The sequence below is a fragment of the Gossypium hirsutum genome, chromosome D11 (genome assembly GCF_007990345.1).
Source record: "Gossypium hirsutum isolate 1008001.06 chromosome D11, Gossypium_hirsutum_v2.1, whole genome shotgun sequence".
NCBI classification, from domain to species: Eukaryota; Viridiplantae; Streptophyta; class Magnoliopsida; order Malvales; family Malvaceae; genus Gossypium; species Gossypium hirsutum.
This window is the reverse complement of record NC_053447.1, coordinates 30,138,310-30,210,398: the sequence shown is the minus strand read 5'-3', so window position 1 is coordinate 30,210,398 and position 72,089 is coordinate 30,138,310. Positions and strand designations below refer to the sequence as shown.

The following is a 72,089-nucleotide window of genomic DNA, read 5'->3' as shown; positions in this document are numbered from 1 at the left end:
AATTTAATTTATTTAATTATTTGCAATAAGTATTCACAAATTTATAATTTATAATTATACAAATTATTTAAACCTAATTGCATCAACCACCACCATTAGCTTAGAGCACCAAAATGGTAAACTACAAAATCTTCAAAACTTGCAAACATTTAATTAATTAATAATTTGAACAAAAGTTTAGAAGTATCAATTATTTCTAATTTTTAAGTACATAAATTATTTTAACTTTTTGCTAAAATTTTCACAAGAAAAAAATGGATATTTTAGGTGAATTTTTTAAAAAACAATAAATTATTCAATGGATTAATTAAAATAATGACTAAAATATATTTAAAAAATTATTCTAAAACATACTAGAAATCTTCTTTACCAAGGTCATCAACCATCCAGAATGGAGTCTAATTAAAAAGTACAAAGAAAAAGACTTCCTCACACCTACTAAATGGATATGTAAGACAGTACAAATATTTATATATTTCTTATTATATTTTTATTTTATCTTTCAGGAAAAATAATGAATATATCACTAGGAAATTTAGTACTTGAATTTGTTAGTAGTTACAATCCAATGCTATCATTTATTTTATTTTTGTTTATTATAAGTTTTTTTTTATAATTCTATAAAACAAATTTTATTTCTTCACAACATAGTGTTCAACCTTTTAATAAAATTGGGTTGGTTTGAATCCAAGCCAAACGAGTGTTTAAATAATTTTATATTTGTATATTTTAAGTGTTTGATCTTAATAAATTTATTTCACAACCTTCAATCATGTCATATATTCAGAATATTACAAATATATTATATTCTAAATAATTTATATACATAATAAATTTATACATCACACCAATATACAAACTAATTACTTTCTAAATCTCAAAAAAAAATCTAGTTATAATACATGAAAAATGGCTTATGTGACTCTTTGTGAAATCAACCATTATTAAAAAAAAAATACGAATAAGCACAATGTTTCTATAAGATGGAACATTCACTAATTAAAAATTTTAAAACTAAAATTTTGAATTTTAAAAAGCTTTTTAACCTTCGGAAAATCACGTACCTTGTATCTTTATTCCTCTCTTTCTTTCCGCTTTAGATTATGGCATATACATATAGAAATAATATAAAATTTTATTATAATATATTTTTATTTGAGAATACTAAATATATAATAAAGGAGTCTAGTTAAATTCAATTTTAATTATGAATGCGAGTATTGTTATAAATCCTATTTATGGATTGAGAAAGATATGATCGAAATTTATAACGAAATTATTAATAATAATAATAATAATCATTTGATTTAATTGATCCATGCCATCCCTTAAAGAAACATTTTATCTACTTTTGGGAGTTGGTCTTTTGGCTATCTGATTTGCATTTTTGAGAGGTGATTGGAGTGCTCTTATACAGAAATTCCCAACTGGGGAGCTTGATTTTACTGAAATTGGAAAAGTGCTGGTAGAGATCTATTTTCAGGTTGGTGGGTACAGCCATGTAAATCAGAAGTGGGTCATTTGACTGCCAATCCAGATTCTTTCTGGTCATTTCCTGTTTCCTATTCTACAACCTGACCGCTCAGTTATTAATGAAATGTAAACTAAAACGGATCTTTTCACCTCTTCGGAGAATAAGAAACAGGCTTAACTAAGTTAATCTTTTTCTCTTTCTTTTATTCATGACCAACACTGGTACGGATATTACCTTCATATTTTTTTAGAGACAAAGCAGGGTTGGATTGGGCTAAGTCCGAGTGGTTACAGTTTTTTACGGGCAGTGTTGATAAAGAAAAAAGACAGAAATATTCAACACTTCATATCAAGACAGAGTCTTGTCTTCTCGGGTTTCTTTCTTTTAAAAACAACATCAAAATCGGCTAAAACAACGTTGTTGTTTCTTGACTATATAAACTAGGGAGATTATTGTGGATAATTGTACAAAATAAGAAAAAAAAAGTTTATAGTTGTTTTCCAATTTATCGTGATGTTTCAGAAAGAAGAAATGGCAGCAAACGGAACGGGCGTTACGTCGCCAAGGACTCCATTGAAGAGTATACTGACGGAGAAGGCAAAGGGGATACCCAATGATAGTGCTGGAACCGTTAAGGCACAGACGATTGAAGAGCTTCACTCTTTACAGAGGAAGAGATCTGCGCCTAACACGCCTCTCCAAGGGACCGCCGGTGCCTTCGCTAACTTGTCTGAGGATGAACGCCAGAGACAGCAACTCCAGTCCATCAGGTGCACCTGCACCATGCACCGCTTTGAGTCTCACTTTGTTTAAAATATGTGTGCATTTTATTCAAAATCCTTTTCTTTTTTGCTTTTCCTAATTTTAACTAGTGTTTTTTTTTTTTTCATTTGCCTTTTTACAGTGCATCTTTGGCGTCACTGACTAGAGGGACGGGGCCAAAGGTGATAAGAGGTGACCCAGGAGGCGGGAAGTATCAGGCGGTTTCGCATGTGGCGCACCACCACCACCATATAGAGGCACCAGTCATCAGTGTCAGTGACAGTTCTCTCAAATTCACCCATGTCCTCTACAACCTCTCTCCTGGAGGTATAATATAAACATAACCATTCCTCATTAAAACCCTTTTCTACTCCATCATCATTGGCTGTATTGGTGCAGAGTTGTATGAGCAGGCCTTAAAATATGAGAAAGGATCTTTCCTTACATCCACGGGTGCATTAGCCACCCTGTCAGGAGCCAAGACCGGGCGGTCTCCCAGAGATAAGAGAGTTGTTATCGATGACACCACCCAAGATGAGCTTTGGTGGGGAAAGTAAGTCAATATAATCCTATTTTATTTCTATTTTGAAAACACGAATTTAAATTACACCATTGTTATTTTGTTAAATGTAATAAGTTTGCAATCGCAATAAATATAACGCAATACGTCTACAACTGTAATTTAAATCTTTGTGGATGGTGAATGATAGTAGAAACTAATAAATGGGAGGACAGGGGCTCACCCAACATTGAAATGGACGAGCATACCTTCATGGTAAACAGAGAAAGAGCTGTGGATTACTTGAATTCTCTAGACAAGGTGAACTTTTCCTTTTATTTATTTAGTATGCTGGGAGTTCTGTTTATTTCTCCTATATTAAATTTAAAAAAAAATGATTTTCCAGGTTTTTGTGAATGATCAATTCCTGAACTGGGATCCAAAGAACAGAATCAAAGTCAGAATTGTCTCTTGTAGAGCCTATCATTCATTGTTCATGCACAATATGTAAGTAAAACAATAGCAATTTAATATTGATGAAGCTTCTATATCCTTGTAATGATATAATGTTAATATTGTATTGTATCATGTGTTGAGTTTTATCATCCATATAGAATTTCCATGGAGACATATGGTAAAGCTTAGGTTACAATTGGATAATTGGGTGGGTTGCAGGTGTATCCGACCCACTCCAGAAGAGCTCGAGAATTTCGGTACACCGGACTTCACTATATACAATGCTGGACAGTTCCCATGTAATCGTTACACACACTACATGACATCCTCCACTAGCATAGACATTAATCTTAATAGGAAGGAAATGGTCATCCTCGGCACCCAATACGCCGGGGAAATGAAGAAGGGTCTTTTCAGTCTCATGCATTATCTCATGCCTAAGCGTCATATCCTATCTTTACATTCTGGTTGCAATATGGGGAAAGATGGAGATGTTGCTCTCTTCTTTGGACTCTCAGGTATAGTATCATCTGATCGAAAGGTCGCCACCGTTGTGCTAGTCCACAAACAGATATGTTCCCTCTTACTTTGTTCTTTGAAGCCTTACATGCATTTATTTCCTTTTTTTATTACCTTAGTTTTGCATTGTTACTGATAAGTTCTGTTTCTTCAATAATTTTCCTAACAGGTACCGGGAAGACTACACTGTCGACTGATCACAATAGGTTTCTGATTGGAGACGACGAGCACTGTTGGAGTGACGATTGTGTATCGAACATCGAAGGTGGTTGCTATGCCAAGTGCATTGATCTTTCAAAGGAGAAGGAACCTGATATCTGGAATGCCATTAAGTTTGGCACTGGTGAAACTCTGTCTTCTTTGTTCTTGGATCATTTAACCTGGACTACCATCATAGTTCTCGGCTTGATCTTTTTACCCCTCCCCCCCTCCCTTTGTTTCTGCAGTGTTGGAAAACGTTGTATTTGATGAACATACAAGAGAAGTGGATTATACCGACAAATCAGTTACAGGTAATATACATTGTCAAACAATCTAGGAGTCTTGTATTCATCACAAGTACCTTGACTCAATAACTTATCTAGATAGCCATGAATTCAGGATGGCATGGAAGATAGGTAATATGCTGGAAATTAATCATTCTTAGACATGTTAACCTTTAATATTATTTTCTCTCTTTGCAGAGAACACTCGTGCCGCTTACCCCATCGAATTCATTCCAAATGCCAAGATACCATGCTTCGGTCCGCACCCTAAGAACGTCATTCTTTTGGCATGCGACGCCTTTGGTGTTCTTCCACCTGTGAGCAAGCTAAGTCTGGCACAAACCATGTACCATTTCATTAGTGGCTACACTGCTCTGGTACATTTTCTATGTCCTACCTTAAACTTGCTTTCCATGTCCTTGCATCATTGGACTGAACTTGGTTGATGATCCATATAGGTGGCTGGAACCGTAGATGGTATTAAGGAGCCAACAGCAACATTCTCAGCTTGTTTTGGTGCGGCATTTCTCATGTTGCATCCAACCACGTATGCAGCCATGCTTGCTGAGAAAATGCAGAAGCATGGGGCAACAGGATGGCTTGTCAACACTGGCTGGTGTGGTGGAAGGTAAATGCTGACCATTGATAATCATTTTTCCAATAGTAACATTTTTAACTTTGGTTTTTTTTTTTCCTTGGATAAGTTGAATCCATCAATGAATATTGGTTTCTTTTTTCGGCAGCTATGGGTCTGGAAACCGTATAAAGTTACCGTACACTCGGAAAATCATCAATGCCATTCACTCTGGTAGCCTCTTGAAAGCAACTTACGAGAAAACTGAGGTGTTCGGTTTAGAGATCCCCAATGAGATTGAGGGAGTGCCTAAAGAAATCCTGCGTCCAGAAAACGCTGTAAGCTAGTGTTGGCCAAGCTGTTTTCCGAGTAGGTTACTTGAACTTTAGTCAAAATTTTTAATGGAACTGGTTTCATGGATGGCAGTGGGCTGACAAGGAGGCATACAAGAACACGTTGTTGAAATTAGCTGGCCTGTTCAAGAATAACTTTGAGACCTTCACGGAATATAAGATTGGAGAGGACAAGAAGTTAACTGAGGAGATCCTTGCAGCTGGTCCAATCTTTTAATTTCTCAACCAATGAAGAAGCCAATTATTCAATGTGAGAGAAAATAAGATTTATGTAAAATGGTTTCTATTCATACTCGATTTTAGATGTAGCCCAATCTTTACGAGCTCGAAAAAATAGCACTGGAGCTGGTCGTTCAACAACAATTCTACACCATGGTATGTGATAATAGTATGAATTGTTTTTCAATTACTAGTTTTAACTTCAAAGAGGAAGTGATTAAAAATTCTATACCTTAAGGTTGAGTGTAAGCTTTGGTAATGGCAATTACTCACCTTCCTTGCATGTATATATATAATCTTTTGTTTTTAATACACCCTGATAAAAATGTAAGTCTTTTGCAACTACACTAGTGACTAGTTAATAATATTATTATTGTATATGTTTTGATTTATTAATGTACAAATAGATATATTAAAAATATAAAACTAATGTTGACAATATTTATTAAAATGAAATAATTTATTCAATTTATATACATATATAAGATAAATTTTAGATATGATATCAATAAAAAATAAAAAAAAATTAAATGCAATATACAAAGAAAAATGACATGAATACATAAATTATTGAGTGTGTCGTAATCAATATAAAAAAAATCGTTATGTATATATAAAATTCTATATTAATTTATAACACTTTAAGAACAAAAATTAATACCTATTATGAAGAAATAAAAAATTCTCTCAAGATTGAATCATTATGAAAATTTATGTAAAAATATGGAGTACTGAAATAAGATAAGACACAAATATATTGTCAACACACTAATTTTTCTCTAAATTAAACCCTTATAATAGGCAATACAAAAAAAAAAGATGAATTGATATACGGTATAATGAGCATGATACAAATGTAAAAAAGCATTAAAATATATAAAAATAATTTATTAAGATGAAAACTTTGAACAAAAATAATATCACGAATATGGACATACAAATAATTCTTTAAAATTATGCATCACAGATATAATATGGAAAATTAATTAGCATAAAAAAAATGAATAGAATGCAAATACGAAAGCATGTCAAAATTTATACGAGTATATAGTATTTTGAATGAATAAAAAGTGATAAATAAATAAAAACATGTATATGAATATCTATAATAAAAGGAAGACTTAGGTCATTCTTAGGTGACACCAATACAGATTTTTTTTTCAATATATACATATAAGGTAATAATTGGATGGGCATTTTACCAAAAAAAGTCATTTTTTTAAAAAATTACCGAAATGGGCCCATTATTTAATTATTTATCAGAATGGTCCATTTTCCGACAAATCGCATCCACGTCAGCGCGATGTCAGGGGACGCGTCAGGAAATCGTGTCCACGTCAGCGCGAGTTGCTGACATGGCAACAAATCGCATCCTAGACGTCAGCAAAGCGCGCTGACGTGGACGCGACTTGACCCGCGCGTGAACAGTGCTCCAATGGTCAAAAATTTGACCGTTGCCCCCCCAACGGTAAAAAAAAAACTATAAATACCCCCACCCCTTTTTTTTTCACAAACTAATCCTCTCTCAAATTTCCTCTCAATTTCCTCCCAATTTCCTTAAAAAATTCTCTTAAGTTCCTCTTAAGTTTCTCTTAACTCTCTTTTTTTAAATAATTTTAAAAATATTTTTTAAATTTTTTTTAAACCGTAAAAATTTGTACGAATTTAGCAATGGCCGGAGAATTAACTCGTCTTGATAAGCATCACATATCGGTGAAACAAATGAAAATGGTAAGTATTAATTTTAATTTTTAAATATTATTTAAGAATTTTTTATTTATGCATTTTTAGATAATTATTAATTTTTTATTTGTTATAAAAGTCTGTAGATCGAATATTGGAATGCAATATCCGGAATATGCATGCTCCTCCATCACCGTTGGTAGAGAACTACCTGCGGGAAGCGAGTTTTTGGCACGTGGCGACGGTAGGCCGGGGATGCAAGGTGGACCCGAAACTAATCAGTGCGTTGATCGAGAGGTGGAGACCCGAGACACACACATTTCATCTTCCATGTGGAGAGTGCACTATCACTCTAGAAGATGTCAGTCTGCAATTAGGATTGCCGGTGGACGGGAGCCCAGTCACCGAGTCTGCCTAATCTAGCGATTGGGGGCGGTGTGCTACGAGCTTTTGGGCGCTATTCCGGAGAAAATGGAAGGAGGTAAGATCGAGATGGGCTGGTTACGTGACACATTCCATGATCCGGATAAAGATTCAACTGAAATTGAAAGAATCCGATATGCTCGGGCATACATTCTTCAATTAATTGGAGGTTATCTGATGCCCGACACGTCACGGAGCCACGTACATCTAAGATGGCTGCTGAAACTCGTTGATTTTAGAGCAACCTGTGAATTAAATTGGGGGTCTGCCGTCTTGGCAACGTTATATCGGGAGATGTGCGGGGCGACGCGACCGAGGAGAGCAAAAATCGGAGGTTGCCTGTCACTACTGCAGTCGTGGGCACGGTTTCGCTTTCTATTTCTACGTCATCGAGTGGACCACCCATATATATTCCCACTCATAACGAGGTAAATTTTATATTAGATTTTACAATTATTATGTAGATTTTTAAAAATAAAAGTATGCTAAAAATTTATTTAATTAGGTGGAACCATCCGGCAAGTCATGCTCGATTATCGTCCTCTCTTGAAGATATATGACTTCTATTGGACCAACGGTCGGAAGCACAAGTAAGTTTTAAATAAAATCGATATTTCCATACATTCGCTAGTCGATTGATATTTAGTATTTAGTATTTAGTATTATGTATATAACTAATATTTCTATCATGTTCATATAGTTTCAATGGACACCATACGAGGATCCGGCAATTCGGGCAGTAATCCCAGAAGAGTTCTTACAAAATCCACAAGCTTGGCACGTGAAAGTCGTGTTGATCAACTACGCAACCGTGGAGCCGCACCAGACAGACAGAGTGCTACGACAGTTTGGATGTAGACAATCGATTCCTGTGGATCCTGAGGTGTTTAACGATCAACACAAAGTCGACCTTCGGCAATTGAATACGAATTGGACGAGATACTGGTCTGAGTACATGGAAATGTGGGAAGATCGATATGAATATATACCTACTCGGAAACCAATCATCGTTCCGGAGTTAGCGTGTGTTCCAGAATACATGCCATGGTTTAGGATCCATGGCAAGCCGTATTTACTAACGCTAGAGGAGAGGCAACGGCAAATACGTGTCGAAAGGAAAAGGCGCGAGCCTCTAAATCCAAGACGACAAGACGACGAAGGCAGCTCCTCAACGAGGCCCAGACATTCACCCGGCTCATCATCAGCAGCCATGCAATCACCAGGCCCAACGATAGCACCGACACAGTCACCCGACGCAACAGTTCAATCGATAATACCCACGTAACCGCCTTTTCAGATGATGCCAGGTGCGTTTCCTAGCCCTTATATGTATCCTAACCCTTATATGTATCATTTTTCGAGTCCTATGGCAGGTTGGAGCCAAATGCCCGGTTCAGCTCCATTTCCTGTTACGCCGAGTGGACCGCCGATGTATAGGCCAGCGGCGCACGAGGGATCACAAGAGGGGCTGTCGGGGAGCTCTCCTTTTTACCAATCCCTACCAACGTATGGGTTTCGAACACCGTCGCCGTTCATGATGCAAACACCTTCACATACACTATTCTTTGAACGTGGATCATTGTCCCAAGTCCGACAACCAGATGCCGTATAGAAAGAACCAGAATCCCCACCGGAGGAACAACAACTGCTGCCGGAAGCTAGAGAAATAAGGAATCCAGCGCGTAACCGTCGACGGCCGCCATGTGGCACTAAATTCCCCGGGCATAGACATTGATTGCCGTATTTAAATTTATTTGTACAAATATTTTGAATATTTTGATATTATTTGATGTAATAAAATAGAAGTTTATTTGATGTAATAAAATAGAAATTTTTTATATTATTTGAGAATTCTACTAACCATTAATACCCTTAAATTAAAAACCCTAACCTAATTTAATTAAAAACCCTAAACCCTAAACTTAAAAACCCTAGCCCCCTTAACTTAAAAACACTAACCTGATTAACTTAAAAACCCTAAACTCTAAACTTAAAAACCCTAACCTAATTTAATTAAAACCCTTAAACCCTAAACTTAAAAACCCTAACCTAATTTAATTAAAAACCTTAAACCCTAAACTTAAAAACCCTAACCCCCTTAACTTAAAAACCCTAACCTAATTAAATTAAAAACCCTAACCTAATTAAATTAAAAACCCTAACCTAATTTAATTAAAAACTCTAAACCCTAAACTTAAAAACCCTAACCTAATTTAATTAAAACCCTAAACTTAAAAACCCTAAACTTAAAAACCCTAACTTAATTAAATTAAAAACCCTAACCTAATTAATTTAAAAACACTAACCTAATTAAATTAAAAACCCTAACCTAATTAAATTAAAAACTTTAAACCCTAAACTTAAAAACCCTGACCCCCTTAACTTAAAAACCCTAATCTAATTAAATTAAAAACCCTAACCTAATTTAATTAAAAACCCTAAACTAAATTAATAATTTTACTTTCACATAATGTTAGATTTGGAAAAATGTTTTTTCCTGGTACTGACAATTAATAATTTTATATAATTTGATAATTTTACTAATCATTAATACAATTTATCAATTACTAATTTTACATTCACATAATGTTAGATTTAGAAAAATGTTTTGACTGGTACTAAAAATTAATAATTTTATATAATTTGATAATTTTTACTAACCATTAATACAATTTATCAATTAATAATTTCACAAACTTAATTTTTTTACAATTACATTCAACTATTGCGATTAGGGCATGATCGACTTGTATGGCCTGGATTCCTACACCATCTGCACAACTTTGTTTGACTGGATGTTTCTCGGATATCCATATTGTTACGTATTCTAGTCGAGCAAGGTCGACCCTTTGGTTTGCGACGTAATTCTCTATCCGGTAACAACTTAAAAGGAGCAAGAGATACGGGCGGTCACTTATGTTCATCTGGGACCGGTGGGAAAACGTGTCTCCAGACGTTGTACATGTTTTCTAATTTGTACACTTCGTCCACATAACTCATCGGATCCAGACGGAGATTCTGACAAGTTGCAATAACATGCGTGCATGGATAACGAAGTGCATCAAACATCCCACAGTCACAAGTCCTATTTCGTAAGTGTACACGATATTGCCCGCCAACAACACCTTGGTGCGGTCTGTCAAACTCTGTCATGCGAAACCATAAATTATCTCGATCGTGACACACTATGTGCATGGTGTTTCCCTCGCCTTGGCCTTGTTAATTTCTTGAACTACCTTACTGCACCATACATGTCCTCCTTGCATCTGGCCTACATAACTTGCTGCTCGCTTTGGAAATAGCGCCGCCAAACAAAATTATGTCTTTCACACAGCTGATGTTATCGGTAGATGGCGCGTTCCTTTAAGAACAGAATTGATGCATTCAGCTAGGTTCGACGTCATATGGCCATATCGTAGGCCGTCGTCGTATGATTGTGCCCACTGTTCGAAACGTATGTTACAAAGGTAGTCCGCCCCTTCTCCGTTAATTGAACGTAAAATTGCCAACATCTCGTGAAAACGATCTTTATTTATTTCATACCCTGCCAATATAAGATCATAGCGAATAATTTATACCACTTCTACCAATAAAACTAATTCAAATTGACAAACGAAATAACACATATATAGACTAAATACCCATGTTGGTCACTTGTCGTCGTTCGCTCTTAGATGGATATTGCCTGTAGTAGTTCGAAGCAACGTGTCTTAGGCAATATTTATTGTGTGTGTGCTGCCATAAGCTTCCCTGTCGATCAAATATAGCTAGTATACCGGTGCCCCAATCTGAAATAACACAGATATCAGGTTAGGGGCACACATGCCTCCTTAACCTAGAGAGAAAGAAATCCCAGTCATCAGACGACTCCCCCGGTGTTATTGCAAATGCAATTGGAAGAATTCTCCCACCGTCATCCTGTGCCACTGCAAGCAATAGCCGATGAGTATACCTACCGAACATAAAGGTACCGTCAATTTGTACCAACTGCTTGCAGTATGGAAATACGTCTCGGCATTGCTTAAAGGTCCAAAACAGGCGTTTGAACACTTGGCATCCACGTAGCAATCGGCCGTTGTAGTACGCATGTTCCGTTTCAAGGTCTGTGATGGCACCTAGGACGTATCTCTCTAGCACCTGACACAACTGCCATATTTCATTATATGAGGCGTCCCACCCACTGTGCATCTTCTCCAACACCTTTTGCTTAGCTATCCAAGCCTTGCGGTAAGAGGGCGTGTACCCCATTTGGCTACAGATATTGGCAATTAACACCGGCACTAAAGTCCTGGGATCTTCTTTTACCCTGGGCAGTATCAAGATAACTAACATAGTTGAATCCATCTTGGGATGATCTTGTGAAACACCTATAAACCAAGTACATTAAATAATGCAACATTGCATAATAAAAGTAGTATTCAGAAACCGTCAATACTATACCTGCAGTACATGTATGTGGACCTTTGTACTTTTTAATCTCCCACAACCCTGTCATTTTCCTTAACGAGGCGTAGATTTTCCATGAACATGTGCCGTCTTGGACCGCACACTTCGCCTCAAACTTATCAGATTTGGATTTAACGACGTGGTAGTTAACGCCATTTTTGATGCTATGTTGTTTCAAAGCACCAATAAAACTATCCTTGTTGGTAAACTGATTACCAACTTCAAATTCACCGGAATCTACCCCCCGAACTTGTACGATCACGCAACCAGTGTGGTAGATCTGGAAACTCTAACGCATCATCTGCAGACAGATCGACATTATGCATGTGGGCTGGAGGTGAGTATGCTCTGAATCGTGGATTTTCTTCTTCATCTGAACTCCTTTCAGCATCTTTAGGGTTCTGTTAGAATAGGCTCCGGTTCAGAAAATAAGCCAACTTCTACACTATCCGGCCCGGGCTCTCGAGGTGGATCCACATCGGAGTCATCTTTTAACCCACAATCATCTGCAGCGTACAAGGTCCCCTCACCGGTTGACGTCGTAGGGAGTACGTCATCCCTTCTTCTGGGTATTTGATAACGTCCCCAATTGGATGTAGATTGCCACCCACTAGAACTTGATGCCGTTTACCAGTACGTATTTCCAGCATCAAATGTCGAGCCACCGACGTACATGTCCCATCCACCGACAGAGTGTCTTGCGGGGGATGTGCATACGACACCACTACCGAACATGGGTTGTTCCGTATTTTGTAACCAGCTAACCGAGTGTCGGCCAGGGGTCGTGTATACATCTCGAACACCGGTCGCAAGTACATCAGTTGGCGATGTAAATTGTACATATAACTCAATATAAGGTGCTCCACTAGCAAGATGAGTCTGCAGCATTGCCTCTAAGCTATGAACACCTTTTATGTCGAATGAGTCATATGTCACCAGATCAAGAATAGAACAAAATCGATACGTGATAGACAGAACTTTCATTGGCGTCGTTCTGAAAATTTTACGCCTAATTCTTTTACGAAGTTCTGTCAAATCTATGTTCTGGTTAAAAACCAGTCGCACCGTATTCTCCGACAAAAAAACAACACCATTCTCGGTGTGGCAAACCTCACCATCGTAGTAAATAACAGCACTAATACGTTCACTCATATTTGAAACTCTAACCTTCTTAGCCTCTCTAAATTGTTTCTGCTGTGACTTATGCATTCTGAGAACATTTTCTGCCTAATTTATAGCCTCAGCCCAAACATGCTACTGTAGCAAAAGCGCGTCCACGAGGGCGTGATTTTCACAAATTCTTCTCAAATAGCATCCTGCTAGAAGCAATTTTATACTATTTGCTCAGAAACGTCAAAAAAATTATTTCTTTCATGACCGACTGTAGCAAAAGCGCCTCTACGAGGGCACGATTTTACAAATTCTTCTCAAATAGCATCCTGCTAGAAGCGATTTTATACTATTTGCTTAGAAACTTCAAAAAAATTATTTTTCCATGACCTACTGTAGCAAAATCGCGTCCACGAGGGCGCGATTTCACAAATTCTTCTTAAATAGCATCCTGCTAGAAGCGATTTTATAATATTTGATTAGAAACATCAACTCAAAATTATTTTTTCCAAGACCTAAAAACCCTAAAAAGCCTGAACCCTAAGCCCTAAAAGCTGAAAAAACCTAATGTGGGAAAAACGGTAAAATCGCATCCCCCGAAACGCGCTACGTGGCTTAGGAAATCGCTACCACGTCAGCGCGAGTTGCTGACGTGGTAGCGATTTCTTGGTGCGTCCCCTGACATCGCGCTGATGTGGACGCGATTTGCTGAAAAATGGACCATTCTGGTAAATAATTAAATAATGGGTCTATTTCGGTAATTTAAAAAAAGGTTTTTTTTGGTAAAATGCCCTAATTGGATTTCAATTTTGATCTTTTATTTTTTTTACGAATTATATAATAATTAAATTTCAATTTTAGTTTCCATAACATATTTATATTTGAGACTTAATATCTATATTTTAGTTTTTGACGTAACTTGATTCCTCAACTTTTATAAGGTATTGTCTTTTTTATATGATATGCACCTAATTTTTTTTATATAAATTTCAATTCTGATCCCTTTACTTCTTTTTCTTTTTTGAGATTATATAACAATTACCAAATTTCTGTTTTGGTACCTATATTATGTTCAAATTTGATCTTTAATATATATTCTATATAATTTGGTACCTCAACTTTTATAACGACATTAGTTTAACTATCTCAACTTTTATAACGACATTAGTCTAACTACTTTATTATAATTAAAATGTTGACATGGATTTTAAGAATTGCCAATGTTGTTAACATTCTTTGTTAAATTTAAATCCATTACAAAGTCTTCTCTCTTTTTTTATAAAGTGAACATTTTAAAAAATTAAATTGTCACACCAACAAATTTAACTAAAAAATTTAACCATATTAATAGTGTTGTCTGTTTGCCAAACTCATCATTATTTATGGCTTATGAAAACGAAATCTAAACTTCATTGATTCCAATACCAAAATTTAATTCTTACAAATAAATCACATAATCATTAGGAATAAACGACCACTATGAGTTAATTTCTTCTAAGAATGTTTTATCATTTAAATGTTGTGCAACATTATTAGGACCTTCATTTATTATTGGAACAACATTTATCATAGTTGTTGATAAAGGAACATTTATAATTATAGAAGATTTTGCTCTAGTTTCTTGTATATCTAAGCACTCTTATTAACTTCATCATTTGCAAGGAATCTAGTATTGCTAATTTCTATGGTTCTTAGACGATGGTTTGAAATGTGAAACATATATCCTTTATATTTCTCTTGATAACTAATAATATATCCACTCATTGTACGATATTATGCATCATCGTTTTTGCTTGACAACCTTAAATATGTAGGTGTCTCAAGTTGGGTTTCCTTCCAATTCACAACTCGAAACCAGTTCTATGTACTACCTTACTAAGAACCTTATTTAATATGTATGTATGAGTTTTGAGTACATGCACTTAATAAAGTTCGAGTATGCATTTCTAGAACACGATTTTCTTAGGTGTGCCGAGCATAGTATGTATAGATATGTCACAACTTTCAAGGAATTTTACATATAGACTTGAACATTCTCTCAATTAAATGTCTTTCTCATAATATTCATCACCTTTATCTAATCTTACTATTTCCACATTTCTATCTAATTGTCTTTCAACCTCATTAATGTATATCTCAAGAAAATTTATTGGTTAATATTATTTATTAAGCAAATGAATATAATGATATCGTGGAAAATCATCAATAAAGGTAAAAAATATTTTCCATTAAAATATGAAACATCAAAACGTTTATATATATTAGTGTGTATCATTTCAAGAATACTTTCTTAGTATGTTTGGTTTACTTTTCTTTAATACAATTCATACAAACATTAAGATCGGAAAAATTTATATTCAATACAAAATTCGATTTATCTATCTTTATCATCGAATTAGGGTTACGGGATATACAGTACATAAAAAAATAGAATCATGCTATATCAATTCAAATATCTCTAAACGATCATGAATCATCAACCATGTAGTCAAAAACATGTTATTCATACAATATTGGGATTAAATCAAACTTACGAATGCTCTAAAAATAATTTAGAACAAAATAGGGACAAATTTGAAATATTTCAAAAAAGTGTGGCAAAAATGAAAAATAGGGGTCACACGGTCATGTGGGCATGCCGTGTGACAGGTTGAGGTCGTGTGGGGTTGAAACACAAAGTTGTGTAGCCAACCATGTACAAGAGCTCAAGCCGTGTAAAGCAAAGTTACATGGCCTTGTGAGAGACTATGATCGTGTAACAATTCCACCTATCATTTCATTAAGAGCACACAACCATGCCAGATGCCCATGTGAGGCACACGGTCGTGTGTTAGACCGTGTTCACTATAGGTACTCTATAATACAAGTTACAAACCACAATCTCTTATATGTTATACATGCACTATTCATTAAACAAAATCAAAATGCACCAAAATATACCAAAAATATAATTTAAAATATCATTCCTATGTGCCTAACAAATATGCCATTTTGGCACCATCACAGCCAAAACATTACCATTACCAAAACATTTAACAACTATAAAACTATCTCGATTCAATTATAACTTTCAACCAACCATATAAGCATGTGATACCATTATGCATTTTATCGTGAATTATTAAAAAAGCCTTACCTTTTTAACAACCTAAGATATGCATTAACACATACCTATTTTAACCATATATATGTCTCAAGCAAACCTTTAACTTTATAACATATAAAACCTATCCAAAACTCAACTTCATTACATACTTACATGATTCCAAGTATCTCACTTGTCTAATAAACAACCATCCATCCAAACATTACCATTTCATAATTCCTCATGCTTCAAAGATGATAACATATCAAAATAACATGCTTAAGCCATTCATTCATCAACATACCAAATAACATTTATAAACATATTGTATAAGGACCATTTTAATCACATTACCACATCCACCACATAGTTCCAAAATAACCTATATACATGCCACAAAAATAAAATATATTTAGTCAAAATCTACCGAGACTGAAGCTTGATAGTGTGAGTCTTGAAGTTGATCTGACTGTCTAGTTCCGCAAAACGTCAAATGGAAAATAGGAAATGAAACAAAGTAAACTTATAATAACTTAGTAAGTTCATATGAAATTTCAACTTAACATACCTTATCATTATAACAATTTAGGTATTTGTACTCAAAAACACAAAATGATATATTCTTGACATCCTTACTTATTCGTGTACATCTCCACAAAATAAGCAATAAGTTAGTATTTCACGTGATAAGTTCATAAACATTTGAATACGTATACCTGTAAAATTAAACTATTTTACTCATTCATAACATAATTACATTTATGAACCTTAAATCGAGCTTACAAGGCTTTAAAAATAGTTTGGGAATAATCAATAACTAATTTGAAACAAAATAGAAAATTATAAAAAATTTTGAAAATTTTGAAAATAGGGGTCATATAGCTGTATGATAGAGCTCAAGTCGTGTGGCTCAAGAACATGGTCATGTGGCCACATTGTGTACAATTCGAAGTAAAGGTCACTGATAACTCTTGAAAAGAGTTATATTTCATACCTTTAGACCTAGCTAATTGTTTGTACTTACGTAACATTTTGTTGCATTTTTATGACATTTTAGTTAGCATTTTTAATATTGCATTAGGACTTGGACTATGGTGGAATTAAGTGTTTTTGATTCTTTGTGGTGGAGTTTTTTACTGGTGTGGCAGGAGTAGGTTTTGGAACGATGAAATAAAGGAATGAAGCTTTGTCAGGGCAAAATGTAGATAGTTTGTCAAGACAGATGTCGTGGCAATGCTGGGAAGGCCAAGTCAACATTTTTCGCGTAGCAGTTCAAATTCAAATTCAAACTTGTACCAAATAAATCCCCCTAAAAGAGGAGAAGATAACCATGAGTTGTTAACCGACCCTAGCCTAATCTATCTATAAAAACCGATGAAGGAGATCTCACAAACGACGAAGAAAAAGAGAAAGGGATCCTTTAGGCGTGAATAAGGGTTCGGCTACGCAAAGGACAAGAAGTAGAAGGCAGACATTCTTAGCCATCATAGGACGTTGTGCTGCCGAAGTGTGAACTGGGGCAAGTGAAAGCTGCTTGAAGTTCTTCCATTATTTCCTTCGAAAGATTGAATTGTAGTAGTTTTTTTTTAAATAGAATGGTTGGAATTTTATTCAAATAGAAGCCTATAAAGACAGGTCCAACAAAACAAAACAAAAATTACAACCCAAAATAAAAAAAAACCAACTCAATGAACAAATTAAACATAAGGGAAATTAGTTCTGATAGAAGAAAAGAAAATTGACATAGCATTAAAAGAAATATAAATAATCCCAACCACCCAGGCAGATTGTTCAATTCCAAAGCATCTAAAAAACAAAACCCTTCAGTAGCCTGTCAGAGTATTATCCCATCAATCCTATCAATCTGCTTCAATAATATACTGGAAGGTGTTCTTTCAAAAACCTTTGCGCCTCTTCAGAATCTTAGCACTCCTTCATCTAAAAAGACCCAAAAATTCCTCTTCCAACTATTTCCTTCCCCTCTTCCAGATGAAGAACTGATATCAGATGTGGCTTGTATGATGTGCTTATCGCTGATCTACTTCAACAGCATCGAGTGCATAGGCAGGAACATCACCCACAAGATAAGTTGCTTCATTTCTTTTAAGACCCTCTGTAGCCAAAGCATAGGCAACACTGTTTATATGCTTTTGTACATGGTGGAAAACAAAGTTTTGGAAAATCACACATGACACACAAATATTATGAATATATGCTCCAATTAGTGACTGTTCCCCTCTATTTTCTTTTAGATTATGAATTACAGACAAGCAATCTCTTTCGAATTCTACGTTCAGAAAACACATTTGAGCTCCTGTCAAAACCGCCTGAAAGTAAGCCATCGCCTCTGTTGCAAATGGTGAAGATATGTTGGCATGCAAAATAGTTTTCGAACAGAAAATATTACTTGTTTCGTTTCTAATAATAATCTCAGAACGAGATCTATTATCTTGCTTGCAAAATCCTGCATCAAAATTTATGTTGACAAAAGGGTTCTGATGTGCCTTTCACACACCAATGGGTACGATTTGCTCTGCAATTTTGCTCCTATCCCTCATATTTTCACCCAAATACTTTATGATGAAATATACTATCTCTCTTGCAGTCGCACTTTTCCCTTCATATAGTAATTTGTTGCTTGCAGTCCAGATTGCCCACAACCCACAACAAAACAATCGACAAAGGTACATAGAACTATTTTCAAAAAAATTGTTTACCCATTCTGCCATTTGAGTCATATGCATCTGCGTACATTGTGTGAACACTAACTATTGCTAGATCTCCTTTATGTGCAGACACTCCTGAAAAACATGTTCAATTGTTTCCACACCATTGTGGTAGCGGGGACAGTTCGCAGAGTTCATCAACCTCCTGTAGTATAGGTTTGCATAGTAAGCACATGGTTGTTCATAATCCTCCATGTTATAATTTTTATTTTGGAGGTTAGGTCAATATTCCAGAGCCTTCTGTATAAGTTGGAGTAAGGGTAGAAATTTCCATCAGTAGAAATTTCATAATGGTTATGTGCCAACCATTTGTAAGCACTTCGGACCATATATTCCCCCGTAGCTTCACCATTTCAAGCATGAACATCCTTCTGTGGAACAAGGGGTAAAAGAATCTCTAGAATCTGCCGAGCATCATCAACATCAAAGGTAAAATTGATTAAATCCTCATTCCAATTATTTGTTTGCTGGTCGATTAAATTTTTCACTCTTTGAATAGAATCATCTTGTATGAGATTTTGAATTCGTTGATTTTAATTTCCAAGTATCCATGCATCTACCCTCACCGAGACTTCAGTACCCAAACTAATTCTCCAGCACATTTCAGCTTCTAAAATGCCCTTGGTGGCCCAAATACTTCTCCAGGTATAGGAAGGTAGTTGTCCTAAACTTAACTTCATAAAGCTAGTATTTAGAAAATATTTCACTTTTAGAGTACGTGCTAATAATGAATCTGGATAACTAAGAAACCTCAATCCTTTTTTGGTAAGCAGGGCTAAATTAAATTGAGATAAAGAGTGAAAACCTAGGCCACCTAACTTTTCAATTCACATAATCGGTTCTATGTACACTAATGAATACCACGCTTATTACTACTTCGACGTCACTAGAATTGACTAATAATGTTTTCTAATTCAGAAAAAAGAGATTTTAATAATAAAAAAACATAACATAGAATAGGTAAGCAAAGCTTGGATGACTAATTTTATAAATACCTCTTTGCCTCCTTATGAGAGATGTCAAATACTCCATCTAGAAATTTTTGCTCGCATCTTATCCTTAAGACACTAAAAATATTTTCTTTTACCACCTCTGACAATGTTTGGTAGGCCTAGGTACTTCTTTGATAATTGTACTAGTTGAACGCAATGTCGGATAACATTTTGGTTTGGAATTTTAATTCCCAACCCATGAGCTAAATGCCATAGGGTTGGGATTACTTTCGATGAAACCTTAATTGTTTTTATGGATGCAGTATATATCTAATTTACTTTACTATTTCATTTTATTGTTCTTATTTCTTAATTAAAATGCAAACGGTCTCTAGACATATAAGACTGTTTGCATACTTATAAAGTGATTCTAATTCCGAAAGGGTTAGATTGGTTGGATTAAAATTGAATGAAATGAGCAAGCATTCGATCGACCCTTGTAGTCGACTCTAGACATAGAGTCACGACCATATAGAAAGAACCCATGCAAGATATCTAAAAAGCCTATAGACACGGGCAAGGTAACTTGAGGTTTTGTCCTCGCGAGAGGTAGGTCATTTTGGAACCCTTCTGTGTAGTAAAGTAGATATAATTTTGCCAAGGCATTATTGATAGTCAGGGTCGATTCTGGGTAATCTTGACCTTCCGAATCAACACTACTTTATATTTAATCTTTTTCATAGTATCTTTGCCACAACATATTTAGTTGTTTTTTCTTTATTTACATTATATTCAGATAATCACTCTCATTATTGCCAATACATTTCTGCTTTCACTTTTGCCATAGCATTTCCAAGTATTCATTAATTCCATCTATCGCATACATCATTGTTCCTCTAATTATCACTGCATACTTACCTTAGTTTACCATAACATTTTACCATAACTTGACTAATTTTATGCCTCAATCTAATCCTCGTGAGAATGATACTCACTCATCACTTTATTGCTTAAACTAACGTGTATACTTGCACAAATCACATATCATATTCACTTGTGATTGTAACATGGTTGTGTCACAACCAATGTATTCTCCCATGTACAAATTGAAATAGGGTCACATGGCCATGTTATGGACCATGTCTTAGACCATATGAGTATTCGAAATGAGGTCACACGACCATGTCGCCAGGCCATGTAACTCTCTGTGATCGTGTGGACAAGCTAGCACTTAAAATTAAAAAGACACACGGCCATGTGGGGAGGTCGTGTGCCACACACGACCATGTGATAGCTCGTGTCTCAGGCTGTGTGTACCTTAAATAGCTTCTAAACCAAGCCAAAACACTACCCATTTCTTAGGCGTCGAGCCAAAACAAATTCACATATTTACAAGCCTTCAAAACACATTCAAAAAAACTTAAAAACATACCAAAACATTCAATTGATGTGTGTAACCAATGTGCCCTCATTGACGCCATAATTCAATTACCATAACAAATGTATTCAAAGTTCACACATTCATACATTAAACACTTACCAAACTTTCCATTCATTCCTACCATCCAATCATTCATAAGTAGCATAATTCAAAATGACCAAAACAAAAAAATATGGACATTTAAAAGCTATGAGCCATGACATATATACAAGTGAACCAAAAATCTAGTTAAAACTACATCATCCAAGTATAAGGTGTATCACAAGTATTAAGTATTCAAAAACATAAACAAGACACCAATTACATGTCATATAACCTAAAGATAAACTTGTCAAAATCTACCGATAGATATCTTGGTAAAGTAGCAAATGTAAGAGTATCTAAAGTATAACTAAAGTTTCGAAGTTTCTTACTTGGATTGGTGTCGGAGTCTCAGTTTCATTTTTCAAAAATCAAAAGGTCAAATTTAATAAAAATTCCAAATAATGCAAATATATATTTTAAACATTTTGAAACCAAAATGCACAGCCCAAGTTTTCCAACCTGACTCTAATACCACCAAATGTAACACCCCAAACCCGACTTAGACGTTAAGGTCAGATTATGAAGGTTACATCGTCATGTAAAATATTGTTCATTTATTTTCGTGAAAACTCATATTCAATCGGGGGTACATAAAATTAATTTATTTTACAAAAATATAAGTGTCTAAAAATCTGTGAGAGATAGCATTTCGAAGAAAACTTGTCTTATTAATTATTTTTTTAAACAGCCATTTTCGCTCTAACTACTCGATATTGCAAAATAGCATTTTATTGATTACAAAACCTTTTATAGCAAAAAAAAAAACTTGGAGTTCTTAATTTTTAAAATCATAGTTTTTATTGGTTATACTGTCTTGTTAGAAATACCAATTAAAGCATTATGTTTACAAAGTAAAAGAAAATATTATTGGAATTATTCTGTAAATATGTATGGTAGTTTTTGTGTATATCTCTTTTCTTTTAATTAGGAGATTAGATGCTAAAGTTTAGGAGAAAATGTTTTGGTTTAATTAGGAGATTAGATGCTAAAATTTAGGAGATAATTTTTTGGTTTCTATCTTTGTATTTTACCGTGTATATATGTTCTTGATTTTGGAAGGAATAAAAGACAGAGAGAAAATTCCCACAATTCTTGTGATTTTTTCATGGTATCATAAGCAGGTTTTGAACGTGTAAAGTTTTGCGAATGGCTGGTGGGGAAGGTGATTCCGGTCACAAATCCGGTGAAGGGACGGTTGTGCGGAAAACGATTTCTCCGTCTGATATAACCTCGCTTGATAATCCTGGACTTACAATCACTCAAGTACAATTGAAAAGGGAAAACTATAAAGAATGGGCTCGTTCTTTTCGAACGGCGTTGCGTGCTAGAAAGAAGTTCAAATTTATTGACGGATCGATTAAAAAACCAGATGATACATCAGACGACATTGAAGATTGGTGGACCATTAACTCGTTGTTAGTTTCGTGGATTCAGAATACCATTCAACCAACTCTTCGATCCACCATATCTCATGTCGAGGTGGCTAAGGATTTGTGGTATGATATCCGAGAGAGATTTTCAATGGCCAATGGTCCAAGAATCCAACAACTCAGATCTGATATTGCAGAATGCAAGCAAAAAGGATTGACTATTGTCAATTATTTTGGAAAATTGAAACTGATATGGGATGAATTGGCTATTTTTGATCAATTGCCGACTTGTAAATGCGGGAATTGTACTTGTCAATTATCAACCGAGTTAGAAAAGCGACGAGAAGAGGAAAAGGTTCACCACTTCCTGATGGGATTGGATGGGACATATAGCACGGTTAGATCCAACATCTTGGCTAACGATCCGTTGCCATCCTTGAGCAAGGCCTATTTGATGGTTATTCAGGAAGAACGAGTGAAGACCATATCTCGTGAGATGAAAGATTGCCCCGATGTGATGGCTATGGCGGTGCAAAGTCGAGGCCGTGGAGAAAGTAAGGAGAAAGGAGGTTTGTTCCCATTGCAAACAACCCGGACATGATATTGATAATTGTTTTGCTATTATTAGGTATCCGAAATGGTGGGGAGATCGACCCCGAGGAACTGTGAAGGGTGGAAGCCGTGGCAAGAATTTGGGCCAGCATCAATCAAACAGTCGAGGACGAGGGGGCAGCGAGCTAATGCTGTCTGGACCCACACAGGGGGAATATCATCTTCAAATTCTAGCACTGATGAGACGGAAGCAAACACTTTGCCTGGGCTTAGCAATGAACAGTGGCAAGTTTTGCTCCAAACCTTAAAGGGTATGAGATCAACTACGACTGAGGAGATGACAGGTAAGAAATTGTCTTGGATTATTGACACAGGAGCGTCAAATTATATGACGGGTAATCTGAAATTTTTACATAATATTCATGAAATTCCTAGTTGTCCCATTGGGTTACCGGATGGGAGTCAATCTGTGGCTACTTTGGAAAGATATGTTGCTCTTGGAGGAGATTTATTGTTGCGAAATGTTCTATTTGTACCAAATTTGACATGCAATCTTATCTCTGTGTCACTACTTATGGAACATGATTCTTGCTTTATCCAGTTCATTGAAAAATTATGTGTTATACAGGACCGTACCTCGAGGATGCTGATTGGAGCGGGTGAACAAAGGGATAGACTCTACTACTTTCGGGAAATTCCAAGGATCACTTCCTATCAAGTTCTGGGGTGAGTGCATTTTGACTGCCGGTTACCTAATTAACCGAACTCCCTATTCGGGTTTAAATGGAAAGAAGCCATATGAGGTTCTCTATGGTCGACAACCAGATTTTGGTCACCTAAGAATTTTTGGGTCTTTGTGTTACGCTCACTGTAAGACTAGGAATAAGTTTGTCAGCCGAAGTAGAAAATGTGTGTTCATGGGTTATCCTTATGGGAAAAAAGGTTGGCGTTTATATGACTTAGAAAAACTGGAATTCTTTGTCTCTAGATATGTTGTTTTCTTTGAAGATCAATTTCCTTTTGCTACAGCTTTTGCAAATCAGTCCATGATCGACACAATTGCACTCCCTCAAAGTGAAGGACTTGACGAGGCATGGAATGAGGTAGCGGTTTCAAATGATAGCCAAGCTACTGACGTAGATGAGCAGCAGGCTGAAAATTATAATGAAAGTAGCGAAACTGATACTCGAAGTGGTGAGGAAGAGTTGGGATGTGGACGGTGTTTAAAGCAGTCCTCAGTTCGATTGCGGGACTTTGTCATACACACTATTCAGAGGAAAATTCCATCCCTGAAATTCTCCCCTCCACGGCATTCGCAAGGTAAGCCCTATCCTATAGCGCATTATATGAACTGTGATAAATTTTCTGTGCAACATCGAAATTTTCTTGCAGCCATTACCGCAGAACGAAAGCCGAAATCTTATTCTTAAGCTGTTAGAAGCAAAGAATGGCGTGATGCCATGTCTAGTGAAATCGAGGCTTTAGAAAAGCAAAGAACTTGGGAGATTAAGGATCTTCCGAAAGGGAAAAATGCACTCGGATGCAAATGGGTATATAAAATAAAACATCACTCTGACGGCTCCGTTGAAAGATTCAAAGCTCGTCTTGTAATTCTTGGTAATCATCAAGTGGCTGGAATTGACTACACCGACACATTTTACCGGTTGCAAAGATGGTTACTGTTCGAGTTTTTCTTGCTATTGCAGCAGCCAAGCAATGGGAATTACATCAAATAGATGTGCATAATGTTTTTCTACATGGGGATCTTCAGGAGGAAGTTTATATGACAATAACACAACCGAGAAAAGTGTGTAAGCTTCGGAAATCTCTTTATGGGCTCAAGCAAGCACCAAGATGCTAGTTTACCAAGCTTTCGACAACCTTAAAAGATTATGGATTCAAACAATCGCATTCGAATTACTCTCTTTTTACCTTGCAACAAGATACATCTCAAGTCAATGTTCTCATTTATGTTGATGATTTGATTATCTCAGGTAATAATCATAAAGCTATTGAGTCTTTTAAATCTTATTTCAGTGATTGTTTTCATATGAAGGATTTGGGACCCTTAAAATATTTTCTTAGGGTGGAAGTTCCGCGTTCTCCAGAGGGGATTGTTTTGAATCAACGCAAATACATTATTGACATCATCTCGGAAGTTGGACTTTTAGGAGCCAAACCAGCAAGTATTCCTATTGAGCAGAATCATAAGTTAGCTCTCGCTACAGGTTCCTTTTTAAATGATCCGGAACCGTATCGTCGTTTGGTTGGATGACTTTTTTATTTATGCTTCACAAGACCGGAGCTTGCATACAATGTTCATATTTTATTTCAATTAATTCAACAACCACGCATTGATCATTAGAATGCAGTGCTTCGAGTTGTTCGTTTCTTGAAAGGAACTCCGGGTCAATGAGTGTTTTTGAGTAGAAAAAGTGATCTGCGGTTGTACGGTTGGTGCGATGCAGATTGGGCCGGTTGTCCGTAGATAAGACGATCACTCACAGGATGGTTGATTTTCTTGGGCACTTCCCCAGTATCTTGGAAGACAAAGAAACAACATACGGTGTCTCGATCCTCTGCCGAAGCCGAATATCGATCCATGGCTATGACCACATGTGATCTCAATTGGTTAAAGGGATTATTAGGTAGTCTTGGAGTCTCTCATCCGCACTCAATAACGCTTTCTTGTGATAGTCAAGCTGCTCTTCATATATCTCACAATTCGGTCTTCCATGAGCGCACCAATCATATCGAGGTGGATTGTCATTTTGTTCGGGATGAAATTCTCCAAGGCAATGTGAAACCTACTTATGTTCCAACAACATCACAGCTTGCGGATATATTTACCAAGGCTCTGGGTCAGACATCATTTCGTTCTCTCCTTTGCAAGTTGGGCATCCATGATCTTCATGCTCCAACTTAAGGGGGTATTGGAATTATTCTGTAAATATGTATGGTAGTTTTTGTCTATATCTCTTTTCTTTTAATTAGGAGATTAGATGCTAAAGTTTAGGAGATAATGTTTTGGTTTAATTAGGAGATTAGATGCTAAAATTTAGGAGATAATTTTTTGGTTTCTATCTTTGTATTTTACCGTGTATATATGTTCTTGATTTTTGGAGGAATAAAAGACAAAGAGAAAATTCCCACAATTCTTGTGATTTTTTCAAATATCAAAATAAATATCCCAAAAGAATTTAAAAAGTCTGAAAGCCCGTAAAGTCCATATTTAACCCAAAACATGTTTAAAAATTTAAAATGTCTGAACCGAGCTCCGAAATCGCTGCCAAATCCTAAGTCTGAGGATCACTTGAAACGAATCAAATAGACGAGTGAGCTAGAAGCCTAGTGTTTCACTTGGTCCACATACATAATTTTACTTATAACACACATATACTAATATCATAACAAAATTTCATATTTTCAGAAACGTATATCATAATAGAATAAATCCTATCCCCATCCACTAAACATTATCTCCGACCAACCAATCACACCAATTAGGACTACATGAGTCCATTCATCCAATCACACCGGTAAGTGGTGGTATGTCACTCATAAATATGTAGCTAAGCTATCAAACAGATATTGCAGTTTAACCGCCAGAATTTGCAATAATACTACCAGAATACACTTCCTCTATCACATATCAAAACCTACCCTGATGCACATGCATAATCAAACCAACATATATTCATATCACATGTAATGTATAGCATGCATGCCTAAACATACAGATTATATCATATTATGTTGCTTATTCAAAATTAATCCTACTTATCATGCCTTCTAAGCATACTCGTATGTAACATATCGAATTTACGCCTTTAAATGCCTACAATAGGATTCCCACCATTTCCTTCTAAAATTTTGAACTAACAATAAGATTCTCATGTATGAATCTTGTTCATAAGCATAATTCTAGGAAACAATCCAAGAGATACACAAATTTGAAAAGAAATAGATTGTTTTGTGTATGTGTTTTTGGTCTGATTCTAGATGGAATTTATCAAATAACTTGGGCCATAAATTTTTCCCACCATTTCGTTCTAAAATTTTGAACTAACAATAGGATTCTCATGTATGGATCTTGTTCATAAGCATAATTCTAGGAAAAAATCCAAGAAATACACAAATTTGAAAAGAAATAGATTATTTTGTATATGTGTTTTTGGTCTAATTCTGGATGGAATTTATCAAAGAACTTGGCCCATAAATTTTGGATTTTTGCTAGTAGAATATCAAAAGAAGATGGTTTATATAAGTTCAATCATTCTTGAAATCAATTTGGAAACTTGAATTGGGTGTCATACTTGAAATATATAAGCCAAGAATGTCTCATATGTTGATTGTTGATAAGAAAGATGTTGTACCAGGTTGTTTCATTGTCCCAATATGTAAAATGTGGGTGGTAGTCTATTTTGGTGTAAATTTGGTTGGGAATATTTTTTGGAGAGTTTGGGTTTTCACCATTATCTCTTGGTCTAAGAATTTTTATTATCTAGGCTATTGAATGGATAATGAAGTTAGGGTCTTTTAGATTTGTGTAATGTTTGAACAATATTGATTCAGTTTGAACCAATATTTTTTCATAATATTTTTAGGTTTTTTAGGAGTTTAATAGCTTGATATGTCATATTTTGAAAAGCTTTTTGATAATAATATGTGAAGTTCTTTTAGAAAATTCTTTCTTCATAATGATTTTTTTCAAAACATTTGTTTGTAAAATATTGTGAGGACTTTTTTGTGTAGTAGTCTATGAAGATGCTACTTTTTTCGAGAAACCTCTTGAAGAAATGTTTCTTTTAAAATATTTTTTAGAGATTTTGATTTGTATAAAACAATCTCTCTATTTTTTGAAATCTTGGCTGCTTGAACATCAATTTGTTTGAGAAGAATTTCCTCTTTGATGTAGCATAGTTCTTTCATTACTAAATGACAAATTTATTTACTCACAATTAATATCTAATCCTTTGTAATTCAACACATATTAAATAAATCTATTATAATATATTCCTTTAAATAAAACCTTCCAAAATCTTTTATATAAAAAAATAATGTTTCTCACAATAATTGTTCTATTCCTTCTAAAAAATATTCATAAAAACAATATTATTTTTTAATATTATTTACCAAAATGCATAAATCAAGTTATTAATATATTATGACCTTATATAAATTTCCAATGTTTTCATATTAATTTAGATTAAATATGTAACTTCCTGCTTATATTAAAAAAGCATTATTTTTTCATAAAAATAATATCAAATTTGACTTTTTGAATAAATCAATGCATTCATCTAATTGCTTAAAATATATATCAGTGGCTAAATAGGTAGTATGTGCCATTTTTTTAAATTGGAAAAATAGGCCATTTATTTCAAGATTTAGGGATATAGGTTGATTTTGGAGAGAGAGTGCAGTGGACACGCTTTCACACACTTTCTCATCGATCATCATTTTTTAGGGTTAGGATTTTTTGTTTAGAAATTAGGGTTTTGAGAGTGAAATTGTAAAATTTTATAGGTAGATTTGAGGGGTCGAGGATGCATAATGCGTCTCAAAACACATACATTTCATATGTAATGTAGAGATAGGACCATTACCTCAGAAACCCATCCTTTGGAAGTCATATTTCAAGGTGACAGTGCTTCATATAGTCACGGGTAGAATTCTAAGTAGAGGTCCTAGTCGGTGGCCATTATGTGGTCACAGGTTTGAGTATAACTGGGGACCAATTGATGGTCGTTATGCAGTAATGAGTTCAAGCTTTTCGGATACTCACAAATAATGCCTTATATATGTCATACATAAGATTGAGGTCATAATCATAAGGAAAAACGAAGGGATATTTGGTGTAATCAACGTAATTTTTTTCTAGTTCCAAACAATTGGTATATTTAATCTTTCATTCTTATCCAAAGACTAACAACAAGGTGGCAGAGAGCGGATATTCTGGCAGAGTAAAGGTCAAACTCGGGTCAACGCGATAGCGATTGTAGTTATTAATGGGTTGTTTATTAACGACAATCATTGTTTCCCTAAAAGGAGCATCACTTTTACTCCATCATTACAGTCATTGCCCACCTGAGAGTCTTTCTGCGTCCACTGCAGTGTCGGCCTTCGAATTTGAAGGAAGGTTACAAATACCGATTGCATGGAAATAGAGAAAAAATTACACCGATTATAGCGGGAAGCCCCAAAGTTTTTCCCTATAATTATGCCCTCAAACTTTTGTATGATATTTATAAGGAAACATCTTCGAATATCCAAAAAGTTTGAGCTCGTACCTGCATAACTACCATCAACTAGTTCCCCAGTTATACTCCGATCTATGACCTCATAACGACCATCAATCGAGACCTCTACGTAGACTTCCATTCGAGACTGTATAAAGCATCGTCACCCTAATATTTGTGTTTCACATGATAGTTTTTGAGGTAATGGTCCCATCTCGGTAGGATATATGAAGCGTGTGTGTCTTGGAGCGATATCGCATCACCGACGACTCAAGAATACCTTAAACATGAATAGTATTATCGAAAAAAATTTGAACACTGAAGCGGGGAAGACAACTAAGAGAGAAATATTGTAAAGTGGATGGATGATGGCCGAGAAATATGGTAGGTTTAAGGATGATGGAATATGGAGGGAACGCCCCCCTTTTTATAGGCGTAAAGGGGTGATATTACAAAGAAAAAATGACTCGTGGTTGAAAATATCTTATAGAAAAGACATTTTCATCAAATATCTAAAAGAGGTGCATCAAATCTTACACTGGATTCCCGGGATCAGGGCACCTTGGCAAGCTTTGAGTGGTGGTGGACAGAAAGCTCGCCCAGCTGGATGCACTTTCTATCCACCACCAATCAAAGCCTGCCAAGGTGCCTTGACATCGGTAATCCTAGGTACATCTTCAAACACGTTTTCAAGCACGCGTCTACTGAACTTGATTCTGGTGAAATGTATTTTCAAGCACAAAAAAACCTTTCATTATTATTATTATTCGATGGAAACGCATCTTGAAACGTGCTTTTAAGCACGCCTTCCCTCTCTCATCGTTCTTTTTTGCTATTAAACTACTAAAGTATCTAATACTTAGACACAAGCAAATTTGTTCTTTTTTGAATAGTTGCATTGCAAATTCATTCTTAAACTTGTCCTAAATAAGAGTATGTAACCATCAATGTCCAGCGCCTCATTCGAGTTGGCGCTGAATATCAACTTGCGTCACCTCTCAAAAGGTCATCCAAATTCTACTCGGATATGCACCAATATGAATGTTCGGGCGTATTATTCTTTTTCGATGTCAGTCACGTCCTTAAGAAGGTATTTGAAATTATCTTCCAACCATTTCATCTCTATCCGGCCACCTTGAAACTTGTTCGGCACCTTCCCTAAAAATGCCTAGTAGAGGTTCTCCTTATCGGGAACGACCACTGCCCTTTTAACGACTAACCCATCCACCAGTAAATCGAGTTGTAAAGTTACGTCCTCGAGTGTGATTGTACACTCGCCATATGGAAGATAGTATGTTTTTCTTTCGGGTCTCTATTTTTCCACCAACACGTTGATAAGTTTAGGATCCAATTTACAATGCTCAAGCATACGAGACACGTGTAATAATCTCGCATCTTGCAAATAACCATGAATTTCACTATCTAGGCTCTTTGATAAATTGTGTATGAACCCCTCCAAAACACTATCATCCACCTATTTTTATAAACAAAATAAAATAATTTAAAAAATTTTAAAACTTTAAAATTAACTTAATTGAAAATAATGAAATTAAAAAATTTTCCTTACCATTATTGATTGAGCAGTAGAAATGTGCTTGTCATCGAAACGAATAAGTGAACTTATCATTTCTGAAAATTTAATCGAAATGAATAATCTACGAAATAATAAAATAAAACTATAATGTTTTTATACAAATGTATTGGAAAATTTTGAACAAATCTTGAAAAAATTGAGAGAATTGAGAATTTAGAGAAAACAGAGAGAGTTGGATTTGAGTGAAAAGAATAAAACACGACTTGATATTTATAAGAAATTAAATTTATTGTGGGGTTATTTAAAAATTTTACTGTTGGCGTGTTTGAATTTATACAGTTGGGAAAATGACAGTCGAAAGCTGGACTCTCTCCAGAATCAGCATATTTAGCCTATATGAGCACCAAAAATTGACTGCTATAATTGAGCAATTTCATAAGCAAAATTACAACACATACTCAAAAACCCTAACACCATGTTTGGTTGGGTGTATTGGCATAGCCATTACACCCCTATTCTGTGGGCTCCACTTAATCCCACTTTAATCTTTTGTTTGGTTCAGTGTATTGGCTAATACGGGTCTAATACATTACAAACCTAATCCCCAAAATCCACCAATTTCTAATCCCTTCCTTTTGCTCAGTTTAGGTCCTGCTTCAGTTTTATACCCTGTTTTACCCTCCTTCCCGATCGACACTTCCCCTTTCCGTCTTCTGTTTCTTCCTTCTAGCTTGGGGTTTTTGCAGATTTGCTCCCTCTGTCTCTCTAATATTTTTTACAACACAATTTACGCTTGGCCTTCTCAACCTTTTCTTTTCTTTTTCTCTCTGTCACTCTTTCGCTTGCTCTCATTTGATGGGTTTCCAAGTTTACTGCAACTGAAAGATAAACCAAGGTTTCTAACTCTCTTTTACTCTCAAATTGCTTTAATGTTTGCAGCTCTAAATTTATCGCTATTTTTTTCCCTGTTGATCCATTAAGTTCAAGAAATTGAACTTTTTTCTGCTTTAGATTTGATTTTGAGTGGTTATTTTCCTTCTTTACCATGTCAAATTTTAAGTTTGATTGGTTTACTTTGATGGGTTTGTGTTAAGGAGATACTATTTATTTGTCTACTTTTGGAAAGAGTTAGAGGATGGGATTGTAAGTGATGTGAACCAGAAGATTAATCCATTTATGAACAGTTAATGAGATACTGGGTTTATTGGTTAAGCATGATTTAAAGTAAATAAGGTAATCTTTGTTGAACTAATCTGCAGAAAAATGCAGAAGATAATTTTTTTTGAGTTCATCAGCCATTTAGGGAATTACTTGGTTTGTCAGAAATATGAAGTCTAAGGTAATTTTGTTGTTTAACATTATACATTAGGTTTAATTATCAAGATTTTAGCCATTGATTTGGGAATATTCATCTGTATATACGTTGCTGATTCATGTCTTTTTCATAAGGAAACAAATCAAAATTGTAAGGAAGAAAAAAAGAACCCCATTGGATTATGAAAGGACCATACAAAGATACTCCTAGTTCCACTGACTGTGTTGTTTGAAAGTGAAAGAAATTAGAGGGGCCATCAGTTTATTAACTGTCAATGATACAAATACGAAACATCTGTTGAGTCGAATGGTAAAGAAATTAATATTTGTTAAATAAGATTTCTGTGACCATACAAAGAAATTAACTGTCAATGATACAAATACGAAACATTCGATCTCTTGAAGCTTTACAAAGAAAAACTTAAGATTTTAGAAAAAAAAATTAGAAGTGAGTTAGCATAGGCTGCAGCATTAGTATTTTGTAGGATGTGCCATGTTGCCCTTGAAGACCAAAGAATTACTTTTTGCACGTTCATGTCCCGTTGTCTTGTTTCAGTTCATTATTTTGGTCTGAAACTTCTTGTAGTTGGAATTTGTTAATGGAAACAGCCATGTTTTTGTAGCTATATTCCTTTCTTCCATTGATGAAGCTTAAGCTCAACATTTTGCTTGACTTGCTGTTAATTTAAGTCTCATTGGTTTGAAGTGTAATAGTGTAATGAGTTTCATTGGCTGCCTTGTTAGATTCTTTTGTTTTTTCTGCATGTAAGCAGATTCGAATCACTGTCTTTGATACAAGTTGAAGCCGGAGTTTAGCTTTGCTGGTTTATACAGTCACCTTTACAAGATGGTGTCCAATATAAATCAATGAAATACTTTTCATATGATACATAATGAAATTTTATTGCGCCTGGTGTATCTAACCACTATTGTTCCAGTATATTGATGTTCTATGTGAAATTTTGTAAGTATTGGACTGTTAACTACCGATTTGCTCCAGACATAAATCATTGGCAAGCTGAAGCTCTAGTTGCAATTCAAGAGTTTTGGTAACTTATCCAATCTTCTAAACTTGTAAGACTTCAAAATCAGAGAAACACAGTAAAACACATATATGCTGATTTTTTGCATGGAGTTTTAATTTTTTTTTGGAAATTATTTTCTTTTTTCGATCTTTTAGCTATTTATTTTCTATTTGGTAAAGTAAATAAGAATTTGTGCTTACAAGTATTTTTTTTTTAATTTTAGCTACTTGAATCATTATAATTTGGGTAAGTGTTAAAACAATCATCAACTGTTGTGAGATTACAACACTCGAGAGTTTGACTGGACATAAATGTTTCATCGTATTATGAGTTTAGTAGTAGATTCTAGAAAGATTTGATATTGAATTGCATAAGCAATTGCTGTTATTGTTCTTGGATTTGTTTAAACAAATATTTTTGTCTCACAATTTATGCCAACAAGTATATACAACAAGTCTATTTAACAAGTCCTTCCAAACACATTTTTAATTAGTATTAAAGCCTAATAACAAAAGCTTTTGGTGTGATTTTCTATTTGGTGAGTTAAAATGAATTTTATGAAGGAAGGTAGCTCAACTTCAAAACTAGTTCTTTTGGACAGAATAAACTATGCCTATTGGAAGATTGAGATGTGAACATTCATCAAGTCTATTGATAAAAGAGCTTGAAAATCATCTATTTAACTAGATGAGAGCCTCCTAAAACAACAAGCTTATATGGGTCACATATTGTAAAATCAAAAGCACAATGTATCACTAAAGAAGATAAGATTGTAAATTTGACATTCATACGAAATTATAGGATTTCTTGCACTAGTGATTACTTAGATGGGGCGTTAGATATAATACAATGAATAAATTGTAAGGTGATTAAAATTGAAGGAATAAATTAGAAACATTTTATTAAAAATAAAACTAATTAAACGTGTATATTCATATACAACGCATTAATTAAAAATATTTTTAAATAATTAAAATTAAAAAATATTATTTTAATAATATTCATATATATCGACTTTTGAACCATTATAAATTAAACCGAATCCAATCATGAGTAAATAAAATAAAAATTTGATCATTAGATATAATTAAGTAAACAACTTGATTAAAAAACAAATATTCAATATATTAAAATTGGATCATTAGATATAATCAAGTAAACAACTTGATTAAAAAACAATTATTTGGTAACATTGTTGATTTAAAAACAAATATTCATTGTTTGTGAAACTTTTGTGGTGTTTGAATTGATTTTTGTATTGTACTAAACTTGTTGAATTATAATTTAATTTCTTTTCATTCAGCATGTGTTATAATTTTAAATTTTTGTGGTATGGAGCTTTTGATTCATGATATTGAACTTAATTATAATTTTATAAAGTGTTCACCTTTTGATTCATGATATTAAAATAGTAATTAATATAAAAAAATTTCTTAAGATAATTATGTCAGGTGTTCCAAAATCAAATGCTTCTTCTCAAGCTTCTCGAGGAACCAAAAGAAAATGGGTTCCAGAAGAAGATGCAGCATTGGTTTCCTACATGGTGGACTTGCACAATGTTGGAACATTTAATGCTGATACCGGGTTCAAAGCCGGTTATTTAAACGAGTTAGAAAGAATGCTACAAAAGGCTTTACCAAATGCAATGTTGAAGGCGAAACCTAATATTGAATCAAGGATTAGGTTACTAAAAAGGGAGTGGTCAATCGTCTGTGACATGCTTAATGGCCAAAACAATAGCGGTTTTGGTTGGGACGAGCATAGGCAGCTCGTTGTTGTTGAAGATGCGGTTTGGGAATCCTATTTAAAGGTAAGATTATTTCAAGTCTTTATTATCTTATTTTTACCAAACTTATAACTAATATGTTTCCTCATTTTTTTAGAGTCACAAAGAAGCCGCTCAATTCAGCCATCGTTCTTTCCCTTACTACGACCAGCTTACTGCCATATACGCAAGAGATCGAGCGACTGGAAAAGATGCTCGAACAGCTGTTGATGTTCTTGAAGAAATAAATGCTGAGGGTGTACCCACTACAGATATGGATGAAGAAAGAAACTCATTCTATGACTGCGAAGCTGACGTCTCTTTGGATGACATGGATGTTTCTGCTGCGGAGTCGCGACAAGATAGAGACCAAGGGGGTTCTTCATCTTCAAACAAGAAAAAGAAAAAATCTGATGCTCGTGATAATATGTCTTCTTCATTTAATGAGGCTGCCACTTTATTGGCCGAAAACATGCAGGCCATTGGCGATCAAATCAGTAGGAGTATTGCCTCCGATGTGGTAGTTCAGCAGAAGTCAGAAGAATTCCATATCATCCAAGAGAAAGCTACAAATTTATATTCAACATTATGGAAAATTGAAGGTTTAATCGACGATGAGCGGTATCGAGCTTTGAGTAAAATTCCAGATCATTCAACTCAAATGCTCGTTTGCTTTAGTTTACCTTCTGCTGCGCGATTGGAATGGGTCAGAAGATTTCTTTCTGACCATTAAAAATCAATGTTCAAACTTTTTGATGTTGTAAAACTATATAACATATGGATTATGATGTAGAATTTCATTTTCATCTAACATTTTCTTAATATAAGTTAACTATGTTTATGCAGAATATGATTCTCAAGTTATATTATGATTTTAGTAAATTCATATAAGAACATTTATTATTAAGAATTTTATGAAATTATATATCATTATTAAATTATATTTAATATTAATTATTTTAAATTATATAAATTCATATAAGAAAATTTATTATCAAGATTTTTATGAAATTATATATCATTATTAAATTATATTTAATATTAATTATTTTAAATTATATAAATTCATATAAGAAAATTTATTATCAAGAATTTTATGAAATTATATATCATTATTAAATTATATTTAATATTAATTATTTTAAATTATATAAATTCATATAAGAAAATTTATTATCAAGAATTTTATGAAATTATATATTATTATTAAATTATATTTTATAATAATTATTTTAAATTATACAAATTCATATAAGAAAATTTATTAGTTATAATTATTTTAAATTTTATTAAATCATATATTTTAATTAAAATATATTTAATATTAATTATTTCAAATTATATTTTATAGTATCATATATTATGATTTTAGTAAGTTCATATAAGAATATTGATTATTAAGAATTTTATTAAATTATATATTTTAATTAAAATATATTTAATAATAATTATGTTAAATTATCTTTTATAGTATCATATATTATGATTTGAGTAAATTCATTTAAGAATATTAATTATTAAGAATTTTATTAAATTATATATTTTAATTATAATATATTTAATAATAATTATGTTAAATTATATTTTATTGTATCATATATTATGATTTGAGTAAACTCATATAAGAATATTGATTATTAAGAATTTTATTAAATTATATATTTTAATTATAATATATTTAATAATAATTATGTTAAAATATGATTAAATTATTTATTATTGATATTAATAATCTTATTAAAATTTAATTAACAATAACAATAATCATTTACCCAAACAAATTTATGCTAAGGGTATTCTAGTCATTTTAGTTTTTTCCATTATGTTATTACACCTCTATTCCATTCAACCAAACACAAGAATACTATTACGCCTCTATTCTATTACATTCAACCAAACAATTAATTTGCTATTACGCCTCTATTCCAATATAGCGAACCAAACGTGCTGTAAATCTCTTACGAGGATAAATAACAGTACTGAGATTTGTTTATCTTTAGATTTTTCATATATGATATCGAGTTTGAGTGATGTCAATGATTTATCTCTTCCATTGTCTTATGTTTACGTTTAAATATATTACTTTAAAATGTTAATTACATTATTATTTACTTTTCGGCTATGGAAACTTGCTGGGATTCAAATCAAACAAACAAACTTCTCAATTCCTACTTTTCTATTAGCTGCATATTTTTCTTTTACACAAAATTTTCCTGTTTAATATATATTTCTTTATCAAATTTAATACCTACTTCATGGGAATATACAAATATATTTAATAGTAATTCTTTTTCTTGCAGGTTTTTAAAGAAATTTTCCTGCAATTCTCAAAATTTGCTTTATTCTATAAACTGTCAATGGCTGGCAAATCTGCATCACAGAACAGAGAGGTTAGATTCTCAAACTTAGTTCAATTATATATAACATGGATAAAATTTGAAACGTCTAATGTTTTGTGTTCTTATCAATTTCAATGAGTGCAACAACAAAAATTCGAGAAGCAAGAAAAACAAGTATTCTTTTATTGACATAAACATGTATGTTTTTATTTTTATTTTTTAAAATTATTTGAGTTTATATATCAAGTATAAAAATTAAGGTATCCTTCGTATTAGGAGTATTCCATGATCTATATTATTGCATAATTTAAAAAATTGTTATAACAACGTTGACGTAGATCATATTATACGTCATGAAATCTATCATTATATTTTCAGCAAATTAACTCTTTGAAGAAGCTAACACTTGGGATTCAATTCATGATGCTGTTGATGCTATATTAAAATTAAGCTTCATAAAAAATGCCAACACTAAACTTAAGGGACATCTAAATGCACTAAACAAGAAATCTCAGTGTATGCTTAATGCCCATTTTATGGTAATAATAGTAGCTAATATTTGGCAATTTGATTTTCAATTGTATGTGTTTATAATATTTTAATATATCACATATGAATTATAAAAAAATAAACCGCTTTTATAATTAAGTTATAATCAGGTTTTAATATATATAATGATAACTGATAAGAAAACACATTTTAAACCCTTTATTTTAAATCACATACCAAAAATTGAAAAATAAAAATTTATATTATATTATATTTACATTTTTTAATGATAACATTTTTTAAATTTTAATAAATAAATAGAATATATTTTAATATAAACAATCATCTGCAGCAAGTTTTAAGAAACATTTCTTTTTGCCCCATAGAAATTGATTGAGTGTTCCACTTTAAAGTCTTAGAATTGATAATCATTACATCAATTGTTTTTGGCAGAAAAAGAGTACTAAAAAAAGAAAGAGTGAAATTTACAGAATGCTCTCTCTCTCTCTCTATGTTATCCTCTCACTCTCTATATAAAATATATGTTAATTTGTTGTACATTAACTTTTTTAAGTTCCTCCACTTTACTTTTTCTCCATTTGTTGCTAAACTTTAAAGGTTGCCTGTGATTTCTTACAACCTGGAACACCCTTTAAAAAGACATTTTTTTTGTATTTATAAATAAAATTCAAATTATCATTTTTGTTCATCATCCAAATTGAGATCGTATTATAGGAAATTAAAATTTTGAAAATGGTTAATTAATAACTTTTATTGTGACGGAATGTGTGGCTTGAAAATGAAATTAAAATGAAGAAATTCTTCCGAACCTGAACAACACCGCCTTGGAACTTAGACTCCATTAATAAATAACAATATAATTCTAAGTAGACAATATAGAAGCTTAGTTATAAAATTACAACAATAAATGAAATATATTGGCTAAATTAACTAAAAGTGCCTTTTCTTTTAATTACGCATTTAGGCTGTTTTTTTTAGAGAAAAAGGTCGCATTTAGGAGAGAAAGAAAAATCACTTTCAGTTGGGTACGTTTTCGCTTTCTCTATCCTAAGGTTAGGTTTTATAATTCTCTTAGGGTTAGGGTTTTGGATTTATGTTGTATGGTTTAGGGTTTTTTTTGAAAGGGTTTAGGGTTTTCGACTAAAATCGAAAAAATTTATAGGTAGATTTGAAGGGTCGAGGATCTGATAACGCGCTTCAGAACACATACATTTCATATTTCATGACAAGATAGGTTATTACCTTAGAAACCCATCGTGGGGAAATCTGGTTTCGGGGTAATAATGCTTGATACGATCAGGGGTCGAAGTCTAGGTGGAGGTCTTAGCCAGTGACTGTAATGCAGTCACAGGTTCGAGTATAACCGGGGGGCCAAGTGACGATCATTACGCAATTAGAAGTTCAAGTTTTTTGGATACTCGTAAATAATGCCCTATATATACCATACATAAAATTGATGCCATAATCATACAGAAAAACTCTAGGGACTTCTAATGTAATCAACGTAATTTTTTTCTCTATTTTCAAGCAGACGATATCTTTAATCTTTCATTCTTATTCGAAGGCTGACATCGAGTTGGACACAAGAGGGCTCTCAGGTAGAGAGTGGATGTTCTAGCACAATAGAGGTCAAACTCAGGTCGGTGCGGCAGCGTTTATAGTTATTAATGGGTTGTTTAATAACGACAATCGTCGTTGCCCCGAAAAGAGCATCACCTTTACTACACCGCAACAGTCGCTCCCCGCCTGAGAGTCCTCTTGAGTCCATGACGGTGTTGGCCTTCGAATAAGAAGGAGGTTAAAGGTATCGGTTGCTTGGAAATGGAGAAAAAAACTACACCGATTATAGCGAGAAGGCCCAAATTTTTTCCATAGGAATATGCCCTTAAATTTTTATATGGTATTTATAGGGCATCATTTTTAGGTATCCGAAAAGATTAAGCTCGTGGCAGCTTAACGACTGTCAACTGGCTCCCCCGTTATACCTTGATCCATTACCACATAACAATCATCGATTGAGACCTTTACGTAGTCCACGCATAAAGCAAAACCACCCCAGAACCTGACTTCCCCAAGATAGGTTTTGGAGGTAATGGTTCCATCTCAGCAGGACATATAAAATGTGTGTATCTCGGAGTGATATCGCATCACCGACGACTCAAGAATACCTCAAACATTAAGAAAATATTTTATGGTTGAGGGATGGAAATGGGAGGAGAAGATGTTTGAGGGACAATGAAGCTTGGTGTGTGTGACCTCTTTTATAGGCGCGGGGAAGGGTTGGTTTACAAAGCAAAATTTTTCTTTTCTTGAAAACGCACTATAGAAGTCGAAGAATATATTTGAAATGCGGTTAAAGTGGCTGAAAAATATGAAGCGTCAAACACATTTGATGTCCGGAAGAAGAAAAATGTTAGAGAAAGCACTAAAAGCGCGCCTAGCTAGGCGTGCTTTTCTGCCATGTCAACAAGAGAAGAGCTTTGTCTAACATTTTTCTTTTGTTTTTGTACATTGAAGTAACTTTTACAAAATACCTAGGGAGAAAGTTATGAGGTAGGCTGAAATTATATAACTTCTGAACGAGTCTTGAATACTCCAGTGCACTTGCATCATGCAAAATTCAACGAATGCATACATTCATAAATGAATTTTAAAGCATGTATTCCCATTATCCCTATATTAACTTCCTATAAAAGGAACGTATTTTTCATAACCTGGACACGCATGAAATAAATATCAAACATCGAATAGTTGTCTTGCGAAAGTTGTGTGTACTACGACGGTCAAATCTGTAGTACAGAAGTCAGGGTGGTGTTTGTAGGAGTGAAGTCCATGGAATTAGCATTCAATCCTATCATTAAATTGTGTGAGCTAAGGACCAGAATCAGGAGGAAAGTCAGGGGATCGACCTAGGAAAGAATTTCGAATTTGGAATACAGATTTCTTGCCTCCGTTGACCTCTATAGGTATGAGTTATTCGACGTGATTGGCGAAGTCCATCTCAAAACAATCATATCATCACATTACTCAAGCAAAAATGTTGTAATGGAGGTACACGTCGAGTTCACCGAAGTTGATGGATCTGGACCATTTTCGACCACCATTGCGGCGAATATGGGAATCGAAGCTGAAGTAGAAAGTTCTACTACACAATTGTACAATCGGTTTACTAGCATATTACAAAGCGGCTACTACGATGTTCCCAAAATAACTATAGGCAGACACTCATCGGTCTTTGGTACGGATCTAAACTTCGGTTCCCAGTATCGATTGGGGTTTGAGCATAACCCAAATCTTGACACTCGGACTCGACATTCAATCAGTACTTTCAATTTCAACTTCGGCACTAGGTTGATGTAGTAGGACAAAAGCAATTATACAGGGGGATCATTGACGTAAACTAGACATCAAACTGGTGTATTTTTTGGCAGACACATAGGTAATAGGAGAACCAATAACCTACTCATTTCGAAAGTGATCGACAAGGGTACATTCAGCCCCTTGCTCAAAGGTGACAATGAAGGCACAGATGAGGAGGAAGATGTGGCCCATGAAGAACGTACCGGTGAGGAAGAAATTGTGGCCGAAGAAGAAGATTTAGGTGAGAAAGAAAGGGCAACAGATGTAGTTGATAGGGAAAAGTCAGACCCTAAGCCAATCCGACAGTATAGTCCATATGGTACAAAAGTGACACTATGTTTTAAACCAGAGTTGGAACCTTACGAGTTTGAAGATGACGCCTAAAACAATGCTTCAAACCTAGACCCGTGGTTCAGGGAATATGAACCTTTGCCCCATATTACTAACACCGACCTATCAGCGAGGGTGGTTTAGAGTTTTCGTAATTACGACACAAAACATATAGTTATGCAAGCATATCTCGTGATGTATGAGTATTGGAAGTTAGAATGGAATACTCGAACAAAGATGCTTTCATTACTACATTGAAGCGGCACAGTTTCAAGAATGGCGTGAGCTATTATGTTACAAAGTTTGTTCCAAAAAATTCGAAGGAAAGTGCACAATGTGAGATGGGAGGTGCAAGTAGAAAATCATGGCATCTTTCCGTAAGAAAATTAGGCTATGAACGATAAAGAAGTATTCTGGTCCACATACTTATGTTGTGTTGGGTGCAAGTTAAGACCATCCGAGACTAGACTCGGACATGATTTTTGACATTATTCTACCGATGGTGAAGGCGAGTCTTAAGATTCTTGTCTCGGTGTTGATTGCAAACATTCGTAGCCAGTACGAGTACACTCTAATGTACTATAAAGTGTAGGTTACAAAATAGAAGGCTATGGATAAGTTACATCATAGGTGGGATAGTTCATACAACTATCTATGACAATAGTGTCAGGTATTGGATCGATACGTGCTAGGTTCTGTAACCGATTTGGAAACGCACTCGGCATACTTCGGTGATCAATTTGTCCCTAAAAACAAATATTTCATCGAACCTTTTGAAACTTCGATCAATACGGAGAGACTTTTCGGCACTACAAGCCTTTTGCTCAAATTGACAGCACCTGACTATACAGAAGGTAGCAACATTGTCTGTTGATTACTGTTGCTCAGAATGGTAATCAGAGGATTCTGTCAATAGCATTTGCAATAACTATTGGAGGAATGACAGATGAATAGGATTTCTTCCTGAGCAGACTAAAACATATTCACAATGTGTGGAGTCTTAAATTCTCAACTATCCCATCTGAGAGTATGTGGCCGTTGGTGTCTAGCGGGTCGTATGAGTTGGTGCTAAACAAGGACCTACGTCGCGTCCCCAAAGGTCGTCCGAATTTTACCCGGATAATGAACAATATAGATATTCGAGAGAAGGACAATCAATAGAGGTTATGCGAGTACTATAGAAACCTAGGGCATACGAAGACAACATGTTCTCTATATAGCGGCACATTATGGCCACAACGTCGATAGCATTATTTTCTTCCAAATAATATATTCATTACAATGTTTCCATTATTTAGGTGTTTCAAATTTGTTATCTCTTGTTAACTTACACATAACTCACGTTAGACAGTAACGAAAATAAATGTAATGTTCAAATGAAAAACCTCGATTTATTTATTCCAAAAATATATATTTACATCGCACTATTTAGAAAAAAAATATCAATCGTAAAAAATACATCAATCGTCTCATCGGGGAGAATGTGTGCAATGTTTGTGTCACTATCAGCGTGTAACAATAAGGTGACCCAAATCTCAGGTACATTGGCATTTTCCTCGACATCGACACTGACACCGATTGTTGTATGAGCATTTGTATTGGTGTTGTCATCGGTGGCAGCGCATATGCCGGCATCTAATCGGACATCTGGGTTGAAATTAATACCGACATAGGGGTGAAGAATGCGGGGGACGTTAGTACCTCAAAATATGTACTTACAGGAACAAAATAACCTCCCACGTGCAGTGGTGGTGCATAGTGTGGTGGCTTGTGAATGAAACACGGGGTTTGTGAAATAAAAAAGGAACACGTGAAGTGAACTGACCCAAATGTTGCGTAGACATAGGTGATGCTTCTTCTGTTGGAGTCGATGACGACCCGTCATGCAACCGCGTCCCACCCTACGCTGCTGCTGTGGTGGTCGTCATTACCTCTTCAGCCAAATTTGCCTACTCCTCGCCTCCAGCGATAGCAAATACGGTTTTCCGATGACTTTGACCACGTCATGTAATCGTTATCTATTGTCGTGTCCGCTGAGAAAAATGGATTGTGGACGAGTAAGGATTTCATCCTACAATCCCAAGCCTGAATGTGCTCATTGTGCTTCTCTCCCCAATCTTCGTCGTTCTTCCCTAGCATATCCACCTTGTGCAGCTCCTTCATGTCTCACGGTGGCGGCGAAATTCGTTACCTCCACCCGAACTACTGCAACACCCAATTCGTACATTTCCACTATCGCGTACACTATCAGTGACACATTTGTGCCCCACATATCCCGGTTTACAAACACTTTCGGCGGGATGCAAGATATGATATCAGTGTCGGCATACGATATACATTCAAACTGAAAAGCAGAATTACAAACATCATTACGTATGATTTTTTTACTAATCATTGCGTAATTAATATAAGTTAGAAATAATAAGTAACTAACCTCGGCTTCGGAGCATTGATCTAACAGCAGCCTAAAATCTTCAAGCTCCTCCGGTAATCCCATATAACTCAGCCCATGGTTCAACCTGTACGGGCGATATGTTAGTCGAAAAATATAATAAATAAAAACATTTATTGTACAAACTACATATTTATTAATAAATTTAAAATTTTTATCTCGTCACCAACAAGAACACATATGGGTCAGTCATTCTAGGACGTAAAAATGGTAGTTGCCACTAGGCCCACGACTGCAATAGGAGCAAGCAACCACTGATCCATGTTGTATTCGATGCTGTGTCCCGACACAGCTCCCAATATAACGTGGACAAGACAATAGACCCCCAACTTAGTTTTTAGCATTTGCTGAAGTCCATTAGATGTAGTAGCCGCCTAACGTGCACCAAATTTCGAGATTTATCGAGCATTAAAATTCCCCTGATTAACCTCATGATGAATGCTCAGCGTATTGTTCTATGACCTCCTCCATTGGGTCTTAAATAAGCTTTTCGAAATTATCCTCCAACCAGTTAATCGATATTCGACCACTATCAAACCTGTTCGGGACCTTCCCCAACATTACTTTATAGAGGTCCACTTTACTGAGAACGACCACGAATCTTGTGACAACTGGCTCATCCACTGGTAAACTGAGTTGTAACGCTACGTCCTCGAGTGTGGTTATACACTTGCCGTATGGAAGGTGGAAAGTGTGTGTTTCGAGCCTCCATCTTTCCACCAGCGCGCTGATTAGTGTAGGATCGAGTTTGCAGCCCCTGAGCATGTGAGATGTATGCAAGAATCCAGCCTCTTGCAAGTAGCTACGAATTTGAGGGATGAGAGGCTTTCCCATATTATGTATGAACCTTTCCAAAACACGATCATCCTCCTATTTATAACATAAAAAAATATTTCAAATTATTAAAAAATAATTAATTAAATTTAACAAAATTAAAAATAACAAAATTTAAAATTTCATCTTACCATTGCTACTTGGGAGACGGAAATATGCTTGTCGTCGAAACGAATTAAAGAGATGGCCATTCGTGAGAAATTAATTCGAACAAATAAAATACGATATAATTAAAAATAATAATATTTTTAAATGAGAATATTGATAAATTTAGAACAAAAAGATTGAAAAAGTTTGAGAGAATTGAAAGGAGGATATGAATGAAAAAAAATAAAGAAGAAAATATTTATAAAGTAAAAAAAAGTTACCTTGACCCATTCAATTATTTTACCAAGAGCGTCCAGATGGCCAACCAAATATATTGGATGAAAGAAAAGAAATTGTTATTCAAAGAGATCCTCTCCCCAACTGGATTTAGAAAAGAAAAGAAAATCCGTGGTTAAAGAATTGGGTCAACTGAAGTCTATCCATGAAATGCACTGCATTTTCTCTTTGGAGCCTCCTTTACTCTTAATTCTTTATTTCGCTTCGGGGATATTAGTAGATTAAAGTAATTTGCATCTGAATAAACTCAAAATGCACAACTATTGTTGTTAATATCGAAATTTTCAAATTTTGGAAAGATAAAAAGATGAAATCCATTTTACAGTGAATCTCCCCTCCGTATATTCGGATATATTTTACATTGACGAATTACGAAATCTAAAAGGGAAGTAGGCGGCACGGTCATGGTTGCGTAACCAACCAAACCAAAGGACTTTTATTTTTTAAAAACAGGTCAAGTTTTAGTGGCGTCACCTTCTTCAGCTCCTCCAAAAGCAGAGGAAAAACAAACCTCATCTCCACAATCAAACGTTCCACCACCAGAAATGGTTCCTCCCTCCTCCTCTATGGATCCTTCTCCTCCTCCTTCCTGGTTCACTCCCAAACGGTAAAACTTCTTTATTTCTAAAAAAAAAGAATAGAAAATCAATTTTAACCTTCTTTTTTTGAATGATTCCTGAAATTATGCTTGTTTCTTTCACTTTTTCTGAATTTTTATTGCTTTCTTTCTAAAATTAGGGTTGATAAAAAACAAGTTCGGTGAACCTATAGCTTTTTTTAGTTGACTTTTTTGGATAAAAATGCTAACTCCTAACTTATATTGTTTTTTTTTTTAAATTTTTTTCTTCTAGGTTGTTGATTATATTTTGTGTGATTAACATGATAAATTATGTGGATCGAGGAGCCATAGCGAGTAATGGTGTAAATGGGAGTAGTGAGACTTGTGATGACAAGGGAATTTGCAAATCCGGTAGTGGAATTCAGTAAGATTTTATTCCAAACGATTCGTCTCTTTTGCTGCGTGAATTTAGCTATCGTAAAATATTTTTTTAGCGTGATTAGCTTCAGTTGTGTTACTGTGAATGATTTTTGCTTGCAGGGGAGAATTTGACTTGACTAACTTTCAAGATGGTCTCTTATCGTCTGCATTCATGGTTGGGCTTCTCGTGGCATCTCCAATATTTGCTTCCTTAGCAAAGAGGTAAATTTCCTTCGATGGTTCTTTGCATTGTACTTGGAGAACATCTAGGTTGTGTTTTGGAATTTTGGTTTCAAACATAGGATAAGTTTTGTGATATAACACATATAAATATAACATTTATGATTTTCTTCAAACTCATGAATTTGTTGGATGTCTATTTACTGGTGAATTTAATATTCTATATATATTTGTAATTTTGAGATTCATGTTTTTTATTCCTTTGAAATTATAATCATTGAATCTTAATTAATTTATACATGTTATATTCATTTCATTTCCATAATTTATATAGGAAATCCAAATTTTCAAATTCATGTTTCCACACATAGCACTAAAGTTTTCCAATGTGCCATTTTGGTAGTAGAACTGCCGCTTTAAATACTATGTAAAACCAGCACTAATTTTTGGAGTTCATCATTTCAATGTTGGAGTTATTGCACTATATTTGATGATAAACATGTCCATTTGGTTTTCAATGTCAGTTTATTTCTATAATTGCAGCTACAACCCTTTTAGGCTTATTGGAGTTGGATTATCTGTTTGGACCTTGTCTGTAGCTGGATGTGCTAGTGCATTTTCCTTTTGGTTTATTGCGATATGCCGAATGTAAGTGTAACAATCTCAATGCCTTCTCCATTAGTTTCTTGTGCCAAGTTGTGTGCGCGTGTGCCAATGTTTAACTTATTGCTGGATGTTTTAGGCTGGTTGGTGTTGGAGAAGCTTCTTTCATAAGTCTTGCAGCTCCATTTATTGATGACAATGCTCCTGTTTCTCAGGTTCATTTGTTTATTTCTTTTTCAACTCTAGAATTTAGAACTATGAATACAACCTTCCTGCCAGAACTACACGATCATACTAATTCTCTGTCATACTCCAGAAAACAGCTTGGCTTGCGATGTTTTATATGTGCATACCTACTGGAATTGCTCTTGGATATGTTTATGGTGGATATGTAAGTTTGTACATCCCTTTCTTTAGTTTGCACTTTATATCTTAGTTTTACATTAAGGATGTGATATATAGTCCTAGATCGAAGCACTTCATACGATTCGTCTGTACTATCTAGGCACGTCTCCAAGTATGTCTAATATTAAGTGCAAACTGTGTTTGCTAATCATATAGGTTGGGGGCTATTTCCACTGGCGCTATGCATTCTGGGGAGAGGCATTGTTGATGCTTCCATTCGCTGTTTTTGGCTTTTTGGTTAAACCTTTGCAGTTGAAAGGTAATTATTTTGATGTGTCACCTGCATTTCGTGTTCTTTTTAATGATCTGACAGTAATTTAATTATTGACATCACTGAACTTCACCCATAGGTTTTTCTCCTGTTGAATCCAAAAAAGCATTGGCATCTGTGGAGACAGTTTCTTCTGTAACTGATGGTATGTGTTCTTATAGTTTTCTTATGGTATTAATTCATTACTGGCTCTGCTATTTGTTTTGAAGTTGCTTTCAATGGTAGGGTGCTAAACACATAATATATATCCATGCATTTGAACAAGACCGGATAGAGTAGAAAGAAGGTGTCTGGTCCTCCCCCTTATAAGTGGCAGAGCTAGTCTTTTGCATAATTAGGAAAAAACAAAATTCAAAGGAAATTTTTTTTCTCTTCTCACGTAAAATATTTGACTTATCATGTGTCACTCATGGTTTCATTATCCAAATGTTTTACCTAAGAAGTTTTTCTATATCTCTATTGGGATGTAGCCAAAACATAGAAGTAATGGGATTTCCTTTATGATGCCAATCCCTGGTCCGTGCAGTAAGACAGATCAAATGCAAGGTCTTCTCTAGATTCTATAATTACTCTCTTGATGTGCTGTACAAGTTCTGCAACTTTTTAATTCCTCCTTTTGTTTTGTTTTGCATTCTAAAGGTGCTTATACAAGACTGTCTATCATGTTAGTATTTGTAATCATCCATGGATAATTAGTTTTTTTCATACTCCTGTTCCAGCATTTCTGTCTTGTTGTTCCTGTGAATGACCTTTCATATTTGACCAAATCTTTAAACCAGCATAAAACATGTGTAATCATGTTGCAAATGTATGGACTGGCAATTACCATGGATTGGTTCAACTTCTTGCTAACTGAATTCAAGTGTTGATCAAGTTGATTTTGATTGTAATTGAGATAAAATTGTGGGTTTAAAAATCTAAACTAAACTCAACTAAAACCTTTGGTTTGTTGGTTCTAGGAAAATACTAATAAGAAAAGAAGTACAACTAAAATCAAGTTCATTCTTAAGTTTTCTTTTAAAAAAGAAAAAGGTTTGCTTGTTTCTTGTAATAAGCTGGCTTGCTAACCATTAAAGTACCCCTTTTTTTTTTTTTTTCAAATTTCAACTTATCTTAGTTGCAGATTCAAAGGCATCAAAACTAGATGGTCGTATGTTGGTTGGAGGTGATGGTATCATTGGTGACGAATTGAGTAAAACTTCCAAGTAAGTGGCTCTTCAACCCATGCTTTCTTATAAATCATTCATTAGTCTATTCGTGTCAGTGAGAGGTTCGTCAACCCATGATGGAAAACTTCTTCATAATATTATATACTTTTTCCCAATAAGAAATTTATTAAAGAAAGGGAGAAAGTCATATACTAAGCTAGATTGAAAGGATTTATAATACGTAAAGCATTAGGATTCTAGTTGTATTAAGAATGTTGGACACATTAGGGTCATCACCCTGCTCCATCTTGTTTCTATCAGTCTTCTTACCAATAGGCCCCTAGTTGGAAGGTGGGAATGGCTGCTATGACTTTGGAGCTTATGAAGAGTTGGGCACATGAAAAGTGCACGAAACATGAAGCTTATAAAATATAAGCTGGTAATAACCAGTCCTGTGATGGAGGAATCCTTAATCTGTGATATCCTTGCACTTGGCAGTGGGGCATAGACCAACATCCTATGTAATTGTCAAAATGGGTCATGTATCCTTGGAATAATTGTATCTTATCCTGTTTTACTGATGTTAAAAGCAAATCTGTTCAAGGATTTAATACTATGGATGCGCGGAAACATTTGGCATGTACTTTGATAGTTATCGTTCCTTCAATACCTTGATTGTTCCTATTTTCATTGATAGGTCGGAAAGCATACACAACATTTTGAATCAGCTCTCTCGGTTTGCAAAAGACATGAAAGTGCTTTTGGTGGACAAAGTTTATGTTGTAAATGTTTTTGGTATTTTCTTGACCCCCTCACATCCACTTGTAATGCTGAGTTTTTCTATTTTTGCAACAACTTTTGCAAGTTAAATTTTGCTCCTGGCCATCTCTAAGACAGTCTACAAAAAATGTGGTGGTTTCTGTTTTCATCACTGCTGCAAAGCTTGTATTTATTACATATGGTTTTACTTTGGTTTGTGAAATATTACTTTACTGACATTTTGTCTGTCAGGTTACATTGCATACAACTTTGTCATTGGAGCATACTCTTATTGGGGGCCAAAGGCTGGTTATAATATTTATCATATGGTACGGTTTCTTCCAAATTGCATTCTTATTCTTTAAAGTCTTCTTTTTAGTATTTTCTTTGGGCATCACAAAGAATCACCCTGCCCTTCCTTTTGGTTTTGTACTCATTTAAGTTGTGCTATTTGCAGAAGAGTGCAGATATGTTGTTTGGAGGGTTACAATTGTATGTGGGATTTTAGGAACAATATCTGGTGGCTTCATCCTAGATCGCATGGGTGCTACAATATCTAATGCTTTTATTGTGAGTTTGTTTTGTTTTGATGATGTTTTGCCTGAATGGTTTCATTTTACATACTTATCAAAATATAGAACATTATCTGGTGGTTTCATCCTAGATTGCATGAGTGCTACAATATCTAATGCTTTTATTCTAAGTTTGGGTTGCTTTAATGATGTTTGGTGTGAATGGCATGCTTATTAGAAAAGGGCTATTCAGTTTCTTTCATATGGATAGGAAAAATAAGTTGATATAAACTGGAGAGGGTTTTCAGAGAAATTGAACTATAAGTGCTATTCTTTGTTATTTTGCCTGATAAAGCCTCTGATGTAATAAAACAAAAGATGAACATAGGACTTTGTTAATGGAAATTATCCTCCAATATTACTTCTCTAAATCCACACTGTTAAGGAGAAATCCCAAACACACTACAAATTATAGAAAAATAACAAATTAACCAGCAAACAAAGACAAACAGATATATAGTGATTTTCATAAAATTGTGTAATTCTATCATACTTCCAGATGAAACTAACTATTAGCTGTTATAGTATGAAACTGTCTCCTTCTGTTGTTTCCTTTTATTGCATTATATATGGCTTACTTTGCTTCTATAACAGCTTCTTTCAGGTGCAACATTTCTGGGTGCAATATCTTGCTTCTCTGCTTTCTGTCTCAGGAGCTTGTATGGTTTTATAGTTCTTTTTGCTGTGGGTGAATTACTTGTTTTTGCAACTCAGGTAATATGACAATGGAGTGAGCTAGATTTTTCCTTTTTGGTGTTTGAGTGTGCTAGATTTATGATTTTGTTTTTTCTCCAAATTATTATATATTTGTATTTCTGCAGGCGTAACTCTCATTTTGAGGAAGATTTAATTAGAATCTATTCAACAAGTCTTACCCACTTGTTTTGAACACATATAGCTTTTTAGTTTATTGATATTGAACCATTAGCATTTTCCTCCTTTGAAATAGGAGCTTTTCTAGTTCATATTTGCCACTGTAGTGAATTCATCAGCACTGGAACAATATTTATTATTTTGGACTAGTATTATTCAAACATTTGACCAGTTTTGTTGATTTATAGTGTTACTTTCTCCCCAAACATTGTTTTTGCAGGCTCCAGTCAATTATGTATGTCTCCATTGTGTAAGACCGAGTTTGAGACCATTATCTATGGCAATCTCTACTGTATCAATTCACATATTTGGCGATGTACCTTCCTCACCACTTGTTGGGATTCTCCAGGTGAGTTCATTTACATCTGAGCTTGTATAGGCATGTATTTTGTGTGGTAGACTTGTTGATATACATTGATATGCTGTTTTCTGATTTGTATTTCTCTGAAAATTTTATTTGCCCTTTTTAACTTTGAACACAATATTTGAAAATTCTTTCAACCTTTTAGAAGTGTGCTTAATTTTTGACATTACTTTCAACTTATAAGAATTTAGCATGCCTTGCAGTTGTCCTGTAATTGTAGTCAAACACAATAGTTTGTCAAACTATTGTGAAAAATACTGCTAAAAGTGTGGGTTGAAAATTTGATCCTTGAAACTCACATTAATTTCATTGTTGAATAAGTTAAATGAAATTATAATAACATATGAATTGCATATATATATAGTTTCTGTTCATTTAAAAGAGGTTTATGAAAAACTAATTTGACCCTTGCTGATAGCTGTTCTGTTCTGTTTAATGGCTAACCTTATCTTTGCCTTATTAACTAGCTTATTTCTTAACACAACCCTTTATAGTTGCCTAGCTTCTATTTCTAATCCTGCTTCTTGTAGCATTACTTGATGCAAGAATCTGAATATATTTTTATTTCTTTCAAATTGGGATCTTATGAATTATTACATGGCTTTCCAACTTCAACATATCTATTTTCACTATGGACTTAATTTTTTATTGCGTCATTGACAAGCAGGATCATATTAACAATTGGAGGGACACTGCACTTATTTTGACCTCTATTCTCTTTCTTGCTGCTGGAATATGGTTTATAGGTGAGTAATAAATAAGTTTTTGATAATATTTTCTGGAAAAGATCGGATTATAGATTCTTTATTTTGTTCTTTTTTAAATTAAGCCTCTTTGAAACATACCAATGTACTCAAAGCTACTAACCGTGCATCACTTTTACAAAGGGGCGATTAATAAAATGTTCCCCTGAAAAAAAAAAAGAATTATGTTTATGTGCTACAACGGTCAGGCAGCATCTCATGTGAGAAATTAATCATGATGCAACACTGTTTCTGTATGATCTCAAGGTGAAGTTTTTCTAGGGATTACTAGTTTAGGATAGAACATTCTTTGTCTCTTGTGTTACACTGAAAAATCTAGATGCAGCATGATTCATTGATAAAAAAACTTGAACTTTTCATATATTGGTTATTTTTCAGAAGGTTTTTGAATTGGTGTTTATCTGACAGGTGTTTTCCTACATGCTGTCGACAAGTCTAATGATGGAAGTCAACCAGTCTCTACACCCAGAATAACTAGTAGGAAGCCATTGCTTGACGGAAACGTGGATGAAAGTTTGTGTGAAGTGTAATTGCAGAGGTGCATGCTAGTAACATTTGCTCATCCCAAATGTAAATAAAATCAGTAGTTGAAACAAAAAGACAGAAATTTGGTGGCATTCTTTGGTCATTTGTTTCAGTCGACATCTACACCAGAAATGATGAGATTTCTTGTAAAGAATCACGTAATGATAAGTTTGCAACTTAAATCAGTCTCCAAGAAGTAAGGGGGAGAAAGGGAATATATGATACCAATGGTATTTTGCTGTTGAATTTGATAAAGGTACTCCGTTTACAACGTTACTTCTTTTTGTTTTGTTTTTGTTTTTCTTTATCAACTAATCTAATACTTATGTATCATTGATAGATGTTATGTATCATGGGTACATGTTAACTCCTCCCCCCCCCCCGGTTAGTATATTGTATTTGCATTCTTTCCCCTTTTCTGATTGTTTGCAGATATATTGTAAATTATACTTGGATTAGATTAGTCCTTTATCCTATAAAATAGGAGTATTTTTTTTGCCATGTTTTAGAATATGAGTTAGCAATAAACTAACTTCAATTAGTAATGTTTAGTTACTCATGACTAGTTTTTGGGAAAGAAAAGCGAATTTTTTTCGCTTGTTTTGAAGAGGTATTATTTTTGTAAGAGTTTTTATTTATCTTTTTAGTTTCAAGTTTAAATTTGTACTAGCTATTTTTTATTGCATGTTTAGTTAGTGTACTACATATGTAATAAATAATCTTTTTCTTCAAAACTAGACATTGAAGTTTTATTATTAACTTTGATTTGAAAAAAAGTTTTAGGGTTTTTAGTGTTTATGTTGTTGCTAAACTTTGGATGTAAAATTTGATGACCACATTTTTAATTTCCAAGAATAGGAAAATGAAGGCAACAATGATTGTTGAAATTAAGTATGATGGATAAGGAAGATATTTTGTGTAGTCCTTGTTAATCTTGTTATTTGTTATAGAAGACAATTCCCCTTTCCCCATAGCCACAATAAATACGAAGCAAAGGATTATTAATGCCTGGGTAGTTTAAGATCAATCTTTATCATACACAACATGCATGTATCACAATATGATATATGTTAGAATTTAGATGAGTAATTAAATTCACAGGTGTTGGCCTATCTTTTACATCTGACAGACTTGGCAGACAATTGAAGGTACTCACATAAGTCCATGATAAAAGTATCAAAGTGAAAAGTATCAAAGTGAAAATTGTAACATTTACCGTTCCCGTGTTAGAATGAAACGGTGTGTTTTTTTATATTTGTTGGTTTTTTTGAAATAGATGTTCCATTTTTACGGAAACATAATATAATAGATGTCAAGATTTCCTCTTGTAGTATTTCCTCTCTTTTGTTTGTCCTTCCAGCACATTTTGATGGAGTAAAGATGATCAATATCGAGCTTCGGATTTAACCTTTTTACAAGGCGCACTAACAAAATCAAGATTCAAGATTTTGAAAATTAATTCTAAGACTTTACCTAATCATTTATTAATCGACAGTTAATGAGTAAGTTAATTGATTTACAAATGGTTGGATATAATGGTGAGATATATTATACTTTTAAGGGAGAATGTAAATTTAAACTTTAGAAACGAAAAACACGAACCCCAAACATAGACGGTAAAACGAACATGTAGAGTATAAAAAAAAAGGTTCTATTTTGGTCACCCATCTTCACAAAAAATATAGAAAAATATTCTATTTTGATCACCTTACTTCAAAAACTTTTAATTTCATTACTACTAGGTTTTTTAAAATTATATTGTTTGACTTTCCACATAATTATTCAATTTCCTCGAAGCCAATGAAACTATGGAATCTAGTTTACACAAGCACTAACGCTGCTACGCATCGTGCAGATATTGTTCGGGGTTTGACAGTTATGCATGGATTGGGGATTCTTTCTGCGTCACATTATGGGTTAGTATCCTTCATCCTTTGTTTTATTATCCATCCTATCACTACAAGGTGGCTTGTCTTTCAGTTCTAAATTCATCTTCATTTCCCCTCCTATGTCTCTCGTTTAGTTTTTTTTTATCATGTTCTTATTACTTGAATGTATAGTTGCAATAACTCTTACTACCTGTTTCTTTTGCATTAGTTCCATCATGTTATGGGCACAAAGTGGCAAAGCATTAATGGTGATGGTTGGTCATACTTCCATTGTCTATTCAGTTGATGCTCATGTTTCCGGACTTATTGTCAATGGCAGTGAAGACCATATTGCAAAGATATGAAAAGGTGATTGTTTCTGCCATTTTATACCTCTATTTAAAGGTTGGAATCTATTCCAAAGTTTTATTGGTTTTTTCCTTATTGCTGTCTTCTCTTCTTCCTTGGAGGGTTTAGAGTTGAAAGATGAAATTAAAGTGAATGGAAGTGTTGATAGAGTAATTGGAATGTGGTAGGATTTTATTCATTTTAAACAAATAAAATTTGAGTTTGTTAGATTCAAGCGATCTAAAGGGTCTGTAGGGACGTCCAAGTTCGAGTTTGGTGGCTGGTAGGGATTTTCTCCAACTTTGGACGTCTATATCCAACCCAAATTGCCAAGGCATTACATTCAAATGTGTTTTTTAAACAAACTCTACATATTATTTAAATATTAAAATCGAATTCGAATTTTTATTCTATAATAAAAATACAACAAATATAAAAAAAACACGTGTGCATGTTCTAAGGTACAATGTCTTAAATCTATAAAAAGTTAAAAACATATTTATTTTTTCTTCAAATGTTAAAAAAAAAGAAAAGAAAAGAAAAAGTGAAAAATCTCGTGACAAATTTCCCCAAAACCCAACTACCAGGCGTTAATTGTGTGGTTTTAGTTTTAGACAGCATCGTACTTTTGTTTCACGTCATCTCTTGTCTGGGTTTTTAAAATGTGTGTCTCCTCTTACATTGATTTATTACCTCCTTCACAGGGCAATTAATAGTATTTTACTTTCTTCGCTGCATCATCTTTATTTACACCGCCAACGCGTTGAATCTTTCCCACTAATTCCTGCGTAATTATTTTGTTTAATTTATCTTTTAATAAATGGCGACTCCTGTTTTTTTATTATATATAATGTAATGACATATATTCAAATTTTCTTCTAAGTGGGTTACCATTCTTTTTTTTTTAATCGGCGCTTCTTCCAGACTCATTTTGAATTTCCACTGAAGTTGAAAGGTTTTCAGCCACGAAATTTAGGCTGAAATCGATGTGGTTAAAATATGCCGACGATTAGAGCTCCAGCTAAGAAGCAAACTACGACTTTAACGGTTAGTTTTCTCTTGTTCACTCTGAAACTCACTCTTCATTTTGTTAAAATTGTCGCATCTTTCATTTCATCATCATCTTCGTGCTATTCTTTTATTTTTACAGGTTGCAGTAAAATGTAGACCGTTAAGTCAGAGGGCGTGCGGTCGTGACATTGTTACAGTAAAAAACAACAAGGTAAGTGCTCAAATTTTTCTTCTTTTTCTTTTTCTTTTTCTAAGTTTTGATTTGAAAATCTGAAAATGAGAAATTTGTGACATTTAAGGAAGTGGTAGTGTTAGATCCTGACTTATCAAAGGATTATTTGGATCGCATTCAAAATCGAACCAAAGAGAAAAAGTATTGTTTCGATCACGCCTTTGGTCCTCAGTCTACAAATTTGGTACGTCCATTCTTTTTGGAAAGTTTATACTTAGAAGCCTTGTAGTTTTTGTTAATGGATTTGGAAACAATAAGTTGCAATTTGAAATGTGAATTTAGATTTCAATTTAGTGTTAGAGAAAAAAAAATGCTTTTTCATGATTATGACTCAAACACATCAAGTTATTTAATTTAGTCTTTGTAAAGTATTTTCATAATGTTTGTGATTGTCGAACCCAAATTCTTCCTCCCTAGCTTTTGTTCCCAAATGGAGCACTATTTTAGCCAAGAAGCAGTTCCCAGTAAAGGGAAATTGAAACAGAAAGTGATAAGATGATTATGATTTTGTTGACCATGTATTTTGGTGACCATAACTTTATGGTAGTTTCTATTGGCTGTGACTGCAACGCCCCATTGTGTGCTCGTTTTATTTCTAAGATTGAAGGTTTGATCTATAAGTATATCCAGGGCTCCTATGGTCCTTTCTTTTTAGGTTTTACTTTTCACTGCATTGGACTCCTCTAAAGTCTATAATAAAGAATAATGGTGATGATATGATTTAATTGGATTTTGGTTGGTTCGATATTGACATTATTGCGATATTCAGTGACCCATGCTGAATAAAATACAGTTTGAATGCTCCGCTTACTTTCTGTAGTTAAAAAGAAGGCATTCTAAGTAATCACTTTTTGGTTTTGTTTATATGACTTGGCTTTTTATATCCAGGATACCTACCAGAAATGTATATCTACTATAATCTCGGGAGTTGTACAAGGTCTTAATGCAACTGTATTTGCCTATGGTTCAACTGGAAGGTAACAGAAACATGTATTGACATTGTTATATTCTCATAGTTGACCGATCATAACCGGCATAAATTTCACAGATTATATAAAGTTTTTCCCTTGATGTTTCTTTTGATGATATGGTCTAGGGGACCCAGGCTTGGCGTGGGTCTAATCCCCTCTTTGGGCTATCATTTTGCCCAATCAACCTAAATCATTTTCTAAAACAATTTAATATGTTTGCACAATTTCTAAAACTTATCTCTTGAAATCTTTGCATCTACATATCAGTCTTTCACTTATAAAAGGTTGACTATGTTATTCATTTGCAGTGGTAAAACTTACACAATGGTTGGGACACAGCATGATCCTGGACTCATGGTTCTGAGTTTGCACACAATTTTTTATCTTATTAGAAGGGATAAGAGCTCTGACGAATTTGAAGTTACTTGTTCCTATCTTGAAGTCTACAATGAGGTATGGAATACATTTTTACTAAGGAACTTATTTCCTTTCTAGTTCCTATAGTATGTCTAACTACATTTTGTTATATATGTTACTGAATTTTCAATTTCTAATGTTTTTAGGTTATATATGATTTACTCGAAAAATCATCAGGTTCTTTGGAACTTAGAGAGGATCCTGAGCATGGAATAGTTGTTGCTGGGCTAAGATGCATTAAGGTTCAGCCCTTTATCTATCAATTTTAAGCCACTGAGCTGAATAAATTAAATCTGAGGGGTATTTTTCATGCAAAACATTAATTTCTGTCTGTAAGTTGGAGTGAGTCATTATTTACTAAAGTTGGACTTGCCTTTACAGTAAATGTGGAGGATCTTTTTTTCCCCTCTCTCTGAAGAAATTTTACTAAGACACTGTTCTAGCTTTTTATACTTCAGCTAGAAATTATATAACTATATACTTGATATTTTTATCCTTTTGTTTTTATTGATGGAAAGAAATCTATTTTGTTCTTAAATTAAAGTATAACCTGTTTTTTTTACTATAAATATAATCAACGGAATCCAATATAATGTATATAACCAATCAAAAGAAGCAGCAATCATTTTGTAGTGTCAAATATTGTTAATCATTCTTTACTTTAGTGGCAAGAGGTTGCAAATTTCCTGTGAGAGGTGAATCATTATCTTCTGTTTCAGATGGTATGTAATCATTTCTCCATTTTGGTAGTGATCCAATATGGCTTTTCGAAGTTTGGTTTGGATTTGTGGCATTTTAGAATGCCTAACAATATTAAATGACTTTTCTTATCTGTTTAGAGTTCATATTAAGGGTACCTGTTTATGCTTCACTGAAAGTATGGGCTTGTACTAAGTATTTAAAGCTGGGTGTTAGCTACCTCCATTTTGTAACTTTTTAACTCATAAGAGAAAGAGATTGTCTCTTTTTTCACCTAGCATCCGACAACCTAGGACCATATGCAGTTTTGTGGTTAGGTTAAAATATTCTTCAAGTCCTTGTACTCTTCCTAGATTTGGAATTTAGTCTCTTTACTTTTATTTTTTGGAATTTAGTCCCTCTACTTCTCTGATTTAAAAATTTAGGTCCAATTGTTAACAGTATTAAAATTATTCTATTAAGTTCATTGGTGGTAGCCATGTAACCAAAAAGTAGAGATTGAATTCTTGAAAATAAAAGCAATGGGATTAAATCCCAAATCTACAAAGACTACAGGTACTTGGAGCCAATTTTAACCTTATTCTTAATACTAGATTCTCTTTATAGCAGCATACCAAAAATAAGAAATAAAATCCTTATAATCTCTCCCTATAATTTCTCTCAGATGAGAATTCCACGACATTGTTGTTACATAGAATTTCTTTTGTATTCCTTTGGTGGATGAAACTCATATATTTGGGATTTTTTTCTTTATAAATTATTGGTGTTCCTACTTTACATTCTTTTATCAATCAAGGTTCTAGTTTGTGGGTGAGTGCTATGACCTTGATGTTCAGTGGCCTTTGTTGATTTCTCCATCATCAGGTTCATTCAGCTGATAAGATCCTTGAACTTTTAAATTTGGGGAATAGTCGAAGAAAAACAGAAAGCACAGAGGCTAATGCTACATCTTCAAGGTGAGAAAGCATTAAGTTGAACCTTACTTTTGTTACAATGTATTACTCTTTATGTCAGGTTTTCTCTAACGTTACTTTCATATTTGTTCTCACTTTTGAATGTATTATCTCTCAATGTGTTGTAACCTTTTACATTATCTCATATAAAGTTGTATCCCTCCAACCAGATCACATGCAGTATTGGAGATTACTGTGAGAAGAAAACAGAGAAACAAATATAAAAATCAAGTCATGCGAGGAAAACTTGCACTTGTTGACCTTGCTGGCAGTGAACGAGCTTCTGAAACAAACAGTACGGGCCAAAAGCTGAGGGATGGTGCTAACATTAATCGTTCACTTCTTGCTTTAGCGAACTGCATCAATGCTCTAGGGAAACAACAAAAGAGGGGTCTTGTCTATGTTCCATACCGCAATAGGTATATTTTAGTAGCTATTGTAGCATAGTAGTCTGACTCTTTACTGATGCAGCTATTGGTAATATTGCAGTAAACTGACAAGGATACTTAAAGATGGTTTGAGTGGTAACTCTCAGACAGTGATGGTTGCTACAATATCTCCTGCAGATAGTCAGTATCATCACACTGTGAATACCCTGAAATATGCAGACAGGGCAAAGGAAATAAAGACACACATCCAGGTGAGGCTGAATGTAACTTTTGGGAAGACATTACGTAACTCCTTTTAAGAACAAATTTTGGTCAATTCTTCATCTTACTCCTTTATTAATGCTTGTAACTCCTTCCTATGATGGATGATGTATAATTATTTAAGTTCTCTTGCTCTTTTTGATTTTTCTTTCCCCACATGTTAAGAGCAGTAAGTTCTTTTATTATGCTGTATTATCAAATGCCTCACTGTCTTTTATTTTTTCCAGAAAAATATTGGCACAATCGATACACATGTATCAGATTATCAACGAATGATTGACAGCCTTCAGGTAAGCTTTCTGATGAATTTTCATTGAGTTGGTTATCATTGCAATCTTATTTGGTGTTGATACCCTGTTGGTTGTGTAGATTGAAGTTTGCCGATTGAAGAAAGAACTAGCAGACAAGGAATCACAGTTGAGTGTCAAACCAACAGAAACGACTGCTGATGATGAACTGTCTTGGTTAAATGTCTTGAGCCAAGAAATCAGTGAAAATGTTCAGGAACGTATAAACTTACAGAAGGCACTGTTTGAACTTGAGGAAACCAATCTTCGAAACCGCACTGAACTTCAGCATCTTGATGATGCTATTGCAAAACAACCGGTTAGACTTACATGTTTCCTTGATGTTTCTCTATCATTAGAAAATGACAGTTTTCCCTTTTTCCACAAAATCCTTTTTGAGTTATGGTACCAAGATAGAATTGAACTACAGAATGTTATGAGTTATTAGTACTGCCAACCCATCCAACATCAACCCACCTACTGACCCAATGTCTTCACCCGCCTTAAGAATACCAAGTCATAGTAACAATAACATATGACAAGCTTTCTGTTTCTTAGTTTCTTTTTTCCCCTTTACATAGATGTGTGGTATGCAAGTGTGAGTTGGTGAAAGGATTTACTTGTATCAATTTCTGGTATTCAATTTTTTTATCTATGTAAATAGGTTTCTGAAAAGGATGGTACAGTTTCTGAAGCTCTGAGAGTGAGGAGGCAAGATATTCTTGATAACATCCGTGACAATGATGAGGCTGGTATTAATTACCGAAAGGTAAACTTTGCTACAGAGTCTTATCAATCTCTTGCTGCTTTTAATATGTCAAATGATTAATCTTCCTATAGGAAATTGAAGAAAATGAAAAGCATCGTTGCCAACTCCAAGGTATGATTGAGGAAGCAATCAGTAACAATGGCAATAAAACTTACTTGCGCATACTCAGTCAATACAGACTCCTGGTGAGTGGACTGTGGTATTTTCTACTTTTGGTATCTATCTATTATCATTGAATGACGATATCTGTGTATAACTGCTAATTGCTACTTTATGCAAAGGTGAACACCGCGAAACAACTGAAGATAGTGAAATAATTACTTATGCCATCAGTCTCATTGTTTTCTTTGCAATTACGCAGGGGATGGCTAATACTGAGCTTCAGTTTGAAATGGCAATGAGAGAACAGATAATCCACAACCAAAGAGAGGCACAAAGAAATCTTTGGAACTTGATCATGGGGTTGGGACTGGATGAGAAACAGATATTTGACCTTGCTGCCAAGCAGGGAATAACGATTGAAGATTGGACAGTGACACGCTATCCGGGGCTTTCAAACAGAGGGAAATCACCCAATTTGGCATCTGGAGGGTATGCTCCATTCAGTTATGGTCTTTCTATAAACCAATGGCGCAGATCATCTTGCATCTACCAGAATCATCAACGTGTTGCTTCAAAGTCATTTTCTCAAGACTGCTGGGACCTGTCTCCTACATTTTGCCGGGAAAAGCACCATAGTTTTTACTACTTACTAGCTCATGATAACTCTCCGCCATGTGTCAGGTTCAGGAGGAGTAGTGATAACTGGGTCAGTGGTGGTCATCCAATTTCTTGGTTTGGCACCCCTGATAAGCTTCCCCGAGATTTGCGGAAATCATACCCAGAGATAACTCCTGTTTCATCATGCAATGAAATCTATCTGCCAACTCCAGCTCTCGGTGCAGATTTTGGACGGGCAAAAGGTAGGGTTCAGTCATTGTTCATTGACAGTTTGCACTATTTTCCTGACATTCCTCATCTTTTCTATCAAGCTTAAGACTACATTACGTGAAGTAAATATTTAGAGCACTAATAGCTGTATCTTCTCTTCAATTAGATCATGTTGTTGTACTCGTCAGCATAAAGTCTTAGAACTTCAATGTCAGTTCTTTTATGCCATTTTCATGCTTTTGTTCTTAGCTTATTTTGTGTTAAACAGGACATTATGAGGCAAAATTTATACAGCAAGGCTCCTCATGGTTCAATCAGTAGCAGCAGCCAAGACATGGTCAAAGGACCAATAGTCGGTCACGGTAGGACAGCCAATGGTTTTTTGGGATTTATCCCATCCGAACAATCCTTTAGTACACACAACCTGAATCATTCGGTCCAAAATTCCAACCCCTCCAACCACCCAAGCCTTTCCTACATTCATACATTTACTAACCAAAGCTTTAAAACTTAAGGCTGCCCCTCCATTTTTGTATAGCTTTCTTGTATGTTGTACCTCAGTCTTTCTTTCCATTGTTTTGTTTTTGCATTCTTTTCTCTCCAGTGTTGATGTATATACATGAATCAGTGCATCAGAGTTGGCTCAGGAGGAATTGGTAGCTGAATTCTTTGTTTCCCCATTGTGGAGATTAGAGGGTTTATAAAACCCAAGCTGCGGATTGTAGGTTGTTTTTGTAACAGTAATGTTTCATAGAAAAAAAAAACGTTCAATCAATTTCTTCAGTTGAAATCTAAGTTACAAAATGAACGACAAAATAGCTGCCAAGAACTTGTTTGTAATGTTAATGTTAAGTGTTCATTTTATATTTATTCGATGAAATAAAGATTGTGACCAGAAATAAAGTGGAGTGGTCCATTGAATAAGATAGTTTCAGAAAATTAAATGTATTTAACAAATTGAATTTTTTTTTGGTGAATAAAAAATGAGATAACAAGATCAAACTAAATGAACAAAAAGTAATAGTAGCTTTGTCTTGCTCAAGAAAGTCAATCAACTCCCTAGACAAGCATACCATCAATCCCAATAGAAGATATTTCAGTTAAATGATCAGAAACTTGATTTCTTTATTTAGGGACATGCCTAATTATTTAATGTTCTTTGTACTGTAACATCTGCTTAATTCCTTGAATCAAGGCTGAGTTTGATGCCTCCAAATAGCCATCTTGAATATCATTGACCACCTCCAAGCAATTAGTCTGAATTAAAGCTTTAACATACCCCTTTTCTTGTAACAAGAGTAAACCACTTTAGGTACTTCAAAGTTCAGCATCAAAGACCGAACAAACACCTAAATTATGATTAAACCTGACAATCCAGTCACTAAAATGATCTTGCACTACACTAGCGGATGCGTATCTTGTGCTCACATTCATTACCCCATCAGTATGTAAAAAAATACAAATACCTGACAAAGATTGAACCTAAGCTCCAATGCATCTACTAAACATCATAGTCGTATGTACATTAAAAAATTGTCAAACCCAACATAATGAAACTTTAATTATCTCTAAAGGACAAACCTTGAAAAATGAATAAATTCCTATTCTTTCAAAGACGCCATGCAATTAAACCAAATAAGTAGGACCAAAGAACTTCCTCAGAAAGCACCCTTAAATGTAGGATAAGTTGAAACTAACTAGTTTGCAAAGTTGGAAGCAAAGAAAAAATTATTACTCTTATTTACAGGCATTATGCTCAGTCATACCTCTGTCGCTGCTGAACAATCTCTAAAAACATAAAGGTCTCTAGAGGCATGAGTGCAAACTGGGTAAGAAGGATCCTGAACAATTCCTCTCCCAACACGTTTCATGTTTGTAAGCAATCGTTGCTTTAAAGCAAGCCACATAAAGAGGCAAACTCTTTGTGGCCCTTGAAATTTCCATACCGTCTTCCAAGACTCATCTATAGTTCTCTTAAAATTCTCCTAAATCATGTGACACACACTTTTAACGAAAAAAGATTTAGTAGGTTGACGACTCCAAGCAATCCTATCCGATCCCGCTAAAGAATGAGGTTTTGGGATACTGACTATACACCGAACAATGTCTTCAGATAGCCACACCCGAAATAAATCAAGATTCCACAACCCGTCCACTGTTACCATCTCGTCAAGCATGTAATCAGGATCCAAGTTAGCATGCGAAGGAATTAGCTGCATCAATGGTCCTACACTCGAAATCTAATGATCTTTTCAGCAACGAATCGACCTTCCATCTCCCACAAACCATACTAGATTATCTTTAAGTAAAGGCCAAACCTTGGATAAAATCCTCCAAAAGAATGAATTCAAACTTCTCAAAATGCTATATGGATGTACCAAACTAAACCCCAACTTTAACCAGAAAAAAAAGAAGAAGACTTGTTTTGGACCTCCAAACGACAAAACCCAAGTCTTCTAGAAGAACGAGGCTGACAGACTAAATCCCAACTAATGCTAGTTTTTTGTTTCCACTCGACCAACCCCAGATAAACTGTTTGACCAAGCGCTCAATCTCATCACAAACTCCTTCAGGAATCATTGAAGTCTGCATGAAATAATTATGAAAGGATAAAAGCACATATTGTGCTAAAGTAGCTCTCCTAGCTAAAGATAACTTCTTGGCATCCCAGTTGTACAACTTACTTCGAACATTATCCACCACAAATCGAAAAGTGCTATTGGTGACCTTTTCATGAAAAAGAGGAATGCCCAGATATGAGTTGAGATTATCAGTTTTTGGAAACTAAGCAAACTACTAATTTCGCTTCCCACCGCCTCATCACAGTGACCAGAGAGATCACAGAAATTATCCAAAATCTCCTTAAAGGAGCTGTGCATGACCCAAATCAACTTTGTTAAAAATTACCAGATTATCAATAAAGAATAGATGCAATAAATTTGGCCCAACTCTAAATAATCTAATTGGATGCCACTGACCCTTAGATATAGCCAAATGAAAACTATACCTGAGTCGTTCTATACATAGAACGAACAAATATAGGGATAAAAATTGAAATTTTTTATTCCTTATAAACTTTAAACTTTTTTCCTATAAATTTCTTAAATTATTACATCCTTAAACTACACTCCCAAACTATTGATAAACTAAAAAACTTAAATATAGAATTTGTAGTACATAAGATTATATATGTTGAATTTACATTATAAAGTTGTTATCAGTAACACTATTTTAGGTTGCATAAAATAGATTATATAAAACTTAGTTGCATTTTTAGACACTATTTTAGTATTTTTAGAACATTGCATAAGAAGCTTAGACGGTGCTTAAATATTATTATTTTTTACTTTTAATTGCATGTGGAAGGGTTGTGTTTCAGGTTTGGCAAGTGCAGGTTGAGCAACGAGAAATAAATGAGTGTAGGTTTGCCGGGACAAAAGGTTTTTATCTTAGAAAAAAAAAATTTAAAAAGAGGATAATCTTGGGTTGTTGAAAAAAGAATTTAAAAAGAGGAGAAGATAATAATCTTGGGTTGTTGAAAAAAGAATTTAAAAAGAGGAGAAGGTAATCTTGGGTTGTTGGATTTACCCTAAGGAAAAAGTCTACAAAAAGCCAAAGGAGGAAACCCAAAGACGGACGAACAAGGGTGGAGATCCATAGGTGAAACTAGAGAGTAGCGGTTGAGTAGAGACGGAAAGACGAAGACGAAATCAGTCCCTCTCAGCCATCGCAGGACACTGTTGTAACAACCCAATTTCAATGGTGTCGAAAACAGTGGTTTCAAGACCACAACTCTAAAAAGTGAGTTATTATTTTAATATTTATTTAATTTCTATAGGGTTAATTTAAGATAATATTAAATTTTTGTTATGAAATTTTGAGGTTTAAGTAGTTAATTAGGTAAAAAAGACTAAATTACAAAATGTGTAAAAGTTGAGTTCTATTAGTTAAGTGGATTGAAAAGCTTTAATAAGATGAATTAATGGACTTAGATGGTAATTATACCATATATGTTGATGGTGGACAAATATGGACATGTTTATGTTAGTTTTTAAGTTATAATGTAAGGGTAAATGAGTAAATAAACAAAAATCATGAAATAAACCAAAACAAAGCTATCATCTTCTTTTTTTGTTCTTTTTTAAACCAAAATTAGCCATTGAAGGGGGGAGAAAGCTTCGGTTTTGAGTTTCTTCATCTATGGTATGTATTTGAGCCCCGATTTTAATGATTTTTATGTTTTTGAGCTCGTTTTAGCTTAATCTAGCTAGCCCAAGGGTTAATTTGCAAAACTGTTAAAGGTTGAGGGACTTTCCATAGTTGAGTTTGAATGTGTTTTGATGTTAGTTGATAGATTATCAATCTTAGTTGTTAAACAAACTTATTTTGTCAAGTGATTTTTGATGAATTTGGAATTAGGGGTTAAATTGTTGAAAGTGTAAAAAGTCATGGGTTTTAATGTGAAATTTTGGTAATTATGGGTTGTTCAAGATCCCTAGTAAAACCGGTTAACATGAGTTTAGGTTAAAATGGTTAAATTTTAAGTTACGAGCTTAAGGACTAAATTATGAAAAAGTTAAAATAAGAGGGGTAATTCTATAATTTCATGATAATATGTGTCGAAACCACTTTTTTACAACAAAGTATGGTGTTGAATTTTATTTTAAAAATGAAAATAAAAAGAATGGGAGTCGCCACTGACATTTTTTGAGGTGTGATCGAATCACATTGCAATTCAATCATTTTGATAAAACGTTTTGATTTTATTAAAACAATGATTTTGGTCTACGGAATTTAAGAAAAACGGGTTCGGGAGTCAGTTACATGCGAGGAAGGATCAGCACCCTCGTCATGCCCAAAATTGGTACCTAATTGATTAATTAATGTCTTAATGTCGAAAAATTAAAAATTCGAAAAGAAATTTAAAAATATGATCATTTTATTAAAATTACTTAAAAATTTAAAAAAGGGTGTATTTCTCGTTAATCGAGAAAAAGAATTATATCCCGTGAGTTAGGACACAATATCTTAAATCTTGAAACGAGAATAAACACCAACCTTTAAACCTGGTGTGTTCTAAACAATAGTCATGTTTCAGGTTCTTATGTTATTTAGAAACTTTCATAGTAATATGCAAAACTTCTTTTGTGAAAGTATTATTAGTCCATTAATCATTATTCCAATGCAACATGCTTGCAAAAGATCATAACAATGGATTAGAATAGAATTGATTTAGAGCATAGCTTGAAATGAATATATTATCAAGGATAGTAAAAAAAAGTAATTGGTTGAGAACACGTATCTTGGAAAGAATAAAGTATTCCAAGAATAGCAAATTCAGTATTATGAAGACTAGGTGCCCCAGATACGCATCTTGAACTTCTCTATACCAACTTTCTAAAAGACAGTTTTGAATTTGACATGTGTTTAGGAGATCTACAGTACTTTGTCGATGCCCCAGATGTCGCATTCCCTTCCGCATGCCTCATTTTGATCAATATTTGAGCCGCTCTTTTCGGATTTTCAACTCAAATCCCCTTTGGTCTCAAGGCGCCATTTGCGGGTTTTCACCTTGGCCTCTTTCTTTTTTTTTTAGGACTCAAGGCACCCTTTGCAGGTTTTCACTTTGGTCTTTTTTTTTAGGACTCAAAGCGCCCTTTGCGGGTTTTCACCTTGATCCTTTCTTCTTCTTTAGGTGAAGTATTTCTTGACTGAATCTGAGTTTATAGGATTAGGCAAGTTTTTACCATCCATCTCACTCAAAATCAATGCTCCTCTAAAAAAGGCCTTTTGTACCACATAAGGTCTTTCCTAATTAGGCATCCATTTCCCTCTAAAATCCTTTTGTAGAGGAAGGATCTTTTTCAACACTAGGTCCTCCTCATGGAATTCTCTGGGACAAACCTTTTTGTTGTAGGCTCGCATCATTCGTTTTTGGTACATCTGACCGTGGTGAATAGCTTTTAGCCTTTTTTCTTCTATTAGATTCAACTGATCATATCGAGATTGGATCCATTCTGCTTCATCCAACTTTAGCTCAGCCAATACCCGGAGAGAAGGAATTTCGGCTTCAATGGGTAAAACTACCTCCATCCCATAAACTAGAGAGAAAGGTGTTGCCTCAGTGGAGGTCCTGATAGACGTTCGATAAGCAAAGAGGGCAAATGGTAATTTCTCATGCCAGTCTTTGTAAGTCTCAATCATTTTCCCCACAATTTTCTTGATATTTTCATTGGCCGCCTCCACTGCTCCATTCATTTTTGGGTGATACGGTGAAAAGTTATTGTGTCTGATCTTAAATTGACTGCAGACCTCCGCTATTGTATTGTTGTTCAAATTCAACGCATTGTCAGATATGATTCTTTCAAGCATTCTATATCGACATATGATCTCTTTTTTCAAGAATTTGTTGACTGCTGACTTTGTGACATTAGCATATGAAGCAGCTTCCACCCACTTAATGAAGTAATCAATAACCACGAAGATGAAACGATGCCCATTAGAAGCCTTCGGTGATATTGGTCCGATAACATCCATACCCCACATGCAGAAAGGCCATGGAGAAGTCATAACGTGAAGAGGTGAAGGAGGTGCGTGTATTTTATCTCCATAAATTTGGTACTTATGACACTTCTTGGCATAATTGATGCAATCTCCTTCCATGGTAGACTAGTAGTACCCGAATCTCATAATCTGTCTAGCCATTGTGAAACCATTGGCATGCATTCTGCAGATACCTTCATGGACTTCTTCCAAGATTTTCTTAGCCTCTACAGCATCCACGCATCTTAATAGTACCTGATCCTTTCCTCTTTTGTATAAAATCTCTCCATCTAAGGTATAGTCAATGGCTAGTCTCCTCAATGTTCTCTTATCATTCTTTGTTGCCTGATCAGGGTACTCGCAATTTTTCACATATCGTAATATAACTTGGTACTGATGATGGTCACCCTTTTCCTCTTCCTCGATATTGTAGCAATGAGTTGGGGTCTCATAAATGCTCATCTGGATAGGCTTCATGTCCTCTAGTTTGTTCACTTTGATCATGGAAGCTAGAGTAGCCAACGCGTCAATCATCTAGTTTTCATCTCGTGAGAGATAGCAAAAAGTAATGTCATCAAACTCGTCAATCAATTTGAGATCCAGCTTTCGATAACTAATCAATTTGGGATCTCTTGTTTCCTATTCCCCTTTGAATTGGTATATCACCAATACGGAATCCCCATATACCTTTAGTACTTTGATTTTACGTTCTATGGCTGCACGGATGCCCATGATGCATGCTTCATATTCTGCCATATTGTTTGTGCAATCAAAATCCAATTTGCTAGCAATAGGATAATGATCTCTGCTTGGGGATACTAAGACTGCCCCAATTCTATTGCCCATAGCGTTTGAAGCTCCGTCAAAATTTAGCTTCCAAATGCGATCCACTTGGGAAATTTCTTCAGTGGTTGCCACATACATCAAGTCCTCATTCGGAAAATCAAAATTTAAAGGCTCGTAATCCTCTAAGACTCTGCTAGCTAAAAAATTCGCTATTGCACTCTCTTTTACAGCCTTCTGGCTCACATAAAGTATGTCAAATTCGGAAAGTAAAATCTGCCATCTGGCCATCCTCCCATTCAAAGCAGTCGACTCCATCATATACTTTAAAGGGTTTAACTTTGAAAATAGCCAAGTCGTATGGTACAACATGTACTACCTTAACCTCCGAGTTGTTCAAATCAGGGCACAACATAATTTCTCGATAGGCGAGCATCTCATTTCACAATCAGTGAGTTTCTTATTGAGATAGTATATCTCCCTTTCTTTCCTTCTTGTCTCATCATGTTGGCCTAGCACACATCCCATGGAATTATCAAACACTGTTAAATACAATATCAGTGGCCTATTCGGGCTAGGTGGTGACAGCACTGGAGTATTGGACAAGTACTGTTTTATCTTGTCGAAAGCTTCCTGACATTTTTCGTCCCATATACCTGGATTATGTTTCTTCAGAAGATGAAATATGGGTGTAGAAGCCCAATTTCACTCGGGCCCATTACCAAAATTAAATAACCCAATACCCACCTAAACCAACCCGGGGCCCATTTGAAATCCAAACCCTCAACGCAATTACAACCAATAAACCAAACCCAAAAGCCATACCAGCAAAACCCAAAACAAAACAGCAGACTTAGCCCAAACACCCAATCATTACCCAAACATCAAGCCCAAACGGCCCAATAACCCAAATTTTCTAACCCTAGTCCATAACAGAAAAAAAACCAACAAAGTTTCCTAACCCTAGGTGCGCCGCACCTAGGGTTCTCAGACCTAACTGCCGTTGCCCCTAGCTAGCCATCAGCCTCCTCTGACCGGCGCAGCGCAATCCCACTTGCTCCACCAACTCCTCTGACACCTGCAAGGGGAGAAGGCACGCAAAGAACAAAAAAAAGAAAAATAATAACATGTAATCAGCTATAAAGCCAAAGAAAATCTATTGTAAAAGGCCCCCCTTTTTCACGATTGGAAGAAATAAAAAAACAAAAAAACAGATTCAACAACCCCTTTTCGGTATATTTATTTTCTTTTTCTTTTTTTTTTCTCTTTATTTTTTTCTCTTCTAACTATTTGTGTTCGATTTTGTTTCTTTTATTTTTTAAAACTATATATTTATAACATATAAAAAAACATACCTTTTGAATTTTCCGACCACCGTGTACGGTGGCCGGCGCGGCGGCAACGCGGCGGCCCTATTCGCCGGTTTCTGGGCTCTGGTCGGAGGAAGGGAGAGAGACTTGAGAGAATTTTTTGGTTTTTTTTCTGGAGAAGAAGGGAAGAATGAAAATTTTGAAAAAAAAAGTTTAAATAGGCTTCCAAAACGACATCGTTTTGGGCAGCCTTCTCAAGCACCAAAACGGCGCCGTTCTGACCTGACCCGTTGGCCGACCCGACCTGCCTAGGGGGGATCTGCGCGTTTCTGTTAAATGGGCTATTTTCGCCCTTGGTCCCTACTCATTATTAATTTGTTCTGATTTCATCCTTTTGCTTGTTTGCTTATTTTTATTTTGCCCTGCGAATTTTCTGCATGTTTCAATTTAGTCAGCGAATAAATGCTGAGCTTTGGCGTGGGGAATATCTCCCAGTTAGTCCCTCGCGCTTTAAGCGTCTTGCATTCTAGCCCCGAACCACCTTTTGCTTATTTGCGAATTTGGTCCCAATTGTTTAGCCCGATTTCAATCGGGTCCTCGGCCTTTTAAACTTCAAGTTTTTTTATTTTTTATTTTTATATATATTTAAAAGTCAGTTTTATTTAATACTTAATTTAATATTATTTATTTGTTTATTTTTTCATATTTTATTTATTATTTTGTTTGAATACATTGGTTTGTTTATTTTACTCTTGTTATTAATATTACCCTATCATTTCATTATTTATTTATTTTGTTATTTTTAAATACTTTCAAAGTTCTACTATTATTATTGTTGTGGTTATTATCATTAATATTATTATTTACTTATTCTTATTTTTTTTTAAAATTTAAACTTCAGATTTTATTTTATACATATACATACATTTTTAACATGCATACACACATGATTTTTCAAATTTATATACATATATAAATATACCTACTTCAATATATATCATCTATACTTTATACATTACATATGTGTACATTTTTTATAAATACATACACATTTATATTTTTACATTCTCATATATAATTTATATATACATCTTAAATTTTTACATATATGCATACATTTTGTAAAATATATCTATATGTAAATATTTTATATAAACATGTACCTATTTTCATATTTTTATAATTTGTATACATCTCCATATATACCTATATACATTTTATTTTCATGAATATAAATATACGTACCTTTTATCTATATTTACATGCATATATTCTTTATATATTTTATGATCTTAAACTATGCATACATCTATACATTTTTGTAATACACATACATACCTATATCTTATAATTTATATATTTATTATATTTTGTAATTTTAAAATATGTATAATAAAAACATACATGTTTTTATTTTATTTTTCTTTTACTCCATGTTTATTTATTAATTTGCCTATATGTTCATTATTATTTTAAAAGGACATTTTAATCCTATTTGCTTATTCATTTGTTATTATGTGATTGATCCAATTCTTATTTATTTCATTGTTAAAGTTTGTTTGTATTATTTATCCTTGACTTGCTGCATTCATT

At 34.4% G+C, this 72,089-nt stretch overlaps 3 protein-coding genes and 1 long non-coding RNA gene across 6 annotated transcripts; 3 read left to right on the top strand and 1 right to left on the bottom strand.

Moving 5' to 3' along the window:
• The first annotated feature begins 1,651 nt into the window (after positions 1 to 1,651).
• LOC107913366 (phosphoenolpyruvate carboxykinase (ATP) 1) lies at positions 1,652 to 5,630 on the top strand. Its single transcript, XM_016841926.2, has 12 exons — positions 1,652 to 2,244; positions 2,379 to 2,563; positions 2,636 to 2,789; positions 2,972 to 3,056; positions 3,142 to 3,242; positions 3,411 to 3,709; positions 3,880 to 4,053; positions 4,157 to 4,222; positions 4,394 to 4,572; positions 4,654 to 4,823; positions 4,939 to 5,107; positions 5,196 to 5,630. The coding sequence occupies exons 1-12, from the start codon at positions 1,988 to 1,990 to the stop codon at positions 5,337 to 5,339; spliced, it is 1,983 nt and encodes a 660-aa protein (XP_016697415.1). The 5' UTR covers positions 1,652 to 1,987; the 3' UTR covers positions 5,340 to 5,630.
• Positions 5,631 to 43,003: 37,373 nt separating this feature from the next.
• Positions 43,004 to 44,926, bottom strand: LOC121223067 (uncharacterized). The gene is made up of 3 exons (XR_005920416.1): positions 44,047 to 44,926; positions 43,438 to 43,956; positions 43,004 to 43,259 (listed from the first exon to the last, which is right to left on the bottom strand). It is a non-coding gene; the product is annotated as an uncharacterized lncRNA (long non-coding RNA).
• A 505-nt stretch (positions 44,927 to 45,431) lies between these two features.
• Positions 45,432 to 53,226, top strand: LOC107913365 (probable sphingolipid transporter spinster homolog 2). Its single transcript, XM_016841925.2, is given in 17 exon segments — positions 45,432 to 45,889; positions 46,134 to 46,265; positions 46,382 to 46,483; positions 46,985 to 47,089; positions 47,184 to 47,259; positions 47,361 to 47,435; positions 47,606 to 47,708; positions 47,800 to 47,865; positions 48,844 to 48,925; positions 49,566 to 49,663; positions 49,880 to 49,956; positions 50,085 to 50,109; positions 50,112 to 50,197; positions 50,794 to 50,913; positions 51,293 to 51,421; positions 52,104 to 52,182; positions 52,609 to 53,226. Coding segments are annotated over 17 exon segments (1,539 nt in total). The 5' UTR covers positions 45,432 to 45,827; the 3' UTR covers positions 52,731 to 53,226.
• Positions 53,227 to 54,457: 1,231 nt separating this feature from the next.
• On the top strand, positions 54,458 to 62,784 carry LOC107913364 (kinesin-like protein KIN-8B). Of its 3 annotated transcripts, XM_041104033.1 has the most exons (17): positions 54,458 to 54,641; positions 54,823 to 54,962; positions 55,866 to 55,988; positions 56,092 to 56,163; positions 56,252 to 56,368; positions 57,073 to 57,161; positions 57,464 to 57,608; positions 57,719 to 57,814; positions 59,136 to 59,227; positions 59,395 to 59,643; positions 59,714 to 59,864; positions 60,102 to 60,164; positions 60,244 to 60,480; positions 60,826 to 60,930; positions 61,002 to 61,115; positions 61,292 to 61,892; positions 62,129 to 62,784. In XM_041104033.1, the coding sequence occupies exons 3-17, from the start codon at positions 55,941 to 55,943 to the stop codon at positions 62,179 to 62,181; spliced, it is 2,232 nt and encodes a 743-aa protein (XP_040959967.1). In that variant the 5' UTR covers positions 54,458 to 54,641; positions 54,823 to 54,962; positions 55,866 to 55,940; the 3' UTR covers positions 62,182 to 62,784. The 3 variants fall into 3 exon arrangements, with proteins under 3 accessions (XP_040959967.1, XP_016697410.1, XP_016697411.1); XM_016841922.2 differs by lacking the exons at positions 54,458 to 54,641; positions 54,823 to 54,962 and adding an exon at positions 55,526 to 55,729; XM_016841921.2 differs by lacking the exons at positions 54,458 to 54,641; positions 54,823 to 54,962 and having other exon boundaries at positions 55,406 to 55,988.
• Positions 62,785 to 72,089: the final 9,305 nt, after the last annotated feature.

Excerpts from the sequence above, each read along its gene's own strand:
- LOC107913366 (XM_016841926.2), top strand. The coding sequence starts at position 1,988 with ATGTTTCAGAAAGAAGAAATGGCAGCAAACGGAACGGGCGTTACGTCG. Across the intron at positions 2,245-2,378 it reads CAGCAACTCCAGTCCATCAG|TGCATCTTTGGCGTCACTGA; the intron begins GTGCACCTGCAC and ends GCCTTTTTACAG. Across the intron at positions 5,108-5,195 it reads TCCTGCGTCCAGAAAACGCT|TGGGCTGACAAGGAGGCATA; the intron begins GTAAGCTAGTGT and ends CATGGATGGCAG.
- LOC107913364 (XM_041104033.1), top strand. The coding sequence starts at position 55,941 with ATGCCGACGATTAGAGCTCCAGCTAAGAAGCAAACTACGACTTTAACG. Across the intron at positions 59,644-59,713 it reads TATGTTCCATACCGCAATAG|TAAACTGACAAGGATACTTA; the intron begins GTATATTTTAGT and ends GTAATATTGCAG. Across the intron at positions 59,865-60,101 it reads AAATAAAGACACACATCCAG|AAAAATATTGGCACAATCGA; the intron begins GTGAGGCTGAAT and ends TATTTTTTCCAG.